This window comes from Heterodontus francisci, chromosome 2 (genome assembly GCF_036365525.1).
Source record: "Heterodontus francisci isolate sHetFra1 chromosome 2, sHetFra1.hap1, whole genome shotgun sequence".
NCBI classification, from domain to species: Eukaryota; Metazoa; Chordata; class Chondrichthyes; order Heterodontiformes; family Heterodontidae; genus Heterodontus; species Heterodontus francisci.
This window is the reverse complement of record NC_090372.1, coordinates 32,937,073-33,009,161: the sequence shown is the minus strand read 5'-3', so window position 1 is coordinate 33,009,161 and position 72,089 is coordinate 32,937,073. Positions and strand designations below refer to the sequence as shown.

At 44.7% G+C, this 72,089-nt stretch overlaps 1 protein-coding gene across 1 annotated transcript; it reads right to left on the bottom strand.

Annotated features, from left to right (window-relative positions):
- Window positions 1-19,929: 19,929 nt before the first annotated feature.
- Window positions 19,930-59,221, bottom strand: LOC137380558 (hepatic and glial cell adhesion molecule-like). The gene is made up of 6 exons (XM_068052571.1): window positions 59,192-59,221; window positions 58,072-58,276; window positions 23,156-23,425; window positions 21,368-21,484; window positions 21,144-21,245; window positions 19,930-20,042 (listed from the first exon to the last, which is right to left on the bottom strand). Exons 1-6 carry the CDS (start codon window positions 59,219-59,221, stop codon window positions 19,930-19,932), a joined length of 837 nt encoding a protein of 278 aa, XP_067908672.1.
- Between the last annotated feature and the right edge of the window lie 12,868 nt (window positions 59,222-72,089).

Here is a 72,089-nt window from a genome sequence, read left to right as displayed (position 1 = left end):
CAGTAGTAATCCGAAGATTGCTACTTTGAGCTCCTGCTTTTCAATCTCTCTCCTAGCTCTATAAATTTTGCCTTCAGGACCTTATCTCTCTTTCTGCCTATGTCATTGGTGCCGATATGGACCACGACTTCTGGCTGTTCACCCTCCCCCCCACCCCCCTCAATGTCCTGCAGACGCTCAGTGACGTCCTTGATCCTGGCATCAGAAAGGCAACATACCATCCTGGAGTCACTTTTGCAACTACAGAAGCACCTGTCTGTTCTCCTCACTATTGAATCCCTTACCACTATTGTGCTTCCATTCTTCTTCCTCCCCACCCTGTGCAGCTGAGGCACCCATGGTGGACCTGGCTCTGCCTGCACTCCCCAGAAGAACCATCATTCTCACCAGTCTTCAGAGCTGGGATCCTTGCCCTGCTTGCCTGGTCTTCCTTGTCCTTCTGGCGGTCACCCATTCCCTGTCTGCCTGCACATTTTTAAGCTGTGGGGTGGCCACCTCCAGAAACATGCTATACACAAAGTTCTCAGCCTGGCAGATCCCTGTAGTGATTCCAGCCACCACTCGAGCTCCGAAAAGTGGAGTTTGAGCAGCCCTAGCTGGCAACACTTCCTGCACGTGGTCATCCAGGTCATTAGAAGCGTCCAAGATTTCCCACATGGCACAGGATAAGCATTCCACGGGGCTGAGTTTCCTTGCCATTTCTTTACTCTCTAGATTATTAACTAGAAATACTTACCAGCTACTCATCAATCGGCACTTCCCTGCTTGAGATGTCACTATAGCTGTTTTGCAGATTTTACTTTTATTGTTGGGGATTTCGCTGGAGACTCTCTCTCCCATTTTAACTGCTCATTAGTTGCAGCGCTCAGCCTGCATCCAAGTCTGCCACTGCTCCTGGTGAGTCTCTCTGTAATATAGATAAACACTAGGTGGCAGGAGAATTGAGGGAAGGTGGGGATATGTGGTAGGGGACATGGGATTAATGTAGGATTAGTATAAAATGGGTGGTTGATGGTTGGCACAGACATGGTGGGCCGAAGGGCCTGTTTCAGTGCTGTATCTCTCTATGACTATGACTTCCCTTCTCACCTAATTAAGGACTCTAGACATCAGCTCTCAGGTCTCGCTGTCTGCCACTCTCTGCTTTGTAAAATACCAGAATAGTACCTCTGCACTCCCTGTGCAAATTCCCTCAATCACCAACTTCCCCACATTATGCACTCTGCCGAAGCAGTCACCATCAAAATGGACTCTGTGCTACTTACTTTGTGTGTAAACAAAAGTCTCTTGTTTTTGTACTGGCAAAAATTCCAAAGACCTGAGCCAGTCTCTGCTGACCAGGTAACCAGTTCTAACTAGCCACCTAATTAACTATGCCGCTGCCATGAGCAGGCAGCTTGTTTACCACTGATGGAGAATTAATGGTTAGAGAATTAATTATGAAGGTTTAACTGGAAGGATAACAGATGGAGGTTTATTGATGGAAGTTTAATGGGCAAACAGTAAACGTTGGTGGTTTAAAAGAGGGAGGTTTTATTGATGGATGTTTAATGGGCAAAGGTTTAATGGATGAGGAAGCGTGCATAAATTAATTTCATCACTGAAAACATTTAAAGTAAATTTTATATTGGGAAAAATGGGAAGAATGTAGAAATTTAACAGAATTCTAACAACCATAACAATAAAGTAATTAATAAGTTCTATTATTGATAATATATCAATACAATCAGCACTTACTATATTTCAAAAAGATGACAAATGGTATCCCTACAATAAACACATAAACCACCACTGCAGCTACAATAGTTCCTGAAATGTGATTCAGAGGAAACTGGCATTCTGTAACTGTAGGTAAAGAATGAATATTGTTTGTGAAATTATTGAAGAATTTATAACATTAATTTTTCTGATTAAAATTCAGTCTCAAATTTAAATAACTATTACTATAAGGAAATATATGGGGAAAACTAACAAATAAATTGCCTTTAAACATTCTACATTGTGTGCTGGTTAGCCAATAAAGCTGTAATTGGTTGGCACATAATTTACACGATGCACAGCACACTGTAGGACTATAATTGATGATAACAGAGATTATCATAGATATCACTCACTATAGAAATATAATATCCTTTGTATGGTTCAAACTAAAACACCAGAAATAACACCCTGCACACTTCAACCAAGGTTATTTCTGAAACACCAAAACATGTAGCATAATTAGAGTATAGAGGAACTAAGGATCCATGGGCCAAATTAATGGCAATTGTCTTGGTTCTCCAAGACTCTGTGATGAATAGTGTGAATTATCTCCCATTGATTCACCTAAAGTATGCCCAAAGGCTACTTTCAGTCATAGGAAAGAAATCACATGACTGGAGTGCTGATTTTTACTGGGTTCAGTCCAGTGGGTGCCAGCAGGCTTTCGGCACCTTCCCCAACTGTTATTCTTCATAGGGAACCTGTAAAAGGCTACTCGAATGCGGAGGCATAAAAGGGGGCAGGTGGGTGAAGTGTATAAAACATACGCCTGAAACAAGCAGAATGGGGCTGAAGCTCCTGTCGATACAGGTGGGAGACTGATCGAAGATCCTGGACGAAACAGGTGGGAGACTGACTGAGATCTGTATGAACCAGGTAGGACCTTCACTACTCTGAGCAAAAGGGAGCAGGGAAATGCTACATATAATTTGCTTACCTTGGGGTGTACAGTTCAAATCCATTTAGAACTCACCAGTACACAGAAATCAGCCCCAATTATGCTGCTGTTCACATTATCATTAATACTCACTATTTTTTTGTCCTCTGTAAATTGGTACGGCTGAAATGATCATTGAAATGAATCCATACATCAGAAAAAAATTACGATGATCTGTAAATTAAATTTGAAGACAACACAGGTACATGGGGAGTATACATACACAAGCTGATGCCTCTCTTAGCCTAGGACAATTTACTAGCCTATTTTAATGTAGTACTCGGAGCATCCCGAAATCCTGTGGATTTGACTGCTCACTTTCTCCACCCCAGCATAGCAGTTTGCACTGGTACTAATGTGAAGGAATAAAATATTGGTGTCACTGAGTGGTGTGAGGCACAAACTAGAGCACCAACACAGGCTACAGGAATGCATGTGGCCCCTTTTGTTGACTTCCAAGTGCACGTGTTTAACCATCACCAACCATTTCCCAGCCTCACTGTGAATCGCAATATTTGGGGTTGTTGATGAGAAACAGAAGTGTTTCACTCCAAAGAAGAAACCAAGCCTCCTTGAAGGCAGTTATAGCAATGGAGGAGTTCCATTGGACATCAGAGGAGATTGTCGGGCCAAGGGAGAAAGATTTCCTATCTTGTAGGCCTGCCTCATTCTTCACACATTGGCAGAACCGAGTCAGTATCAGATGACATTATGGGAAGCTAAGTGAAGGGGCAAGCTTCCTCTAAACGTTTTGATCTCTGTGTTCCTCCTCCTAATGTGTCCTACTCTCAGGAGGTCCTTGTTATTTTTACCTCCACAGAAGCAAGAACACAAAATTCACAGGAAGATGTCCCAGAAGAAAGAGATTCCAGAATACAATCACTGGGATGCATCCCTGGAAATTCCCCACTTGGTCAGTCAGCCCATCATTATCACTCATTGGCCAGAGACACGTGAAGTGAAATAAAGAGTTTCAATGAGACACTATCACTGGGATAGTCAGAGTATATGATGAAGCCAGAGCATACAGTGGGAGAGGAGTTCAACATTCCTCAGGAAAAGCTCAGGATGATAGAGTAGTGGTGATGTTACTGGACGAGTAATCTAGAGGCCTGGACTAATGCTCCAGACACAAGTTCAAATCCCGCCATAACAGGTGGTGGAATCTAAAGTTATTTAATTAATAAATCTGGAATAAAAGGCTAGTCTCAGTAATTTTTTTTTTAGAGATACAGTACTGAAACAGGCCCTACAGCCCACTGAGTCTGTGCTGACCATCAACCACCCATTTATACTAACCCTACATTAATCCCATATTCCTACCACATCCCCACCTTCCTTCAATTCTCCTACCAGCTACCTACACTAGGGGCAATTTATAATGGCCAATTTACCTATCAATCTGCAAGTCTTTGGCTGTGGGAGGAAACCAGAGCACCCAGTGAAAACCCACGCAGTCACAAGGAGAACTTGCAAACTCCACACAGGCAGTACCCAGAATCAAACCCAGGTCACTGGAGCTGTGAGGCTGCAGTGCTAACCATTGTACCGCCCCTAGTGACTGTGAAACTACTGGATTGCTGTAAAAGCCCATCTGGTTCACTTATGTCCTTTAGGGAAGGACATGTCCTTACTCGGCCTGGCCTACGTATGACTCCAGATCCATAGATCTTAACTGCCCTCCAAAATGGCTGATCAAGCCTACCACTCAGTTGTATCAAACTGCTACAGAAAGTCAAATAAGAATAAAACTAGATGCCTGCTAACTCCTCCTCTCTAACAACTGGGGACTTGTGCCAAAATTGGGAGAGCTTTCCCACAGACTAGTCAAGCAACAGCCTGGCATAGTCATACTCACCAAATCATAACTTACAGCCAATAATGCAGACTCCTCCATCACAATCCCTGGGTATGTCCTGTCTCACTCGCAGGACAAACCCACCAAAGGTGGCAGCTCAGTGGTATAAAGTTAGGAGGGAGTGGCTCTGGAAGTCCTCAATATTGACTCCAGACCCCATAAAATATAATGGAATCAGATGAAACACGGGCAAGGAAACCTCCCGCTGATTATCACCTACTTCCCTCCCTCAGCTGATGTATCAATACTCCTCCATATTGAATCTTCCACTTGGAAGAAGCACTGAGGGCAGCAAGGGCACAGAATGAGTGGGGGACTTTGATGCCCGCCACTGTTGTATGTTTGGTTAGTTTGCACCGTTTGTATATATTTGGTTAGTCTAGCTAGGAGAGATTACTGAGTCTTCAGTAATTTTAACATTAACTCATTTATTATATTTTAACTATATACAGCTTTACATAGTGTGTGAGACTCCTCTGAAGCTATGCTGCTTCTTCCTGTAGTCTCTCACATGTGATCTCTTACATCATCATGGTGGGAGGTATTCCTCTTCTTTTGGGCCTCCTTATCTCGAGAGACAATGGATACGCGCCTGGAGGTGGTCCTCACACTGTCCTCAATGTGAGGTATTCCTCACACTGTCTCAAACATTAACCCTTTCAAATCCCAAATACTACATCTCCCCCCCACCCCCCAAAATCTTTATCCATATATATATATTTAGATAGTTTTATTTAATTTTTTACATTCTACCAGTGTTATGCACTAGTGATAAAACAGTTAATGGGGTGAAATGGTGCAGGAAGGAGGACTTCAGATTCCTAGGGCATTGGGACCAGTTCTCAGGCATAAAGACCTGTTCAAGGTGGACAGGTTACACCTCAACAGGGCTGGGACCAAGGTCCTTGCAGGAAGGTTAACTAGTGTTAAGGGGAAGTGTTTAAACTAATTTGGCAAGGGAGATGGACACTGAGATGAAACATTAGAGAGGAGAAACAAGGTGCAAAGAGGACCGGACAAGTCAAAGAGCACCAGAGTGAAGAACAGTTCAGAAATAGGAGGGATCAGAAGGGGGCAAATGTTTAAGATGAGTTTGAAGAGCATGTGTGGAAATGCTCATAGTGTGGTATACAAAGATTGGTGAGCTGCCAAGGCTCCACTTGGGACTATGATATAGTGGTAATAGCAGCGATCTGGGTCAAAGAGGTGGATTGGGAACATAATATTTCTGATTACAAGGGGAGGAGAAATATGGAAGGAGGCAATATTGATCAAACAAACTATTATAGCATCGGAGAAGGATGATATATTTCATGGGTCAACGACAGAACCTATTTGGTTAGACTTAAAGCACAATAGAGGAGCTATTACTCAGCTGGAAGTATATTATAGGCCACAAAATAGTGGGAAGGAGATAGAGGAGCATATTTTCAGTCAAATTACTTAAAGGTGCAAGAACTATAGATTTGTGATAATCAGAGACTTCAATTCTCCTAACATAGATGGGGATAGTAGCAGTGTAAAGGGCAAAGAGGACGAGGAATTTCTGATATGTGTTCAAGAAAACTTTTCTGCTGTGTGTCTTTCCAGCCGAATGAGGAAGGAAGCAGTGCTCAATCTAATCTTGGGGAATAACGTGTGGCAATTTGATGATGTTTCAGTAGCAGAGCATTTGCAGAATTGTAACCATAGTATCATCAGGTTTAGAATAGTTATAGAAAGCATAAGAATACTCAGCTGGAGGAGAGCTAAGTTCAGTGACTTGAAAGCGGATCTTGCCCAGGTGGATTAGAATCAAAAATTGTCAGACAAAATGGTAATTTAATAATGGCAGGCCTTCAAACAGGAGCTGGTGCAGTTACAGATGTTACAACCAGGTGAAAAAGTCTAGGGTTCCCTTTCAGCCTTCACCTGGTCTTACTGTAACAGGGTTTAATTTTTAAACACACTGTTTTTAGCTCCCCCTTGGTGAATCCTTGTTCACCACTTTCCAATTATAAGGCAAAGAAACAAGCACAACAGGCTTTCTTAGGTTCAAAGAAGAAAAGCTGACATTTTATTAAACTTAAACTCTAATTCGGTTAACACCTACGGATACACAGTGCGTCCAGGCTAGCATGCATACATGATACACACATGCAGATAGGGACAGAAAACAGCAGAAGAATTAAAGTGGAAAAGTTTGAGGCAATATCTGAAGAGTTTTTGTTATGGATTGTTGAGCTCACTGTAGAGTCCTTGCTTGTAGGTAGATCTTGCTTTTTGTTGGGGCCCAGTATTCTTCTTAAACCTTAAAATAAAAGCACAATACTGCAGATGCCGGAAATCTGAAATAAACACAAGAAATGCTGGAAATACTCAGCAGGTCTGGCAGCATCTGTGGAGAGAGAAGCAGAGTTAACGTTTCAGGTCAGTGACTCTTCATCAGAAGTGGCAAATATTAGAAATATAAAAGGTTTTAAGCAAGTAAAGCAGGGGTGGGGCAAGAGATAACAAAAGAGGTGTTGATAGGACAAGGTCACAGAGAATAACTGACCAGAAGGTCATGCAGCAAAGGCAAACGGTATGTTAATGGTGCGCTGAAAGACAAAGCGTTAGTACAGAGAGGGTGTTAATGGACAGAAAACTGAACAGCCTAGCCCTAAGCACAAACATGAAAAAAACAGTGGGTAGGCACAGTAGAAACAAACTAAGATAAAATAAACACATAAAAAAGAAAAAATAACTAAAAATAAAAAGGGGGGCCCGTCATGCTCTGAAATTAGTGAACTCAATGTTCAGGCCGGCAGGCTGTAGCATGCCTAATCGGTAAATGAGGTGCTGTTACTCAAGCTTGCGTTGATGTTCACTGTAACATTGCAGCAATCCCAGGACGGAGATGTGGGCATGAAAGCGGGGAGAGTGTTGAAATGGCCATTAACCGGAAGGTCGGGGTTATGCTTTCGGACTGAGTACAGGTGCTCCGCAAAGCGGTCACCCAGTCTGTGTTTGGTCTCCCCAATGTAGAGACCACACTGTGAGCAGTGAATACAGTATACTAAATTGAAAGAAGTACAAGCAAATTGCTGCTTCACCTGAAAGGAGTGTTTGGGGCCTTGGATAGTGAAGAGAGAGGAGGCAAATGGGCAGGTATTACACCTCCTGCGATTGCAGGGGAAGGTGCCGTGGAAAGGGGACGAGGTGGTGGGGGTAATGGAGGAGTGGGCCAGGCTGTCGCGGAGGGAACGATCCCTTCGGAATGCTGACAGGGGAGGGCAGGGGAAAGTGCATTTGGTAGTGGCACCACGCTGGAGGTGGCGGAAATGGCGGAGGGTGATCCTTTGGATGTGTAGGCTGGGGGGGGGGGGGGGCGCGTGAAGTGAGGACAAGGGGAAATCCTGTCACGGTTCTGGGAGGGATGGGAAGGGGTGAGGGTAGAGGTGTGGGAAATGGGCTGGACACGGTTGAGGGCCCTGTCAACCACAGTGCGGGGGAATCCTCGGTTGAGGAAAAAGGAAGGCATATCAGAAGCGCTGTCATGGAAGGTAGCATCATTAAAGCAGATGCGTCGGAGACGGAGAAATTGAGACAATGGAATGGAGTCCTTACAGGAGGCAGGGTGTGAAGAAGTGTAAACTCTAAACTCTTCTAAACATTTGTCATGAAACTCATTTTCTGTCCACTTTTAATCTTTATATCTTTAGTCATCCCGAGAGCTCTAGCTTTGGGCATCCTTCCTTTCCACCTCATGGGAATGTCAATTCTGTGTCATGCAGGCCCCCACCTGCCAAGAATGAGGCACATTAAACCTTCTTCTTAACCTTGCTCACAGTAAGCGACTTTTCTCTCTTGGAGTTCATGTGTTTTCAATGGATTCAGCAGTTGGTGAGAAAGAGATGGGAGCAGGCAGGCAGTCTTCTTCAGTCCAGGAGCATTCTGCTTTCTGCCAGTTCAAACACTGTCTCTCCAATTTAAAACTCTCAGTTCAAACTCTGCAACAGCCAGTAGGTCATGTGGCTAACTGGTCTGACCACGTCTGTTTGTGGACTGAATTGGAGCAGGAAGCAGCTCCTTTGTCTACAAGCATTGTCTGTTAATATGCACAAATGTCTTTACAGCCAGGGGCCTGGCAACCCCTTGTCACAGGCCTTCTGTTCTTTCCAGCAACAATTTGAAATTTAATGCCCATGTGGTGAAATTAATATGCCTCATTCTTGGCAGGTGGGGGCCTGTATGGCACATAATAGACATTCCCATGAGGGGGGAAAGGAAGGATGTCCAAAGCTAGAGCTCTCTGGATGACTAAAGATACAAAGATTAAAAGAGGACAGAAAAATGAAGTCTCTTGCGTTTAGAAGAATGAGAGGTTATTTCATTGAGGAGTATAACATTCTTAGAGAACTTAACAGGGTAGATGCTGAAAGGCTGTTTCCCCTGGCTGGAAAGTCTAGAACCAGGGGTCATAGTTTCAGGATAAGGGGTGGGTCGTTTATGACTGAGATGAGAAGATGGTAGTGAATCTTAGGAGTTCTCTATCCCAGAGGGCTCTGAATGCTCAGTCGTTGAATATATTCAAGACTGAGATGGATTTTTGGGTACTAGGGGAATCAAGGGATATGCAATAGGGTGGGAAAGTAGAGTTTATGTAGGTCAGCCATGATCTTATTGAATGGCAGAGCAGGCTCGCAAAGCCATATGGCCTACACTGCTCCTATTTCTTACATTCTTCAATGTAAGGTTGGTAATACAGGAGCTTCTACAAGCATATAGAAAAGGAAAATAGTGTTTGACATATTTATTAGACTTCTTTCAGGATGTAACAAGCAGGGTGGATAAAGGGGAACCAGTAGATGTAGTGTATTTGGATTTCCAAAAGGCATTTAATAAGGTACCACATCAAAGGTTACGACACGAGATAAGAGCTCATGGTGTTGGGGTAATATATTAGCCTGGATAGAGGATTGGCTAATTAACAGGAAACAGACAGCTGAGTTAAATGGGTCATTTCAGGTTGGCAAACTGTTACTAGTGGAGTACCACAGGAATCAGTTCTATGGCCTCAACTACTTACAATCTATATTAATGACTTGGATAAACAGACCGGGTATATTGTAGCCAAATTTGCTGACGATGCTATTATGACCTCAATGAGACTGTTAACTTTAAAACATGAGAAATGAACTCACGAGATGAATTTAAAGAATTACATGACAAGATTTCACATTTTGCGACTTTTATTATAATAACTAAACTAAAAATCACCGTTAACTAGATAGTACTTTGCAGTAGCTAATATTCCAAACTACAGAGAAAGGTATTTTCTTCACTCATTAACACTTCAAAACCTCACACCGCATTTATGTTACTCAGTACTCCTTGAAGCAAAATCTTTGCTGCCAGAAGTCCCAAACTCCTCCCAGTTGTAATGGGTTGGATCTCGCAGACCTTCTCAAAGTCAGTGTCATCTTTGTTCTCTTCTTCCTAGCACTTTTGACCTAGACTTACATGAATAAAGCAATCTCTGGTTATCCTGTTGGTCTTTTCCTTCTCTGCAAACCCCAAACTTCAAATCAGGTTCAAATTTTCACAGCCTTTCACTGTATCAGTGTTCTAAGAGCAGGTGTTCTCTCTCTCCCTTGAAGCTGCCACTGCTGGTCATTGTCTTCCTGTCTTCCTTACAGCCCGCAGATTTCTCAAAGTCTGTAGAATTTATCTAGAATCAGGAGGTCAATAGCCATTTGTTGTTCCAAATATGCAGAACCCACAAGTCTGGCCACAGCAGAGCCCCCTGGGCTTTCCTTTGTTTCCAGGTGCTAGAAATTGCATTTTGCATTTTCAGAGCCACTGGCTCCTTGTTTATAATCTGAAGTCCATTGATCTTCAGGTGTTAAAACTTTAGCTTCTGCTTTTCAAAAGGGTCTTTGATCTGGGTTGTTTGTTGTCCTTGTAGCAAAGATCCCTGTCTTGTCTTTAAGCAGAGTTGATGGAAGCCACATGTTTTCTCTGACTCCATATTTACACTCCATTAAAAATCAGTTTTTGAAACATAATCACGCTACAAAGTTCAGCATTCATAACAATTTGAAGATAGGTAGGAAAGCAAGTTGTGAGGAGGACACAAAGAATCTGCAAAGGGATATAGATCAGTTCAGTGAGTGGGCAAAAATTTGGCAGCTGGAGTATAATGTAGGAAAATGTGAGGTTGTCCACTTGCGGGAAGAATAGAAAAGCAGATTATTTAAATGGATAGAGACTGCAGAATATTGTACAGAGATCTGGATATCCTTGCACATGAACCACAAAATGTTAGTATGCAGGTACAGCAAGTAATTAGGAAGGCAAATGGAATAGTGGCATTTATTGCAAGAGGGATGGAGTATAAAAGCAAGGAAGTCTTGCTACAACTGTACAGGGCATTGGTGAGGCTGCACCCAGAGTACTGTGTACAGTTTTGGTCTTCTTACTGTCATGCAGGCCAAGAATGAGGCACATTAATTACATTAGTAAGTTTTAGAATTCATGAATGAATGGGACTGAATGAGAGAAATGCATGGTTTTCTGTTCTCTCAACCCCTTTAATGAAATGAGCCTTTTTTTTCAAATCACATTTCATTCCCCTGGATGTGGAGATGTCATGCAGGCTCAAACCTGCCAAGAATGAGGCACATTAATTTCACCACATGGACATTAAATTTCAAATTGTTGCTGGAAAGAAGGCCTATTACAAGGGGTTGCAGGCCCCTGGCTGGTAGTACATTTTGCATATTGGCAGACAGTGTTGGATCAAAGGACTATTCCCTGACCCACCCAATACACAAAGCTCAAAGTGGTTATACCAGTCATGTGACTACCCTGCTGGCCAACGTGGGGAGTTTTAAATTGCAGAGACAATGTTTGAACTGGCAGAAGAAAGCTCTGTGCTCCTGCAGTGAAAAGACATGCTCTCCTCCTGTCTGCTTCCAGCTCTTTCTCACTGAACTGAAACTCACCGAGGACACATAAACCCCAAGAGAGAAAAGTCTCCTACAGTGAACAAGGTTTAAGAAGAATACTGGGCACCAACGAAAAGCAAGATCAACCTACAAAAGGACTCTACAGTGAGCTCTTAGAACCCGTAACAAACTCTTCAGATATTGCCTCAAACTTTTCCACTTTATTTTCTTCTGTTCTTTTCTGTCTCTATTTGCATGTGCGTATCGTGTATGCATGCTGGCGTGGAGTGCGGTATGTATCTGTAGGCATTAACTGAATTAGAGTTTTTAGTTTAAGTTTAATAAATTTCACATTTCTTCTTTAAACTTAAAGTCTGTTTGTGTTCATTTCTTTGCCTCATAATTGGAAAGCGGTGAACAAGAATTCACCAAGGGGGAGCTCAAAACACAGTGTGTTTAACATTAAACCCTGTTGTAGTAAGACCAGGTGAAGGCTGAAAGAGACCTCTAGACACCGTTCTCACCTGGTTGTAACAGAAATTTGGGTGCTGGCGTCTGGAACTAACCCACAGACAAATGAGAGAAATTGGAAGCGGGAAGTCAAATTGTTCCCAATCAAAAACAAAAGAACAAGATTTCAATACAGGTTTTCTTGTGGTTGTGTGTGCCAGAATACTAACATGTCTGCAACTGAAGCTAGTAGCTCTCCAAGCCAGGGTGAAGTAACTTGGGATAAGTTAAAAGCACTGTCTATGGAGGAGTTGAGGAAAATGGCTGAGCAGCGTGGGATCACTGTACGTGGCAAGGCTAGGAAGTCTGAACTCCTAAGACCAGTGCTCAACCATTTTTCCCTTGAATCCGAAGAAGCAGAAGCAATGTGAGAAGCAGACTCTGGCAGGGTATTGTTAGCAAAGATACAACTGGAACAAAGGAAACTTGAGTTTGAGGAAAGAGAAAGGAAGAGCCTTCCAGAAGGAACGTTAAGAAAATGAAAGGCAGGAGAGAGAGAGAGAGAAAGACAGGAGAAGGAATGAAAGAGAGAGCAGAGAGAGAAAGAAAGACAGGAGAAGGAACAAGAGAGAGAGGAGAGCGAGAAGCAATATTCCAGAAAGAATGCGAAGAAAGAGAGTTGAAGCGGCTTGAGTTAACTAAGGGCGACAGAGTAACCTCAGTGAAAGCATGGCCAATATGAAGCAGCGTAATTCAGGGCTGGGTACAGTTGTTAAAACTAGCACATCTAATCCCAAAATTCAATGAGGAAGATGTGAAAGTGTTTTTTGTGTCTTTTGAGAAACTGGCAAGGCAGCTAAACTGGCCAGCTGAGATGTGGTTTCTTTTACTACAAAGCAAGCTCACTGGAAAACGTCCATGAGGTTTATTCGCTGTTGCCAGATGAGAGTTCATCAAGTTATGAACTGACCAAAAATGCTATCCTCGGGGCATATGAATTAGTAACTGAAGCCTATCACCAAAAGTTTAGAACCCTCTAAAAGCAAGCTAATCAAACTTATCTGGAGTTTGAAAGAAGTAAGCAGCTAGCTTATGACCAGTGGCTGAGGGTTCTTAAAATACAGCTCAGCCATGAGACTCTCAGGGAATTTAAAAACTCTTTCCCACTCTCAATAAAGACCCATGTAGAGGCGCAACGGATTCAGAAAGCCCGGCAAGTAGTTGTTCTGGCCGATGAGTTTGCTTTAATTTATAAGTCAGTTTCCTAGGGGAGAACCTTTCCTGATCACCCCCACAAATCCAAAAAGGACAAAGTGTGTGAAGGTGATATCCACCCAGGCAGTCCTGGAAGAGAAAGGAAAGCAGGAGACACATGGAGCCCTCGTCCAGCCAAAAAGGAAGGTGCCGTGAGCAAGAGTGAGGCCCAGAGATCTGTGTGCTTCCATTGTAATAAAGCAGGGCATTTAAAAGCTGACTGCTGGAAACTAAAGGGAAAACCAGTAGGGTTAATCAGGGCACACCCGCTCAGTGAAAAAGGGAACCTGATGGAAAGCACAGCAGAACAAGCTGTGGCTTTAACTGCAGTAAGAGTGAGACCCAGGAAGCTTACTACTGCAAGTGCAGGAAAATTTAAAAGGATTCCTGAAGGTTATCAGGGTTTTGTGTTTGAAGGGAAAGTAACCCCATGCTCCTCGAGTGGGGCCAGCAAGCCCATAATGATTCTCAGGGACACAGGGGCCACTAGATCTGTTTTACTGGGAAAAGGCCTGATCTTTTCCCCAGAGAGTGCAGTTAAGACTAAGATGGTGGTGAATGGTATTGGAGGGCAGTATATGCCTGTATCTGTACACCAGGTGCAGCTGGAGTGCGACCTAATTTTGGGACTGGTGACAGTAAGGATTGTCCCTAGTTTGCCTGTGGACAGGGTTGACCAGCTCCTAGGCAATGATCTGGCGGGGGTAAAGGTGATAGCCCCCCCGGTAGTGAAAGAAAGACTGCAGGAGGTCAGAGCAATAGGGCAGCGGCAGGAGATGGTCCCCTGCAGTTCCCCTGAATGTGTAATGGATCAGGCCATGATCAAACCACCTACCCCACAGGAGACTGCATTGGCACTGCAGGCAGATGACCATGAGGTCTGCCTGTCCGAGACCTTCTTTGAAAAGTTAGGAGACCCAGGGAATAAATTAAATGGATTTTCCCTAGTTGAGACTCAGCGAGCCGACCCAGTATTGAGAGGGTTAGCACAGGCTGCCCAGTCTGAAAGTGAAGCAGAGGAAGTCCTTGATTGCTACTATTTAAAGAATGAGGTACTAATAAGGAAATGGAGTTCTCCTCACAGACCCGAGACCAAGGAGTGGACAGTAGTTTACCGGTTAATCGTGCCACAGAGGTACCAGAGTGAAATATTAAGAAGGGTCCATGAGACTATAGCGGTTGTACATGCCAGTATAGGAAAGACCAAAGGCCGCATAAAACAGCAGTTTGACCGGTCAAAACTCCACAAAGATGTGGTGGAGTACTCCAGGAGTTGCCACATGTGCCAGATTGAGGGGAAACCCCAACCTACAGTGAAAACTGCACCCCTAAGTCCTGTACCGACCGGTGTTAGGAGGATCCTCCAGCAGATGACTGGTGAACTGCAAGGGACCCCTGCCGAGAACAAAGGGACAGAGAAGGGGAAAAGTTGACCAAGAGGGCAGGTTAAAGGAAGTCCAGGAGGAATCCCGGATGAAAACCCCTACTGTCTGGTCAGCCAAACCCAAAAAATTTGAAAAGTTAGACCCCCATCCTCCTGAGTAAATGCAGACACAAGAAGCACCCCACCAGAGTTGATGACAACATTTACAGGAACCGGCAGATACAAAGAGAGACCTCTAGGGGACAGTGAAAGAGTGAGGGTGATGCCTCACCTAGTTGAAGTGCCACAGGGGGGTGCAGCAAAGTCTGCACAAATACCTGCAGACTGGAATGTCCCAGAGAACAAAGGGGAGATTAACAAAGAATCCTCCCCACAGTCAGAGGAAAAGGGAACCACCCATCCCCTGAAATCAAAAGCCTGACTTCGCAAAGCACTGAAACAGAGGTCAGGATAGACCTGCACACTATTAACACTCCAGGAAAAAAAATTACCTCAGCAGGAACAAAAGTCCGAGGCAGTCATGGAAAGGGGCGAGCTGAAGAAAAAGTTCCCAAAAAAAACACATGTTTACTGGGATGCCAAAAAGAGGGAAATTAAAGCAGACTGGCACCAAGAAAAAACAGATTAGTAAATTTTAGGATTCACAAATGAATGGGGCTGAATGAGAGAAATGCATGGTTTTCTGTATCTTATATATATTTCTTTCAACCCTTTAATGAAATGAGCCTTTTTTTTGCAAAACGCATTTCATTCCCCTGTGTGTGGAGGTGGCATGCAGGCCCACACCTGCCAAGAATGAGGCACATTAATTTCATCACATGGACATTAAATTTCAAATTGTTGCTGGAAAGAAGGCCTATTACAAGGGGTTGCAAGCCCCTGGCTGGAAGTACATTTTGCATATTGGCAGACAGTGTTGGATCAAAGGACTATTCCCTGACCCAACCAATACATAAAGCTAGAAGTGGTTATACCAGTCACGTGACTACCCTGCTGGCCAACGTGGGGAGTTTTAAATTGCAGAGACAGTGTTTGAACTGGCAGAAGAAAGCTCTGTGCTCCTGCAGTGAAAAGACATGCTCTCCTCCTGTCTGCTTCCATCTCTTTCTCACTGAACTGAAACCCACTGAAGACACATGAACCCCAAGAGAGAAAAGTCTCATACAGTGAACAAGGTTTAAGAAGAATACTGGGCCCCAGCAAAAAGCAAGATCAACCTACAAAAGAACTCTACAGCGAGCTCAAAGAACTGTAACAAACTCTTCAGATATTGCCTCAAACCTTTCCCCTTTATTTTTCTTTTGTTCTTTTCTGTCCCTATTTGCATGTGCGTATCGCGTATGCTTGCTAGCGTGGAGCGTGGCGTGTATCCATAGATGTGAAACTAAAAACTCTAATTCAGTTAAGTTTAATAAGTTTCACTTTTCTTCTTTAAACCTAAGAAAGTCTGTTTGTGCTCATTTCTTTGCCTCATAATTGGAAAGCAGTGAACAAGGATTCACCAAGGGGAGCTCAAAACATGGTGTGTTTAAAATTAAACCCTGTTACAGTAAGACCAGGTGAAGGCTGCGAGGGACCCCTAGACACCTTTCTCAGCTGGTCGAAACACTACTTAAGGAGGTGTTACGACCAGGTGGGGTCTCAGGCTCCCTTTTTGCCCCTTCTCTGGTTTGAACACAGAAGGGTTTATCTTTTTTAACACAGTGATTTAACTTACCATCTCAGTGAGCGCTTACTTCTGTTCCGCTAATATATTTGCAAATGAACCAGACAGGTTTTCTTGAGTTTAAACAAGAAAGATGTAATTTTATTAACCTTATCACTCTAAATCAGTTAAAATTACTAATATAGGCTACGCATCCATGCCCACATTCACACAAGAGCCATACACACACACACACACACACGCACAAATAGATTACAGAGGGAAAAACAGAGTGTTAGGAGGTTGGAGTAGAGTCCTTAATAGATGGAATTTAAATACTGAATCTCGGTCTCAAAATGTCTTATAATTGAAATTGTAGTCCTGAAGTCCTTGCTGGGATATGTGCACGATTCGGGCCCGCTTCTCAGGCTCCAGAAGGCAGAAGTGGGGCTTTATCTGTGACCCCTAGTTGCTGACTGTAAGGATCTGTAGACTTGGGGCTGCAGCCAAAGCTTCTCTGGGACTCTACTAGAGAGAGGGAGAGAGGAGAGGAAGACATTCCCTTCCTGGATCTCAGTTACTGTCTGCCTTCTGAGTCACAATTCACAAACTCCCAGTGTTGCACAAGCAGTTACATGACATGACCACCTCTCTGTGTTTGTATCATAATCTTCCAGAATGGTCTCTGAAATTCAAAGGCTCTCCCCTCAAGCTGTTCATACTTGGAGGATGTGGGGAGGTTGGCACTTTCAAAGTCGATGGGTGTCGATGGCTTTTGATGATCAACATTGACAAGGCTATCTCAGATAAGTGAATCAGAGAGCACCCCATTCTGGCTGGGCTGAGTAATCACATCTGTCTCCAGCCTAATACTTTGGGTTTTTCATATGCAAATTGTGCATGGCCATCTTGGCTGCTAGCTATTCTATTTTAAAAGTTATTTGTAACAATGTCCAGTAAAAGTCTCAAGCAAAGTTCCACATGCTGAAATTAATATTTCCATTTGGCATGTGTGGTTTTCGTCACAGAGGGATATACTTGCATTGGAAGCAGTTCAGAGAAGGTTCACTAGGCTGATTCCTGGGACGAATGTGTTATCTTATGAGGAAAGGTTGAGCAGGTTGAGCCTATATTCATTGGAGCTTAGAAGAATGAGAGGTGATCTTATTGAAACATATAAGATTCTGAGGGGGCTTGACAGGGTAGATGCAAAGAGGTTGTTTCCCCTCGTAGGAGAATCTAGACCTGGGGGCACAGTTTCAAAATAAGGGGTCTCCCTTTTAACATGGAGATGAGGAGGAATTTATTTTTTCAGAGGGTTGTTAATCTTTGGAATTCTCTTCCCCAGAGAACATTGAAGGCTGGGTCATTGAATATATTCAAGGCTGAGTTAGACAGATTTTTGATCTACAAGTAAATCCAGGATTATGGGGGACCCAGCAGGAAACTGGAGTTAAGGCCACAGTCAGATCAGTCATGATCTTATTGAATGGTGGAGCAGGCTCAAGGGGCTGAATGGCGTAGTCCTGTTCCTATTTCTTCTGATCTTATGAGAACCAAGCTGAATATAGAAAGTACCAAGGAAAGTCTAAAAAGATAACAAAAGGGGCAAAGAGAGAGTATGAGAATAGATTAGCAGCTAACATAAAGGGAACCCTATAATCCTTGTTCTTGATGTATTCTGAAGTTTGTCCTGTAGGAGTGTGCAAAGTTAATGCTCTAGAGCCATATATGTCAGGAGCAGGTTGTCTACAGACCACACTGCTCTGAATGTATCTCCATGAGGGTCGAGTTCATCTCTGGATCTGGCTGATTCACCTGGCTTCAATGGCTGCTTGCTGACGACATTTTCCTTCCTCCAACGTGCAGAGTATTATGCCCAGTAAAGACATATCATATTCCTAACTGTCAAGATGTAACTTTATTCTTGAAATTGATTTTTCCTTTTAAAAAAAGTAGACAATGTGCTGCAAAGGTGGCTGCTGAAGGTCAGATGACCTGGCCTATGTATTCAAAAACTGCCTCAGTCTCGAAAAGACAAAAGGATATATTCCAGACTAAGAGGTGTGAAACCAACAAGAGACATTCCTCAATTGAATAAGTTCTTCTGAGTAAAGAAGGTGTGAATTAGCCACATCATTACAGAATGGTAACCATCCAGACATCAACAGATAACCATGGATTCCACATGCTGGTCCATTGTGTGGTCACACCAGGGGAGAAGTCCATGTATCAAAGAACAGAAATGCTAATGTGATGGAGTTCAACCTTAAAAGGTAGCCCTCTAGAAAGTGGGGGGAGATCACAACAATATTGCAGAAACAGTCCAGTGAGAGGCTGTGGAAAGCGATCCAGCCTAAACAAGGAAGGAGCCCTGCTGCTAATTATACGCTTCAACTTGCTGCAGCAGAGAACTTAAAGTGACCACCACCTCCGGTCTGAAGTTTTAGCCACCAGAAAATCTCCAACACCTCAACAAGTTCAAGACTACAAACACCCAGGCCTGTACCTTTAAAACAGATGGTCCTCCTGAGAAAATTCAACAGGTTTACCGTAAATCATGAACACCTAGCTCACTTTAAACCACTTACACTTCTCCTCTCTATCTATCTATTCTTGTGTATAAATGTGTGAGTGAATGCATGCGTGGGTTAGGTTGCGACCATTTTGGGAATTGCGTAAAAATAAATATTTATTTTTTAACCTATGAGAAACCCTAACATTTGTCTGTCTATTTGACTCTAAAACACTCAGGAGCTAACTCATCATTTTAAACAAAACATGATTGCGGTCAGTTGGGAGGTGAACAGTGGGTACCAGCCACACCCTTTACCCACCTATCTGTAACAAGAGGATATATAATTTCCTATTTCAACCTTTGATGGCCTTACAAGAAGAATTAAACATTGTATACAGAGTCCCACAAAATTCCCCAAAATAAAGCTTGGGGCTGCTGAACTGCAGCCCTGAATCAAATTTACAAAAACAGCAAGCAAACAGAAGTTAAAGCAAGAGCTCTGGTACCCTTGAAGAATTCTACTTCTGCCTGATAACCAGGCTCAGGCAAAGCCCATGGTTCCACACAGGCGTACTTTATAAGGGCCAACTTCAGGACAGTGATGTCATCCAGCCCTAAATCCACCTGCTGAATAGCTGCACCCTTTAGAGGACGGGCACTTTCAAACTGATCTCTGCTTCAGGTGTAAATTTCTTAAGAATGAAAATGAGGTAGATCTATGGTCAATCTCAAATTCTGGTCTCATGGAATTTTAGAACCAGGATACTTGGGTGTAACTTATGAGTTGGAGAGAGAGAATATTGGAAAGAATAATAACAAATAAAACATTATCGTTCAAACTTACTCTTTTTTATCAAAAATGATCTTTTGAGTGGAGTTTCAGGTTGCAGATAAAAGATGACAATATAAATGATTGTTGCTGAAACAAAGAAAAATCCAATCCCTTCGATCACTCTGTATGCTACAGGGTACTCTGGAAAAGGACAAAATAAAGAGCATGTGAAATTAAGAGTGTATTGAGCAGATTTTATAATGAAAGAATAATTGCTACTTGTTGGAGGAAAACGTGGTCTTCAAGATTAACTGTCAGCCTAGACGTGTTTCAGAGTCAGAAGTTTGTGGGTTCAAGCCCCTGGTAATGTTAATGAGCCGCTGCGTATAAGATCGCAGCAGCTCCATGGAGTAAAACCAGCACGTGTGGGCCGCCATCTTTAACGGCTACCGCGGTACTTGCAGGTGGCAACATAAAATCCAGCCCGTGAATTCAGGCCTCCTACAAACTTCGGGCTGAATTTTGTCCTACCCTTGGAGACAGGCACGGAGGCTGTGTGGCAAACAAAATGCCAAGGGGCACCGTTCCTGACATTACATGGGCCACCTGCCATTTTGTCGGGGCGGGGAAGGCAGAGGATGGCCTTCCCACACCAGGCCAATTGAGGCCCTTAAGTGGCCAATTGGTCACTTAGGGGCTTCTTCCTGCCTCCACTTCGATTATGCTGAAGGCGGAGGGGCCCGCTGCTCTGTGGAGACGTTGCCAGGGTAAAGCCTGGCGGCCTCATATCGGGGTCAGGGTCCCTCCTTTGGGGAAATCCAGGGTTCCTGGAGGATCCCCCCACCAGTGATCGCCAACACCCACCCTCCCGGGAAGATCCCCGCCCACCCTCACCAATGCCCTCCTCCAGCCCGTCACTGGGGTGTGCCTCAATGGTCCCGGTGACCCTGACCTCATTTACCTCTCCCGGGATCTTCTCCTCTCTTCAGTACTGCAGGACCAATGCTCCCAGTACTGCACAGCTGCCGGCTCTGGAACGGGAGCTCATCCCTTAAAGGGATGGCGTCCCCGACGGCAGGCAGTTAATTGGCTGCCTGCTGTTAAATGGGTATGGAGGTCCAAAAGAGGGCTGAGGCAGGTCTCCCCCCCCCACCATCTTCTGGCCTGTCACTGGGATCCCCGTCACTGGAATAAAATGCAGCCCTTGAGTTCATAATCTAGGCTGACATTTTAAGGCAGTATTGAAGGAATGCTGCATTATTAGAAATGATTTCTTACAGTTGGTCCACTGAGACCCTGTCTCTCATGTAAAAGACACCTTCGTACTATTTGAAGAACAACAAATTCTCCAGCCCAATGTTCTTCCCTCAAATATCAAAACAGATGACCTGGTCATCAAACATTTACTGTTTGCTGTGTTTTGCCGACATAGCTACAGAGATTACACCACATGATTTGGGATGTCCTGAGGATCTTATAAGGTGCTATATAAGTGCAAATTAGTATGCTCTTCTTTTATAATGGCTGGGACAGCCGAAGATCGGTTGCAGAGACCATGGTCTCTTCCAGCCTTCAGAGTTTCCATGTTTCTATCTGATGAGTGCTATAGAAATCTGGTTGGTGTGTGAATTTAAACACAAACAACACACTTACCTGAATCAAAGATACAGAACAGGGCTGCAATCAACAGAAAGGTAAAGGACAGCATTTGGAAGAACATAAAAACAGCAGTGAGCTCCACGTGTCGCTTGTGAACTAGAAATTCAAACAAATGGATGGGAGATTCATTTCACAGAGAAAGTTAAAAAGAGTCTGAGAATGTTATTAAGTACACAAGCTTGTGGCATAACAAAATGCACAGAAAGTGCATTAATTACCTCTGTAAGTTTTCAGGGAAAAAAAGATTATGAAACCTTCTACAACAAAGGATGTTGTTGTGCTAAACACAGCAATGACAGATGTCACAAAAGAGATTTTGTGCAGTAACAGCAATCCTGAAACAGGAAATTGAAATCAATATATTTCAATACAAATCATGCAAATATAAGCCACAACACAATGTAACATGAAGCCAACAGACACTTCCTGAGATTCCTCATTTCACTTTGCTATTTAAAATATTTTCCTTGCCCTTTTATTTGCCTATTTTGTTCTTAGGATGTGGTCTGTGTACAAGGGAATATTCTACATTGTATTGGCCTGGGTACAAGTGAATAATCTGAAGTGTGTGGGTCTGTGTACGGGGATATATTCTACAGTATGTTGGTTTAAGTAGCAAGGAATATTCTAGTGTGTTAGTCTGGGTACAAGGGAATTTTCCACAGTGTGTAGGTCTGGAGAAAATGGAATGTCCTAGTGTGTTGATGTGGATACAAAGGAATATTCTAGTGTCTTAGTCTGGGTACAATCTGGCTATGTGCTTCTTACACAATACACTGGTTTTGCACAAGATAATCTCCCAGGTTCACTGCCACTGGTCACATGCTCTCTTTAATCCAGAGTCTATCTTTAGTAACTGACACACTGAGGTTTTGATTGAGTAACTAGGGGAAAAAAAATTCCCCCTGGCAAGTGGATCAATAAATAGAGTCCATGGATTCAAAATCATTGGAAATTGAGTAAATAGGGAAAAAAAATCCCCCTGGCAATTGGGTCAATAAATAGAGGCCATGGATTCAAAATCATTGGAAAAAGATTGAGAGGGGAGATGAAGATAATTTTTTTACAGTCAGAGAATTGTCAGGATCTGGGATACTCTACCCGAAAAGGTGGTGGAAGCTGATTTGAAAAGGAAGTTGGATGGGTACTCGAAGATGAGGAACTTAAAGGGTTACGGACAAAAAGCAGGAACAAAGGGCAAAGCACCATTGCTCTTTCCAAGAGCCAGCGCAGGCATGACTGATCAAATAGCCTCCTTCTGTGCTGTAAGTTTCTAAGTTTCTATGAATATCTACTTAAATAATAGCAAGACTCAGAAGTTGTAAGAGAAATCCTTGTTGTATACTGGCTACTCTGATGTTCCATGTGTGCTTTCCTGTCTTTACCGATGCCTGGCTGAAAAGATGAAATGTCCAGCTTGATGAAGCATGATTGTAAACCACCTCCAAACTAGATTATTTTACATAAAATACATAAATGATCAGAATACAATTTTCACTATAAAGTCTTCCTATTGTTTAAAATCTAATTTAACATGCAAAACAAAAAACTAATGGCTGATGCATCTCTCTTCAGGGTAGGTCAATTTCACACTCCGCATTGGCCTCCACCCATTGTTTCAGGTGTGCTGGCTTTACTTATTAAGACAAAAATAATGAATCCATGGAAGTAAGACGCATTTAACTCTACTCCATGGAAGTAAGATGTATTTAACTCTACTAGACTATCACAACACATGACAGTGCACTGATCTTAAAATCCTTAACATGTAACCAAAGTTCCCTCAATGCTGCGTGTGTGTGCTGCCGCTCAGCAACCCGGTAGGTACTGACTGCAAAGCTGCTCATAAATTGTCAGTTTAAAGATACCTCGCATCTGTATGGCTGTCCAAAAAGAATTAAAAGAGTACCGCACATTGAAATGAACAGGCCCCGCACAACACTAAAAAATTAGAGGGGACGTTGATGTAACTTATGAACATGAATAAGGACCATTATAAAACATACCGTCAACAATTAGAAAATGGGAGCTCTCTTTCTGGTTGACCTTGTTTTTGACCACACAAGTATACAGCTTGCAGTTCATTAGTGGTTGAATGTTAACAATCAGTGTTCTGTTGTCATTCGACAGTTTGTAAGTTTCATCACTTTGAATTGGGTTATCTTCTTTAAGCCACCTGACTGTAACCATTTCCTCATTATGCACAAAACAATTAAGATAAATAGCACTCAGTTCATAAACGATATCTTGAGTTATCAATGGCTGTTGCAAAATTTCTGTTAAAGAAAAAAAAATGAAGGCAATAATTGAACTTGGTGTGCTAGACTTTGAACAGCATTATGACAAATATCAGGAGCAAGATTCAGTAAATAACCAAGAAGATTATGGAAAGTACAAGAGGAAATTGAAAAAGTTAATACAGGAGGCAAAGAAAGTTTACACAAAAGATTGACGGGTAGTATTAAATTGAATCCTAAAACATTTTATAAACATATAAGCCACAAAATTCAATAACCCCCGAAAATGGGCACTGGGATTGCAATGCGCAATTCACCTGCGCCCGTTGCTTCCAATGCAGGCAGCATGCAAACTTCGCATTGCCTGTTAATTTAAGTAATTGTAGCGAGCAATTAAGTGTCTGTGTGCCTGTGCAGGGGTGCAAAGTTGTGAGAGGCTAGCACAAGTTAAAGTTAGCCTGGACCACTTAAAGCCAGCCTGCTCCTCTTAAAGGGGAGGTGCATTTTGGTTGGAGCAAGTGCTGGAAATCATTCTGCACCTGAATCTGACCTGGGAAAGACACAAGAATGGCACAACATGGCAGAGAACAAGCTCCAGTATAGTCTGATACTGCACTGGAGGCATTGGTGTAGGAGGTGGAGAGCAGGAGAGATGTTGGACCAGGACTGTTGGTGTTTGGGAACTGGGGTTGCATTTACTAGTATCACGGTCAGATGAGTCGAACATGGACAGCCTGACTAGAGAGGGGTTGTAATAAAAGCAAAGTACTGCGGATGCTAGAAAACAACAGAAAATGCTGGAAATACTCAGCAGGTCAGGCAGCATCTGAGAGAGAAGCAGAGTTAACATTTCAGGTCTGTGACCTTTCGTTAGAAACTGAGACCTGAAATGTTAACTGTTTCTCTCTCTACAGATGCTGCCAGACCTGTTGAGTGTTTCCAGCATTTTCTGTTTTCATATTAGAAAGGGGTTGTGTTAGTTGCCTCCTCCCTTCTTCCTCCTCCTTCTCAGCTGGTCACCCCATAACTGGTGGCAAGGGATGTGCCCTCATGATGGCGACATTCTGCAGCATGCAACAAACTACCGTGAATCTTGGCATATGCTCTGCCAAGTACTGCAGGTCTCCTCCAAAGCGGTCCAAGCAGAGGGTGAATAGTTTCCACATTTCAATGGACAGCTCGACCACATTTCATGTGGCATCATGTCTTTCTTTTGTTATATGTAGGGGTTGTGCACTGGAGTCATGAGCTAAGTGAGCCCATGTCGTCAGTAGCTACATTCTGATCTGTCATGGTGACTTAAATACAGATGGGTTAACAAACACAGAATGAAGGCTGCCAAGATACCAGGCATTAACCTGCATGATACGCTGCATATGGTCGCACACCAGTTTGATGTTGAGAATGGAATCCCTTGCTGTTGAAATGCAGCACCTGTGAAGCAACATGAATACAGTCAATGATGATCCCCAGAATGCTGATGGTGCAGGGATTCAGTTATGGTAATGCTGTTGAATGCCAAGGTTTGGTGGGTGGTGGGGAGGGGGGGGGGGGGTGGTATCCTGAGGAATTCCTGAAGTCATGTCCTGGGGACAAGATGGTTGTCCTCCAACAATCATCTTCCTTTGTGCTACTTATGACTCCAGCCAATGCAGTTTCCCCCTGATTCCAATTGCCTTCAGTTTTATTAGGGCTCCTTGATGCCACACTTGGTCAAATGCTGCCTTGACTTAATTACCTGAATTCAGCTCTTTTCTCCAAGTTTGGACCCAGTATGTAAAGAGGTCAGGTGCTGGGTGGGCTTGGTGGAATCAACACTGAGCATTAGTGAGGTTATTGGTGAGGAAGTATTGCTTGATACCACTGTTGATGACACCTTCCAACATTTTGCTGATGATTTTGAGTGAACCGATAGGGTGGTGACTGGCCAGATTGGATTTGTCCTGCTGTTAGTGGACAGAACATACTTGGGCAATTTTCCACATTCTTGGGCACATGCCAATTCTGTAGCTGTATTGGAACAGCTTGGCTAGTCCAGTTCTGGAGTACAAGTCTTCAGCACTACAACTGAGATGTTGTCAAGACCCATAGCTTTTGCTGTATCCAGTTAGTTCAGCCATTTCTTGGCATCACATGGAGTGAATTAAATTGGCTGAAGTTTGGGATGTGACGATGGGGACATCAGGAGCAGGCTGAGATGGATCATACACTATGTACTTCTGGCTGAAGATGATTGCAAACACTTCAGCCTTGTCTTTTGCATGTGTGCCTTGTGCTGGGCTTGAGGATGGGGATGTTCCTGAGATCTCCTCTCATTAGTTGTTTAATTGTCCACTCCCATTCACGAATGTATGTGGCAGGACTGCAGAGCTTTAATCTGATCAGTTGGGTGTGAAATTGCTTAGTTCAGTCTACAGCATACTGCTCTGCTGTTTAGCATGCATGTAGTTCTGTATTGTTGCTTCACCAGGTTGACACCTCATTTTTATGTGTGCCTGGTGGTGCTCCTGCCACGCTCTTATACACTTCTCATTGAACCAGGGTTGATCCCATAGCTTGGTTGCAATGGTAGTGAGGGAATCAGGCCATGAGATTACAGATTGTGTTAGAATACAATTCTGATGCTGCTGTTGGCACACAGCGCCTTGTGGACACCCAGGTTTGAGCTGTTCTAAATTTATCCCATTTAGCATACTGGTAGTGCTACATAACACGATGTGGAGATATTGAGCAAAACTGGGAGAATGAAAAGAGGCTAAACAGAGCAGGACAAGCTGTTGGAAGAAGGAATGGGGGAGGGGGAGAAGGCCTCGAGGCCACATCTGCCCAGGGTCTTCAGGGAGCAATTCTCCTACCTGAACCTCAGTGATGACTGTAGTGTTTTGAGTTTTGCATTATGCATTTTGTTTACTTAAGGCTACTATGCACACATGCCAGCAAAGGGAAAGTGAAAGAAAAAGAGAATAAAGAAGAATTCATTGTTTCAATTGCATGTTGTTTCTGTCTCATATCTCTTGCTAAACTTGGCTAAACCTCACTCCAGTCCCAAGAACACCACAATGATGATGAGGTAAATAAAAAACGGATGGTGAAAAAGGAAACATTGCTTTCAGGTATGAAATTTTTGGAAGGCTTTTGTATACTTTTTACAGACAGCATTTTAAGTTGGACACTGTGTTAGTGGCATGGAGGAACTTGATACAGTGTATACAGATACACTGATCTCACCAAAATAACCATCTAATCCAAAAAAAAAAAAATCTCGGGTCATTACACAGAAGTTTCCTCTGAGAGGAATGCGATCCCAGATCCTTGCTCACACATTATCACTGCGTCGCTGATCAATATGGCATTGTCTATGCCCGATCTGCCATTCTTTGATGTGCATTCAGAGCCACCATCTGTATTCCCATTTTGGCAAATGTGGCTGTGACGGTTCGAAGGCATGATGGCAAGTTTTTCAATCACAGATGACAAAAGGAAAAGGCCTTACTTTTCCACTATGGAGGTGAAGAATTAGAAGATATCTTTGAGACACTTGTGCTTGAGAAAAATGACTGACTCAGCAAACAATGTGCTGACAACTCTATTTACACCCAAGAAAAACACCATATACAAAACTATTAACTTCCAACACGCTAAGCAAGAAGTAAACAAGAAAACTGACCAATATTGCACGTGATTGAGGCAACTAGAAACTAAATGTGATTTTGATGATGTTGAACATGTCAAATGGGAAATCAAAACACAAATAATTGAAGCTGTCTCTCTAGTCAACTACGCCAAAAAGCACTCGAGAAAGACAGACAGCTGTCAGAGCTGTTGGAGCTAGCAAGATCGCTATTGCTCTGAGTCCAGAGCTACTGAAGTTGAGGCCACTAACAGTAACTACCACACTCCAAGTTCAACTCCTGTGAACACTATTCATCACTCATGTGCCAGTAAATCACCTACAAAGGAACAGCCATTTCACAGAGTTTGTCCAAAGAATGTTTCCACAGTGGTGGTGCTTACCCACACCGGACAAAATGTCCTGCTACTGGTTTTCAGTCCAAAGCTTGTGGAAAACCCAACCACTTTGCTAGTGTTTGTCGCCCATCAACAAAATCAACTACTAAGACCAATACCAACAGAAGGGTGCCACACATGCGTACCACAGAAAAAGGGCAAAAGAATGTACCTAACGTAGAGGCAGGTGACCCTGAACATACTTTCGTCCTCTCTCAGACACAGCAAACAGCCATGTGTGACAGTGTCCGATGGCTGCTCGAACGTAGATGCTCTCAGACACAGCAGCGTCTGTCAATGTCATGGGAGACAAAACATTCAACAAACTTCAGGATTGCCCCATTCTCTGCAAACCAGGGAATACAAAAATTTTCGCTTACAACAGTGACCAACAGCTGAAAATCTTCAGCACTCTTGAAACGCCAGTGTCACTGAAAGCCACTAGAAAATGCTCTTTTAGTTTAGTTATACAGCACTGAAACAGGACCTTTGGCCCACCGAGTCTGTGCCGACCAACAACCACCCATTTATACTAATCCTACATTAATCCCATATTCCCTACCACATCCCCACCATTCTCCTACCACCTACCTACACTAGGGGCAATTTACAATGGCCAATTTATCTATCAACCTGCAAGTCTTTGGCTGTGGGAAGAAACTGGAGCACCCAGTGGAAACCCACGCGGTCACAGGGAGAACTTGCAAACTCCGCACAGGCAGTACTCAGAACTGAACCTGGTCGCTGGAGCTGTGAGGTTGCCGTGCTAACCGCTACACCACTGTGCCGCCTTGTGTTACGAACAGGTGAGAAGAGGTCAAAAGATTCCTCTCTTGTCCCTTTCCTTCTTTGCCCACAACAGGGTTTATTTCTTTTAAAAAGTGGATATGTTTACCAATTCAGTGAGTGCTTAACCCTTTTAGGTGCTATTTTTTTTATTTATTTATTTTTTATTTAGAGATACCGCACTGAAACAGGCCCTTCGGCCCACCGAGTCTATGCCGACCAACAACCACCCATTTATACTAACCCTACAGTAATGATCATTGTTATGACTAGGTGAGAAAGGTGTCTAGGGGTCTGTTACTATCTTCACCTGGTCTTATTGTAACAGGGTTTAATTTTAAACATACTGTGTTTTGAGCTCCCCCTTTGTGAATCCTGGTTCACCACTTTCCAATTGTAAGGCAAAGGAATGAGTACAAACAGGCTTTCTTTGGTTTCAAGAAGATGAAATTTATTAAAAATTAAACTCTAATAGGGTTAATGCCGATGGATATACGAGGTGCCCACGCTAGCATGCACATGCGATATACACATGCAAATAGGGACAGAAAAGAGAAAGTGGAACAGTTTGAGGCAATATCTTGTTGTTGTGCTTTGAGCTCTTTGATTGAAGTCCTTGATTGAAGATATGGTCTTGCGTTTTGTTGGGGCCCAGTATCCTTCTTAAACCTTGTTCACGTAGGAGACTTTTCTCTCTTTGAGTTTACGTGTCTTCAATTGTTCCTGAAGCTGATGAGAGTGAGATGAGGGCAGACAGGAGAGATGTTCTCAGTCCATGAGTACACGACTTTCTGATTTTCAAACACTCTTATTGGAAGTTGAAATCTCAACAGCCAGCTAGTCGTGACTAAAACTGGTCTGACCACTCCTTCTGTGGTTATGGATTCTGCTACCTTAGCAGTCAACCTGACATTTGCATAGATCGGGACCGGTCAAGAGATGGTTGATCAGTTTTTAAAAAATTTGCGCTCAGTTTCACAGCTGACAGGTCCTGGCATCGGGAACAGTGGTTTCCCAATTTCGGACAGATTTGGGGTTTTCCGGACAGCTTTTAAAAAACCCCGAATCTGTCTGAAGTTGGGAAACTGTTGCTCCCAATGTCAGGACCCTGTCAGCTGTGAAACTGACTTCAGATTTTTTTTTTTTAAAAGCCAGTCTGCAAGAAGAAAACAATGGGTAATTTCTCATCTCCAGTCATGGACCCTGGTGAGGATGAGGAGCAGCCCAAGTACAGTTTACAATAGTGGGCCAGATGTAAACCTTTGGTGGGCCAAATCTTGGGGTGCTGACCGTATGTTGGACAACCCTGGTCTATACAATGTTTGAAATGAGCTCCCCTTTACAACCACATCTGATCTCGTATTATGCAACAACTGTACTGTCATTCCACACTCGTTGAGGGAATCTGCTGTCAATATAGTACATGAAGGACACCAGGGAATAGTCAAAACCAAACAGCTCCTTCAGGAAAAGGTATGGTTCCCCGGAATTAACTGTATGGTAGAGCACAAAATCAGTGTTTGCCATGTCATGGAGTCATAGAGTCGTACAGCATAGAAACAGGCCCTTCGGCCCACCGCATCCACGCCGACCATAATGCCTATCTATACTAATCCCACCTGCCTGCATTAATTCCATATCCCTCTATGCCTTGCTCATTCAAGTATCTATCCAGATGCCTCTTAAATGTTGCTACTGTTCCTGCCTCCACCACCTCCTCTGGCAGCTCATTCTAGATACCCACTATTCTTTGTGTGAAAAATGTACCCCTTTGATGCCCTTTAAACCTCTTCCCTCTCACCTTAAATCTATGCCCTCTAGTTTTAGTCACCCCTACCATGGGAAACAGACTATGGCTATCTACCTTATCTATGCCTCTCATAATTTTATATACCTCTATCATGTCCCCTCTCAGCCTCCTTCGCTCCAGGGAAAACAGACCCAGCCTACCCAATCTCTCTGAATAACTCAAGCCCTCCAAACCAGGCAACATCCTCGTGAATCTTTTCTGCACCCTCTCTAGCTTAATCACATCTTTCCTGTAGTGCGGCGACCAGAGCTGCACACAGTACTCCAAATGCGGCCTAACCAACGTTATGTACAAATGTAACATGACGTCCCAACTCTTGTACTCAATGCCTCGGCTGCTGAAGGCAAGCATGCCATACGCCTTCTTCACCACCCTGTCTACCTGTGTTGCCACTTTCAGGGAACTATGTACTTGCACCCCAAGGTCTCTCTGCTCAACAACACTCCCCAGGGCCCTGCCATTCATTGTATATGTCCTGCCCTGGTTTAACTTCCCAAAATGCATCACTTCACACTTGTCTGTGTTAAATTCCATTTGCCAATCACTTGTCCAGTTTCCCAGTTGATCAATATCCTGTTGTAGCCTTAGCCAACCTTCTTCACTGTCCACTATACCACCAATTTTGGTGTCATCTGCAAACTTACTAATCATGCCCCTTACATTCACATCCAAGTCATTAATGTATATGACAGAAGGCCCAGCACCAATCCCTGCGGCACACCACTGGTCACCGGCCTCCAATCTGAAAAACAACCCTCCACTACCACCCTCTACCTCCTATCACCAAGCCAATTTTGTATTCAATTTGCTAGCTCACCCTGGATCCCATGTGTTCGAACCTTCTGGACCAGCCGACCATGCAGGATCTTGTCAAAGGCCTTGCTAAAGTCCATGTAGCCAACATCCATCGCCCTGCCCTCGTCAATCCTCTTGGTCACCTCCTTGAAAAACTCAATCAGATTCGTGAGACAGGATTTCCCACGCACAAAGCCATGCTGATTATCCCTAATCAGACCATGCCTTTCCAAATGCATATAAATCCTGTCTCTCAGAATCCCTTCCAATAACTTTCCCACCACTGATGTAAGGCTCACCGGCCTGTAGTTCCTTGGCTTATCGCTGCTGCCCTTAAGTAAAGGCACAACATTAGCTATCCTCCAGTCTTCTGGTACCTTACCCGTGGCTAACGATGATACAAAAATCTCTGCCAGGGCCCCAGCAATCGCCTCCCTTGCTTCCCATAGCATCCTAGGATACAACTGGTCAGGCCCTGGGGATTTATCCACCTTAATGCGCATCAAAACCTCCAACATCTCCTCCTTTGTAATGTTGATATGCTCCAGGATATCGCTGTTCCGTCCCTTGAACTCACTAGCTTCCATGTCCTTCTCCACAGTAAATACTGACGAGAAATATTCATTTAAGACCTCGCCCATTTCCCGTGGCTCCACACATAGATTGCCACACTGAACCTTAAGGGGATCTACTCTCTCCTTAGCTACCCTTTTACTCTTAATATACTTATAGAATCTTTTAGGATTCTCCTTTATCTTATCTGCCAAGGAAATCTCATGGCCCCTTTTCGCCCTCCTAATTTCCTTAAGTGTACTCCTACATCCCCTATACTCCTTGAGGGTCTCGCTTGATCCCAGCTGCCTATACCTGACATATGCCTCCTTCTTTGTCCTGACCAGACCCTCAATATCCCTTGTCAACCAAGGTTCCCTAAACTTGCCAGCCTTGCCCTTCCATCTAACAGGAGCATGCCGGCCCTGAACTCTTCCTATCTCACTTGCCAGACGTCCCTTTATCTGTAAACAGCGTCTCCCATTCAACTTTTGAGAGTTCCTGTCTGATGCCATCAAAATTAGCCTTCCCCCAATTTAGGACTTCAACCGGAAGACCAGTCCTATTCTTTTCCATAACTAGCTTGAAGCTAACAGAGTTATGGTCACTGGTCCCAAAGTGCTCCCCCACTGACACATCAACCACCTGCCCATCCTCATTTCCTAAGAGGAGGTTGAGTGTAGCCCCTTCTCTAGTAAGGCCATCCACATACTGCTTCAGAAAACTATCCTGGACACACTTAACAAATTCTTCCCCAACTGATCCCTTAGCACTAAGGCAGTCCCAGTCAATATTAGGGAAGTTAAAAATCACCTTTAATTAATTAAATCACCTTTAAAATTAATGTCAGGCAACCACAATGTAAAATCTTCATGATCCTCTCAAGATGTCTGAACTACCTCCAGCACCATGGATTGATGTTAGCATTGACTTCACAGATTTTCCTACAGGTGAACACTGCTTGTTGTCACTGACAGATTCAGCAGATTCCCAATTGTGGAATTAGTCAACTTCAATGAAGGCAGTCACCCCAAAGCTTGACCAGTTCTAAGTCTTGTTTAGAATTCCTCAAATGTTAAAAAGTGACAATGGACCCCCATTCAACAGTGATGAGTTCAGCAAATTCACAAGCTACCTAGACTTCACTCATTGGAAAATCACACCCTGTTGGACAAAAGCTAATGGCAAAGTTGAGAGATTTATACAAACCTTGAAAAACTGATACATACAGCTACAGCTGACAGCAAGTCATGGAAGCAAGAGCTATATCACCTTCTCCGTAATTATAGTGACTCTTCACTCGACTACTGGAAAACCTCTAGCTACACTTATCTTTGCACATCCTACGCACACATCTTCCTGAACTACCCTGAGGAGCTCATGATCAACATGTATCTGAACGCAATGGAGAACAGATGGATCGAGTGAAGGTAAATGCAGAGCGAAACATGAAATTTAGAACTACACTGCTAAAGCCAGGAGATAAAGTACCTGTGAAACACGATGGTCATGATGGAAAATGAACAATTCCTTATGACATCCAACCATTGTTGTGACCAACACAAAACAATCAATGATCATCTCATGAATCGTGTCATTCTTCAAAGCACTGAAAACATCACTTGCAGCACTGAATCCGATTCCGACATCGACATCTCAAATGAAGAACATGAGTCAAATGAGACTACACCTAATATCAGACAATATCCTAGTTATGAGAGAAAACATCCACCATACTTAAGCGACAATGTTACAAACTGAACTACTTATGTTTATCGTTTAGACTTTTGGAAACATTGAAACATGCTATGTCTCTCATTAACTAAGAAGGAGAACGATGTCTCTGTCTCAGATCTCTTACTGAACTCAGCTAAACCTCACTCCAGTACCAAGAACTCCAGAATGACCAATGTCTGACATGTCTGTGCTTCATTAAGGTCTTCACTGATATCTGTCAAACTGCTGCAGCCACAACTTCAATCTCAGAGCAGGGCAAGGTCCATATTGCCAGTGCCTGTGAAGATGACAGCAGCTATGAACTTTTATGCCTCTGGCTCTTTCCAGGCTGCTGTTGGACATATTAGCACCATCTTACAGTTTGCAACATACTGCTGCACAAGGCGTTCACTTTTCAAAGAGAGATCATTTCATTTCATTCACCCTTACCAGAGAGAAGCAGGCAGAGTGAGCATGAGGGTTTTACAAGGTTTGCAATCTTCCCAGTTGTGCAGGGTGCCACTGACTGCATGCACATTGCTTTGAGTGCATCTCACGTCAACTCTGCCAGGTACCTCAACCATCATGCAGCTAAATGCCCTGAAAGCTGCATTCGTTCTGCAGCAGTCTCCTCTGCCAACTGTATTACACCACCAAGGCAAGCCAAAGAGTGGCTACTCGATGACGAGGGGTGTTTGCTGACGACGTCACAGTGGTGCAGTGGTTAGCACTGCAGTCTCACAGCTCCAGCGACCCGGGTTCAATTCTGGGTCCTTCCCGTGTGGAGTTTGCAAGTTCTCCCTCTGTCTGCGTGGGTTTTCTCCGGGTGCTCTGGTTTCCTCCCACAAGCCAAAAGACTTGCAGGTTGGTAGGTAAATTGGCCATTATAAATTGCCCCTAGTATAGGTAGGTGGTAGGGAAATATAGGGACAGGTGGGGATGTGGTAGGAATATGGGATTAGTGTAGGATTAGTATAAATGGGTGGTTGATGGTCGGCACAGACTCGGTGGGCCGAAGGGCCTGTTTCAGTGCTGTATCTCTAAACTAAATGTGGCTCATAATTAGTTTGCAACCCATGTACATGTGCACAGCAGCCATACAATGAGAGTTATGCTGCCACAAGAAGTCTGATAGAGCAGACCACTGATGTACAACTCCTCTGGCTGTGCACCATCTTGTCCTGCAAGAGTTAGGAAAGTGTGTCAGTCAGTGTAATGAAATACATTTTCAGTACATACTGAAGCAGTCCATGCCTCCATGCAGCAAGACCTGGACAATATTCAGGCTTGGGCTGATAAGTGCAAGTAACATTCACACCACACAAGTGCTAGGCAATGACTATCTAATATTGGAAAATCTGACCATCTCCCCTTGACGTTCAATGGCATTGTCATTACTGAATCCCCCATCAACATCCTGGGAGTTACCATTGACCAGAAACATAACTGGACCAGCCATATAAATACTGTGGCTACAAGAGGAGCTCAGAGGCTGAGAGTTATGCGAGGAGTAACTCATCTCCTGACTCCTCAAAGTCTGTTCACCATCTACAAAGCACAGGTCAGGAGTATGATGGAACACTCTACACTTGCCTGATTGACTGCAGCTCCAACAACACTCAAGAAGCTCAACACCATCCAGGACAAAGTAGCCACTTGATCGGTATCCCATCCACCATCTTCACTCCCTCAACCACCGGCAAACTGTGACAGCAGTTTATACCATCTATCATCTAAAAGATGGTATGCAGCAACTCGCTAAGATTCCTTCGACAGCATCTTCCAAACCCGCAGCCTCTACAACCTAGAAAGACAAGGGCAGCAGACGCATGGGAGCACCATCACCTGCAAGTTCCCCTCCAAACCACACACCATCCTGACTTGCAACTATAATCGCCATTCCTTCACTGTCGCTGGGTCAAAAACTTGGAATCCCCTTTCTAACAGCATTGTGGGTGTATCTATACCAGATGGACTGCAGCAGTTCAAGGAGGCAGCTCACCACCACCTTCTCAAGGGTAATTCAGAAGATGTAAGAAATGCTGGCCTTGCCAGTGACACTCACATCCCAGGAATGGGTGATGTGGCTATCTTGGTTGAATAGTTGGCAGTGTGTGCAAGATGTAGGTGTGAGGCTTGCAACAGTGCGACTGTGTGAGGCTGAGGGTGAGATGAAGCATATGAATGTTAGTTATATGTCTTAATTAATAGAGATTCTTGATAGGTGAGTGATGGGTATGTGGTGAATTGAGCACTATATGAGGCTAGTGATGCAGTTGTTAGGATTTGGTATTTGAAAATGCATTTACTGACCTTGACCACTTGTGTGAGATCATTAAACATCTTCCAGCACTGCATCCAGGTCCTGGGGTGGGGGAGTAAACTCCTGGCACTGAAGTCTGCGGCTATTTGCACCCACTGTCTTATCATCCTGTGTCTGGTGAGGCTTCTTCCCTGAGGATACAGGGCATCTCTCGTCCTTTCTGTCTCCTCTACCTAGACCACCACTGCAATGTCCAACATCCTGGGTGCCCACACTCTCCCATAGTCAACCATTTTTCACTACTTCCCAGGTCAGATTCACTAGTAGAATGACTTCCAGCAGTTGCTCCAACCACAATGCACCTCCCCTTTATGAGGTGCAAGCTAAATTGGAGTAATGTAAGTTGGTAACAATGTTTGGCCCCCTGCTGATGAATGCAGCCAATAAACAGCAATGAGTGGTTCTGAAAATAGATACTCCCTCTCTATAAAACAGCATGTGTTTTACCTGCCTAATATGTGGTATTTGTCACATACCCGAGGCGCGAATGGAAAGCCTTGCCACTGTATTGCGCTTACTGGATATATCATGTCGTTCCATGGCTTTGGAAAGCACAAGAATAAATACCAATGAATTGTAGCACTACAGCTGGGATGTTTTTGGGGCCATAGCCTTTGCTGTATTTTGTGCGCTCAGCTGTTTCTTCATATCACGTGAACTGAATTAGCTGAAGACTGGCATCTGTGACGCTGGAGACCTCAGGAGGTGGCCGATACGGATCATCCACTCAGCACTTTTGGCTGCAGATGGTTACAAACACTTCATCCCTGTCTTTTTGCACTCGTGTTGGACTCCACCATCATTGAGGATGGGGATGTTCATGGAGTCTCCCCCTCTTAGTTTTTTTTATTTGTCTACCACTATTCATGACTGGATGTGGCAGGGCTGCAGACCTTTGATCTGATCTGTTGAGTGAGATTGCTTAGCTGTCTTTAGTATGCTGCTTCTGCTGTTTAGCATGCACAAATTCCTGTGTTGTAGCTTCACTAGCTTGATACCTCATTTTCAGGTAAGTCTGGTGTTCTCCTCAGGTTAGACTGTAGTGGAATACAATTCTGCTGAAGCTGATTGCCCACAGCACCACATGGATGTCTACTTCCGAGCTACTAGATCTGTTCTGAATCTAACCCATTTAACGCAGTAGCAGAGCCACAGAACACGATGGAGAGCATCCTCAGTGTGAAGATAGTACTCTTACCTATACTGTCATGGATAGATGCAATGGATTTTTTCAAGATAATGAGAAGTTTTGATAGAGTAGATGGAGAAAAACTGTTCCCTCTGGCGAGTGGGTCAATAACCAGGGGTCAATCACTGGCAAAATATCTGGATGGGTGATCAGCAGAAATTTTTTCAACTTAGAGAATTGCTGGGATTTGAATCCCTCTACCTTAAAACGAAGTGGAAGATGACTGCATCAATAAATTTAAAAGTGTGTTTGACAGGTACAAGAATGAGGAACTTACAGGATTATGGACAAAAAGTGGGATGTAAGACTAAGCACATGTTCTTTCGAAGAGTAAGCATGAACATGGAGACCCAAATTGCCTCCTTCTGTGTTGTAAGTTCCTATAAATATATTGGTAAATTTCTTCACTGACCCTCTCAAAAAGCAGTTCTTAGTTTTAGGGATTGAAGCTGGGTAGGTGGAAGGGTTGGGGAGCACTTTGGTGGCAGTGATAATAATTCAGTTAGATTTAAGGTAGTTATGGAAAAGGAACGAGATAGACTAGGAATAGGGCGGCACAGTAGCGCAGTGGTTAGCACCGCAGCCTCACAGCTCCAGTGACCCGGGTTCAATTCTGGGTACTGCCTGTGTGGAGTTTGCAAGTTCTCCCTGTGTCTGCGTGGGTTTCCTCCGGGTGCTCCGGTTTCCTCCCACATGCCAAAGACTTGCAGGTTGATAGGTAAATTGGCCATTAGCAATTGCCCCTAGAATAGGTAGGGAAATATAGGGACAGGTGGGGATGTGGCAGGAATATGGAATTAGTGTAGGATTAGTATAAATGGGTGGTTGATGGTTGGCACAGACTCGGTGGGCCGAAGGGCCTGTTTCAGTGCTGTATCTCTAAATCTAAATCTAAAAGTTCTCAATTGGAGAAAAGCTAATTTTACTAAGTTGAGATGTGATTTAGCTAAAGTGGACTGAAATCAGCTACTTGTAGCTAATTCAGTGGGAGGCATTCAAGAAAGATATAGTGAGGGTTCATAGCAATGCTCCCTTAAAGAAAAAGGGTTGGACTAACAAATCCAGAGTTCCCTAGATGTCAAAGGGCTAAGAGGACAAAAAAAAGGGAAGCTTGTGACAGATACTGAATGCTCAATACTGCAGAAAACCTAGGAGTATAAAAAGTGTAGGGGTGAAATTAAAAAGGAAATTAGGAAAGCAAAGAGGGGGCATGAAAAAATATTGGCAAGTAAAATCAAGGAAAAATACAAGAATTTTTATGAATACATGAAGAGTAAGAGGCGAAGGAGATTGTTATGGTTCTTGAATACTTTGCGTCTGTTTTCACAAGAGACAGGGCAATACAGAATTATTGTCCAGGAGGAGTGTGAAAAATTACATGAAATTAACCTAGCGAGAGAGAAAGTATTCAGGATTTTAACATCTTTGAAAGTGGATAAACGTCCAGATGAAATGTATCCTATGCTGTTAAGGGAAGGCAGAGAAGAAACAGTAGAGGGTCTGACCATCATTTTCCAATCCTCTCTGGCTAAATGTGTGGTGGCTGGAGGAAAGCTAATGTCGTACCATTGCTTAAAAAGGGAGAATGGGGTAGACCAAGTGATTACAGGCCAGTCAGCCTAACCTCAGTGGTGGGTAAATAATTACAAAATGAAATTCTGAGAGACAGGATAAATCTTCAATTAGAAAGACAAGGATTAATTAAATACAGTCCGCACCAGCATTGATTTGTTTAGGGAAGGTTATGCCTGATGTACAGGATTGAATTTTTTGAGGAGGTAACAAGGAAGATCATTGAGGGTAGTGCATTTGGTGTCTATATGGATTTTTCACAAGGCTTTTAATAAGATCCCACATGGCAGATAGGTCACAAAGGTAGAAGCCCATGGGATCCCAGGCAAAGTGGCAAGTTGGATCCAAAGTTGGCTCAGAGGCAGGAAGCAAAGAGTAATCATCGATTGGTGTTTTTGTAACTGGAAGGCTGTTTCCAATGGGTTTCTGCAGGCACAATACTGGGACCCTTGCTTTTTGTGGTATATATCAATGATTTCGACTTGAATGGAAGCTGTAGGCTGCAGGAATATATCAATGGACTGGTCAGGTGGGCAGATCAGTGGCAAATGGAGTTCAATACGAAGAAGTGTGAGGTATTTGCGGATGGCTGCACGGTAAAGAACACACAATAAATGTTGAATACTGAGAAGTGTAGAGGAACAGAGGGAACTTGGAGTGCATGGAACAGAAGAGGATGAGGGGAGACCTAATTAAAGTGTATAAAATTATGAGTAATCTAGATAGAGTGGATAGGAAGACCCTAATCTCATTCGTTGAGGGATCCATAACCAGGGGGTATAGATTTAGGGTGATGTAGCAGGTTTAGACAGGATTCAAAGGGAAATTTTTTTCACCCAGAGGGTGCGGGTATCTGGAACTCACTGCCTGAAAGAGTGGTAGAGGCAGAAACCCTCATAACACCTAAAAAGTACTTGAATATGTACTTGAAATGCTGTAACTTACAATCCTACAGACTAAGAGCTGCAAAGTTGGATTTGGCTGGATGGCTACTTGTCAGCTGGCACGGAAACAATGGGCCGAACGGTCTCCTTCTGTTCTGTATATTTCTGATTCCTAAAAGGGAATCTTACAAATTTTGGAATTATGCAACATGACTTACTGTCACGTCAAACTGCAGCATAATCCCATCAAAAGTGAGGTGGCCGGTGACAGACTGAAAGTCCTAATGGGACTGATAGTTCAACCCCAGAGCACTGTTGTCAGCTACGCTTATTATACTTTATCCTCACACTGAAATCAGTAAAACAGCTGATTAGTGCTGTATTTAACTTGTATCTCAAGCAGTTAGCTAGCAGCAAATTATAAAGGATAGGCTGTATAATATCTCACAGCTCTTCTTCCTCTGTCTGCCTAAATCTATTCCAATATGTTGGGCTGAATTTAGTTCTTCCCCCGGCATTGGGCTCCATGGCGGGGCGGGGGGGGGGCATGAAAAAGCCTCTGGGAGAAGACTGCCAGCACCCCGACGCCGGAAAGGCCCGATATTGCTGGCGGCGGTGAGGTCTCGTGGCAGCACCGCCCTCCCCGCCATTTGGTGACAGGACCGCCATTTGAATAAATTCAAATTAATGAATTAATTATACTTACGTTCCTGCCATCTGTCTAGGTGCGATCTTGGTGCTGCTGGCCAGCAGTCCTGCACCCTTAGATCCATGTCTGGGGATACAAGGTGCCATCCTGGTGACTGGGGTGGTGGGGGGGGGGGGGGGGTGGGTAAGTTTCTCGGTGCAGGGATGGGGGCGGTGGGGGGGAGAAACAGGGTCAAAGTAACATCATTGGTGTAGGGGATGCTGGGAAGGGTTGAAGGTTAAAGTTTATTTGGGGGGGAGGTCAAATTATACAGGTAAGTGTTTTTGGGGACGGGAAGGGAAAATTAATAATTTATGGTTATTGTGGACTGGGAGAGGGGCAAAATAAATGTATTTTTTAAAAATTCGATTTATCTTTAAATACTTAAATCTGCTGGTAGGGCAACAGCCCTTTACAAATGGCATCAGCGCCTGCGCATGGGCAGCTAACACCATTGCTGGGGACGGACAGCCCGCCCCCCCCCATATAATTAGGGAGGGGGTGGGGCAGCCTGCTCTGGCCATTCAAGTGAGCCGCTGCACAGAAGATTGCGGCAGCTTCGCGACATGCAGCTGGCACGGCGGAGTGCTGTTTTTTTATCCGCTGCTGACTCAGCGGTGGGCACAGAAGATTCAGCCCAGTGAGTACAGCTGTCGGTCTCCAGTTCAGATCTGCAAATGGTCAATACTTTTAAGCCTGTTGTCTCCATATAGCTCTGCTTCATCCAAGAGGACAACACTATCTCTGGGAAAAGTGAAGGCCAAGAAGTCACTAAACAAGGAAGACCATCACCCTGCAAGGACAGTCCTCAATATGCAGCTCAGCGCCCAGAAGATTCATCACTGATTATTGGATCATCTACAGAAACTGTCTGCAGATACCGAAAGCATCTGGGAGGATATGCAGCAGCAGGGGACCACACAGGGGAGATGGTGGCTCTCCCAGATTCGCTTGTGGAAACAGGTCTCTCCAGGCCTTTGGAATATCCATGCCAATTTGAGATCTTGCAATACTCAGATACACCATGGTATATGATGGAGTGCTTTAAAAATGCAGGGATGAACTTTCCCGGCCCACAGGGGTTAGGCTGGGAGGCAGGATGCCTGGCAATATGGCAGGAATAGGTATCAGGAGGGGAGCCTGATATCTTCCCACTGCCATGGCATATTGCCAGTGGTGGGCATCTCAGTGGCTTAGCCACCTGCCAACTGAGCCACTTAGGGGCTCAATTAAAGGCCACTTTCTGCTCCTGTGGGCATTTTGCCTGTGTCGGGAGGGCCTGCTGCCGTGATGGGTGAACAGGATTTGCTGCAAGTTAGGATATTGGCAGCAGAGTTCTGGGTGACCTCAAGTTTACAGAGAGTAACATTTTGGAGGCCGGCTAGGATTGCATTAGAATAGTCAAGTCTGGAGGTAACAAAGGCATGGATGAGGGTTTCAACAGCGGAAGAGTTGAGACAGGAACGTCGTCAGGAAATGTTATGGAGATGGAAGTAGGCAGTCTTAGTGACGGCGCAGATATGTAGTTGAAAGCACACCTTGGTTGAGACTTGACACTAAGGTTGCGAACAGTCTGGTGCAGCCTCAAACAGTTGCCAGGGAACACAAGAAATAGGAGCAGAAGTCAACCATATGGCCCATTGAACCTGCTCCGCCATTCAATACAATCATGGCTGATCTTGGGCTTCATATCCATTTTCTTGCCCGCTCCCCATATCCCTTGATTCCATGGGAGACCAAAAATATATCTATCCCAGCTTTAAATGTATTCAATGATGGAGCATCTACAACCCTCTAGGGTAGAGAATTCCAAAGATTCACAACCCTTTGAGTGAAGTAATTTCTCTTCATCTCAGTCCTGAATGATTGATCCCTCATCCTGAGACTGTGTCCCCATGTTCTAGATTCCATGACCAGTGGGAACAATCTCTCAGCTTCTACCCTATCAAGCCCTTTCAGAATCTTGTATGTCTCAATTAGATCACCTATCATTCTTCTAAACTCCAGAGAATATAGGCCCAATTTACTCAGCCTCTCATCATAGGACAACACCCTCATCCCAGGAACCAATTTAGTAAATCTTACCTGCACTGCCTCCAGTGCAGGTATTTCCTTTCTTAAATGTGGAGACCAAAACAGCACACAGTATTCCAGGTGCAGTCTCATCAAAGCCCTGTACAGTTTTTCTTTATTCCTGTACTTCAATCCCCTTGCAATAGATTCATAGAGTTTTACAGCACAGAAACAGGCCCTTCGGCCCAACGCACCTGCGCCGACCATCAAGCACCCGTCCTAAGAAATCCCATTTCCCCGCACTTGGCCCGTAGCCTTGTATGTTATGGCGTTTCAAGTGCTCATCTAAATACTTCTTGAATGTTGTGAGTGTTCCTGCCTCTACCACCCCTTCAGGCAGTGTGTTCCAGATTCCAACCACCCTCTGGATGAAAAAATTCTTCCTCAACTCTCCTGCCCATTACCTTAAATCTATGCCCCCTAGTTATTGACCTCTCCACTAATGCAAAAAGTTTCTTCCTATCTGTCCTATCAATGCCCCCCATAATTTAGTATACCTCAATCAGGTCCCCCCTCAGCCTTCTCCGCTCCAAGGAAAACAACCCCAGCCTACCCAGTCTGTCTTCATAACTGAAATGCTCCAGCCCAGGCAACATCCTGGTGAATCTCCTCTGCACCCTCTCCACTGCAATCACATCCTTCCTATAGTGTGGCGACCAGAACTGTACAAAGTACTCCCGCTGTGGCCTAACTAGCATTTTATACAGCTGCATCATAACCTCCCGGCTCTTATACTCTATGCCTCGGCCAATAAAGACAAGTATCCTGTATGCCTTCCTAACCACCTTATCTACCCATGCTGCTGCCTTCAGTGATCTATGGACAAGCACCCCAAGGTCCCTCTGACCCTCTGTACTTCCCAAGGTCCTACCATCCATTGTAGATTCCATTGCCTTGTTAGATCTCCCAAAGTGCATCATCTCACACTTCTCAGGATAAACTCCATTTGCCACTGCTCCACCCATCTTACCAGTCCATCTATATCGTGCTGTGGTCTAAGGCTTTCCTCCTCACTATTTACGACACCAATTTTCATGTCATCTGCGAAGTTACTGATCATACCTCCTATATTCATGTCTAAATCATTAATGTACACTACAAACAGTAAGGGTCCCAGCACCAATCCCTGCAATACACCACTGGTCACAGGCTTCCAATTGCTAAAACAACCCTCTGCCATCACCGTCTGCCTCCTTCCACTAAGCCAATTTTGAATCCAATTTGCCAAATTACCCCGGATTCCAAGGGCTTTTACTTTATCAACCAATCTCCCAAGTCTTACTGAAGTCCATATAGACTTCATCAACTGCTTTACCCTTATCTACACGAGTCACCTCCTTGAAAAATTCAATCAAATTTGTTAGACACGATCTCCCCCTGACAAAGCCATGTTGACTATCCCTGATTAATTCCTGCCTCTCCAAGTGGAGATTAATCCTGTCTCAGAATTTTTTCCAATAATTTCCCTACCACTGATGTTAGACTCACTGGCCTGGTTTATCCCTGCTACCCTTCTTGAATAATGGTACCACATTCGCTGTCCTCCAATCCTCTGGTACCTCTCCTGTGGCCAGAGAGGATCTGAAAATTTGTGTCAGAGACCCCGCCATCTCTTCCCTTGCCTCAGATAGCAGCCTGGGATACATCACATCTGGGCCTGGGGATTTATCCACCTTTAAGCCCGCTAATACAGCTAATACTTCCTCCTTTTCAATGTTAATTTGATCAAGTATATCACAATCCCCTTCCCTAATCACTACACCTACATTGTCCCTCTCCATATTGAACACAGATGAAAAGTATTTGTTCAAAACCTCACCTATGTCCTCCAGCTCCACACACAGATTGCCTCTTTGATCCCTAATGGGCCCCACTTTTTCCCTGGTTATCCTCTTGCCCCTAATATACTTATAAAACGCCTTGGGATTTTCCTTTATCTTGTCTGCCAGTGATTTTTCATGCCCCCTCTTTGCTCTCCTAATTACTTTAAGTACTCCCTACACTTTCTATACTCCTCTAGGGCCTCCGCTGTTTTCAGCACTCTGAATCTGCCATACATCTTTTTTTTTCCTTATCCAATCCTCTATATCCCTTGACATCCAGCGTCCCCTTGACCTGTTGGTCCTACTCTTCACCTTTGCAGGAACATGCTGCACCTGAACCCTCACAATTTCCCTTCTAAATGACTCCCACTGGTCTGATACAGACTTTCCTCTAAGAAGCTGCTCCCAGTTCACTTTGGCCAGATCCTGTTTTATCACATTGAAATCTGCCTTCCCCCAATTCAGTACTCTTATTTCCAGTCCCTCTATGTCCTTTTCCATAACAATCTTCAATCTTACAGAGTTATGGTCACTATCCCCGAAATGCTCCCCCATTGCCACTTCTACCACTTGTCCGTCTTCATTCCCTAGGATTAAGTCCAGTACCGCCCATCTTCTTGTAGGACTCTACGTGCTGGCTCAAAAAGCTCTCCTGAATGCACTTGAAGAATTCCACTCCTTTTAAGCTTTTTGCACTAAATACTATCCCCTCTAATATAGGGGAAGTTGAAATCCCCTACTATTATTACCCTATTATTATTGCACCTCTCTGAGACTTGCCTACATATCTGCTCCTCTACCACTGCCTGACTGTTTGGAGGCCTGTAGTACACTTCCAGCCAAGTAATAGCCCCCTTTTTGTTTTTAAGCTCTACCCATATGGCCTCATTAGAGGAACCTTCTAAGATATCATCCCTCCTTACTGCAGTAATTGTCTCTTTAATCAACAGCGCAATGCCACCTCCTCTTTTACCCCCTCCCCTATCACATCTGAAGATTCTATACCCTGAGATATTAAGCTGCCAGTCCTTCTTTTAGAAACATAGAAAATAGGAGCAGGAGTAGGCCATTCGGCCCTTTGATCCTGCTGCGCCATTCATTATGATCATGGCTGATCATCCAACTCAGCAGCCTGTTCCCGCTTTCGCCCCATACCCTTTGATCCCTTTAGACCCAAGAGCTATATCTAACTCCTTCTTGAAAACATACAATGTTTTGGCCTCAACTGATTTCTGTGGTAGTGAATTCCACAGGCTCACCACTCTCTGGGCGAAGAAATTTCTCCTCATCTCAGTCCTGAAAGGTTTACCCCATATCCTTAGACTATGACCCCTGGTTCTGGACTCCCCCACCATCGGGAACATCCTTCCTGCATTTACCCTGTCAAGTCCTGTTAGAATTTTATAGGTTTCTATGAGATCCCCCCTCACTCTTCTGAACTCCAGCGAATATAATCCTAACCAACTCAATCTCTCCTCATATGTCAGTCCCGCCATCCCCGAATCAATCTGGTAAACCTTCCTCTATAGCAAGAACATCCTTCCTCAGATAAGGAGATCAAAACTGCACACAATATTCCAGGTGTGGCCTCACCAAGGCCCTGTATAATTGCAGCAAGACATCCCTGCTCCTGTACTCGAATCCTCTTGCTATGAAGGCCAACATACCAATGGCCTTTTTTACCACCTGTTGCACCTGCATGCTTACCTTCAGCGACAGGTGTACGAGAACACCCACGTCTCGCTGCATATTCCCCTCTCTCAGTTTTTAGCCGTTCAGATAATAATCTGCCTTCCTGTTTTTGCTACCAAAGTGGATAACCTCACATTTATCCACATTATACTGCATCTGCCATGCATTAGCCCATTCACTCAACTTGTCCAAATCACCCTGAAGCCTCTCTGCATCCTCCTCACAACTCACCCTCCCACCCAGTTTTGTGTCATATGCAAATTTGGAGATATTACGTTTCGTTCCCTCATCTAAATCATTAATGTATATTGTGAATAGCTGGGGGCCTGGCACCGATCCCTGCGGTACCCCACTTGTCACTGCCTGCCATTCGGAAAAAGACCCATTGATCCCTACACTTTGTTTCCTGTCTGCCAACCCATTTTCTATCCATTGCAATACACTACCCCCAATCTCATGCGCTTTAATTTTACATGCTAATTTCTTATGTGTGACTTTGTCAAAAGCCTTCTGAAAGCCCAAATAAACCACATCCACTGGCTCCCCCGCATCAACTCTACTAGTTGCATCCTCGAAGAATTCTAGTAGATTTGTCAAGCATGATTTCCCTTTCGTAAATCCATGCTGACTCTGCCCGATTCTACCACTGTTCTCTAAGTGCTCTGCTATAAAATCTTTGATAATGGACTCTAGAATTTTCCCCACTACCAACATCAGGCTGACTGGTCTATAATTCCCCGCTTTCTCTCTACCTCCCTTTTTAAATAGTGGGGATACATTAGCTACCCTCCAATCTTTAGGAACTGTTCCAGAGTCTATAGAATATTGGAAGATGACCACCAATGCATCCAATATTTCTAGGGCCACTTCCTGAGGTACTCAGGGATGCATACCATCAGGCCCTGGGGATTTATCGGCCTTCAATCCCATCAATTTCCCCAACACCATTTCTCTACCAATACTGATTTCTTTCAGTTCCTCTCTCTCACTAAGCCCTGTGTTCCCCAACATTTCTGGTTTGATATTTGTGTCCTCCTTTGTGAAGACAGAACCAAAGTATGCATTTAGTTGGTCAGCCATTTCTTTGTTCCCCATAATAAATTCCCCTGTTTCTGACTGTAAGGGACCTACCTTTGTCTTCACCAATCTTTTTCTCTTCACATACCTATAGAAACTTTTACAGTCAGTTTTTATGTTCCCCACAAGCTTGCTCTCGTACTCTATTTTCCCCTTCTTAATCAATCCCTTGGTCCTCCTTTGCTGAATTCTAAACTGCTCCCAATCCTCAGGTCTGTTGTTTTTCCTTGCAAATTTATATGCCTCTTCCTTGGATCTAATGCTTTCTCTAATTTCCCTTATAAGCCATGGTTTGGCTACCTTTCCCGTTTTACTTTGCGCCAGACAGGGATAAACAATTGTTGCAGTTCATCCATGCACTCTTTAAATGTTTGCCATTGCTCCATGCGTTAAGGCACAAAGCCTCAAGGCTTGTCTTTTTAACATTACTTGTCCCCTTCCTACTATTTTTCACTGTGGCCCTGTTTGATTCTGGCCCTTGATTTCTCTGCCTATCACTTTTCTTATTCCCCTGACTGTCTTTTGTTCTTGTCTTTGATCCCCCCCTCCTCTGACACCTTGCAAAGGTTCCCATCCCCCTGCCATTTTAGTTTAAACCCTCCCCAACCACTCTAGCAAATACTCCCCCTAGGACATCAGTCCCGTTTCTGCCCAGGTGTAACCCGTCCAGCTTGTACTGGTCCCGTCTCCTCTAGGACCGGTCCCAATGCCCCAGGAATCTAAAACCCATCCCCTCACACCATCTCTTCAGCCACATATTCATCCAATATATCCTGCTATTTCTACTCTGACTAGCACGTGGCACTGGCCGTAATCCTGAGATCACTACCTTTGAGGTCCTACTTTTCAACTTACTTCCTAGCTCCCTATATTCTGCTTTTAGGACCTCATCCTTATTTTTACCAATGTCGTTTGTACCAATGCGTACCACGACCACTGGCTGTTCACCCTCGCCCTTCAGAATGTCCTGTAACCGCTCTGAGACATCGTTGACCCTAGCAGCAGGGAGGCAACATACCATCCTGGAGTCTCTTTTGCGGCCACAGAAACGCCTATCTAGTCCTCTTACAATTGAATCCCCTATAACTATTGCATTCCCACACTTTTTACTCCAGTCCTGTGCAGCCAACCGTGATGCAATGAATTGAACTGTTGTTGCTTTCCCCTGAGAGGCCATTCCCCCCAACAGTATCCAAAGCAGAATATCTGTTTTGCAGAGGAATAGCCACAGGAGATTCCTGAACTGCCTGCCTAGTCCTCTTGCTCTGCCTGATGGTCACCCATTCCCCTCCTGCCTGTGGGGTCTGAGCCTGTGGTGTGACCACCTCTCTATATGTGCTATCCACGATGCTCTCCGCCTCGTGGATGCTCCACAGTGTCCCCAGCTGCCACTCCTGCTCCGAAACCCGGGCTTCCAGGAGCTGCAGCTGGAGACACTTCCTGCACACATGCTGGTCCCGGGCACTGGAATTGTTGCCGGCTTCCGACATGGAGCCCGAGGAGCACACCACGTCTTTGAGCTCTCCTGCCATGACTTAACCCTTTAAATTAAATTAAACCTTCTGGAAGATCTTAATGTCCAATAATATTAGTTACTCTAGGGCCCTTCTTCCCTGGTCCTCATTACTAGAGAACTCCCTAAAAAGAAAACACGACTTCCTATATTTGAAATAAACTATAAACCATTCTTACCTGAGATACTTATCCAGCTATTTAGAGCTATTCCCTAACAGCAGCGACTCACCAACCAATCACCTTGCAGCTGTCCTGTGACGTCACTGTTGGCTTTTTTTTTCAAAACTCCTTCCTGCTGCCGCTGCTCTTTTAAACTCTGCCGGTCTCGCTCAGTCTCTTCCCTCAACCATGTCTCAGTAATAGCAATAATATCATATTCCCATGTGTTAATCAATGCCCTCAGTTCATCTGCCTCACTAGTAAGACTCCTTGCATTAAAATAGATACAATCCAGTCTTGCATTATTTGCCTGAGCCTTAACAGGTCTACATTTACTCTGTCCTCCGGACTGACTTAGCTTCACATTTTATATTTGATTGTACATCACCCCCTACTATGCTTCCACTCTGTATCCCATTCCCCTGCCAAATTAGTTTAAACCGCAACCCCTTCCCTGTCCCCTAAACAGCACTAGCAAACCTCCCAGCAAGGATGCTGGTCCCATTCTGGTTCAGGTGCAACCCGTCCATCTTATACAGATTCCACCTTTGCCAGTAACAGGCACAGTGATCCAAGAATCTAAAGCCCTCTGTCCAAAACCATCTCCCCAACCATGCATTAATCTGCTCTAACCTCCTATTCATATACTCACTAGCCCACGGCACCGGAAGAAACCCAGAGATTACAACCTTTGAGGTCCTACTTTTTAATCTGCTGCCGAGCTTCCTAAATTCTTTTTGCAGGACCTCATCCCTCTACCTATGTCAGTGGTACCAACGTGGACCACGACCTCCGGCTGTGCACCCACACCCTCCAGAATACTTTGTAGCCACTCAGTGATATCCAAGACCCTTGCACCAGGGAGGCAACATACCATCCTGGAATCACGTCAGCGACCACAGAAATGCCTATCAGTTCCTCTAACCATAGAATCCCCTACCACTATTGCCGTCTTGTCCCTTTTTCTCCATCCCAGCACAGCTGAGTCAGCCATGACATTCCAGTCTTGACTCTCGGTGCATTCTCCAGAGGAACCCTCTCCCTCATCGGTACTCAGAACCGAATACCAGTTAGAAAGTGGAATGTCCTCTGGGGACTCCTGCACTACCTGCCCTGACTTCTTTGTCCATCCGGCACCACCCAGTCACCCCCTGACTGTGCTTGCCTAGGCACCGGCTTGACTACCTCCTGAAGCGTGCCATCCATGTAGTCCTCCACCTCGCAGATGCGCCACAGTGACTCCAGCCGCTGCTCGAGCTCCGAAACCCGAAGCTCAAGCTTCTGCAGCCGGAGACACTTTCTGCAGATATGTTCACCAACGTCACATGGCACTTCAATGACTTCCCACATTGCACAGGAGGTACATTCCGCTTGGCCAAGCTGCTTCGCCATTACTTACTTTTACAATGAGAAAAAAAAACTTGCTAGTGTAATAACTTACCAGCTATTTACAATCAAATTTTATCCCCTGTACCTCTGAGGCTGGGAAAGAAAAAGACCAAAGAGCACCTTCCACTGCCCCCAGTCAACGAAAATACCCACATTTAACTTACAGCCTCACTCCATGCCAACAGCACTAGTATAGCCAGTAAATACTAAAAATTTACAGATAGCTATCCTAGGGCTTTAATTTAAAAGGAACCTTTTTAACTCCAATCAATCACAGTTATCCCCAGGCAATAACAGCTGCCACCCACCGACCAATCAGCGCCCAGAATTTCAGTGATGTCATTATTCTCTTTTTTTTACTAAATCCAAACAGAGCGTGTGCAGGAACAGTCACAGTAGGTGAACAGCCTCGAGCCCTGCTCTTTATTTATAGGTTTTCAGCCCTGTTCCTTTCAGGTCCGCCACTGCCCTGGTGGTCAGGTAGGTGAAGGGCCTCAAGCCCCACTCTTTATTTATAGGTTTTCAGCCCTATTCCTTTCAGGTCCGCCACTGCCCCGGACGTCAGGTAGGTGACGTAAAGGCCAACATGCCATTTGCCTTCCTAATAGCCTGCTGCACCTGCATATTAACTTTGCGTGCTCTTTGTATGCGTACCTCCAAGTCTCTCTGAAAATCAACACTCACAAGTTTCACACCTTTTAAAAAATATTCTGCTTTTCTATTTTTATGACCAAAGTGAACAACTTCTTGCTTTCCTATGTTATACTCCATTTGCCATTTTGTTGTCCACTCACTTAATCTGTCTATATCTCTTTGCAGCCTCTCTACATCCTCCCCGCAGCTTACCTTCCCACCGAGCTTTTTATCATCTGCAAACTTAAATACATTACTCTCTGTCTCTTCATCCAAGTCATTAATATAGAGTGTAAATAGCTGAAGCCCCAGCACTGATGCTTGCAGAAGCCCACTATTCACTGCCTGGCAACTTGAAAATGCCCCATATATGTCCACTCTCTGCTTCCTGTCTGTCAACCAATCCTCTATCCACGCTAATATATTACCCCCAACACCATGAGCCCTTATCTTGTCTATTAATCTTTTATGTGGCACCTTATCCAATGCCTTTTGAAAATCCAGGTATACTGCATTCACTGGTTTCCCTTTATCTGCCCTAGCAGTTACATCCTCAAAAAACTAATAAATTTGTCAAACAGGATCTCCCTTTAGTAAAACCATGCTGACTTGTTCTAATCATACCATGCTTTTCCAAGTTCAATGTTAAGACTTCTTTAATAATCGTTTCCAGCACCTTCCCAATGACTGATGTTAGCCTGACTGGCCTGTAGTTCCCTGTTTTCTCGCTACCTCCTTTCTTGAAAAGCACTGTAACATTTACCAACTTCCAATCTGACAGGACCATTCCTGAATCTAAGGAATTCTGGAAAATCATAGCCAGCACATCAACTATCTCTGCAGCTATCTCTTTTAGAACCCTAGGATGTAGGTTATCTGGTCCCAGGGACTTGTCACATTTTAGTCCCTCAAGCTTCTCCAATACTTTTTCTCGACTGATATCTATATCCTTAATTTCCTCACTCTTTTTAGCCCCTAGGTTACTGCCTGTTTCAAGTATGGAACTTGTGTCTTCTACTGTGAAGCCAGACACAAAATATTTGTTCAATGTCTCTGCCATTTCCTCAATCCCCATGATGATTTCTCCTGTCTCTGCCTCTAAGGGACCGACATTTACTTGAGCTACTCCCTTCCTTTTTATGTACTTATAAAAGCTCTTACAATCTGTTTTTATATGGCTGGCTAGTTTACTCTCATTCTATTTTTTTCCCTTTTTATCAACTTTTTTGTGGCCCTTTGCTGGTTTCTAAAATACTCCTAATCCTCAGACTTGCTACTATTTTTTTGCAACATCATAAGCCTCTTATCGTCTAATACTCTCCTTAACTTCCTGAGTGAGTCACGGGATGGATCTTTCTGGATGGATTTTTGTTTTTGAACGGAATGTACTTTTGTTGAACCCTTTGAATTGTTTCTTTAAATGTTTCCCACTGTTTGTATACCACCATACCTTACAGTCTATTTACACAATTAACCTTAGCCAGTTCTCCCCTCATACCTTCATAATTGGCTTTGTTTAATTTTAAGATTCTTATTTGTGATTGAAATGTGTCACTTTCAAACATAACATGAAGTTCCATGGTATTATGATCAATATTTCCCAGTGGATCTTTTACTATGGCATTGCTTATTAACCCTGCTTCATTACACAATACGAGATCTAAGATAGCTTTATTCCTAAAATTAAATCAAAATACTGCAGATGCTGGAAATCTGAAATAAAAACAAAAAGTGTTGGAAATACTCAGCAGGTCTGGCAGCATCTGTGGAGGGAGAAGCAGTTAACGTTTCAGGTCTGTGACCTTTCATAGAAATGGCAAAGGTTAGAAAATAATTAGGTTTTAAGCAAGTGAAGGGGAGGGGGGTGGGGGAGAGAACAAAGGGGAAGGTGTTTGATTGGGCAGACAGCAGGAGAGATTAAATAACAAAGTTGTCCTGTGACAAAGGCAAAGAGTGTGTTAATGCTTGTGGTGAAAGACAAAGCATTAGTCCACTCAATGTTCAGTCTGCAAGGCTGTAGAGTGCCTAATCGAAAGAGCAGGTGCTGCTCCTCGAGCTTGCGTTGATGTTCACTGGAACGCTGGAGCAGGCCAAAGACAGAAATGTTGGCATGAGAGCAGAGGGGAGTGTTGAAACGGCCAGCAACTGGAAGTTCAGGGTCATGCTTTTGGACTGAGCGGAGGTGTTCCGCAAAGCGGTCGCCCAATCTGTGTTTGGTCTCCCTAGTGTCGAGGAGACCACATTGTGAGGAGCGAATACAGTATACTAAATTGAAAGAAGTACAAGTAAATCGCTGCTTCATCTGAAAGGAGTGTTTGGGGCCTTGGATAGTGAGGAGAGAGGAGGTAAAAGGGCAGGTATTACACCTCCTACAATTGCATGGGAAGGTGCCGTGGGAGGGGAGTGAGGTGTCGGGGTAATGAAGGAGTGGACCAGGGTGTGGCGGAGGGAACGATCCCTTCGGAATGCTAACAGGGAGGTGAGGGAATGATGCATTTGGTGGTAGCATCACGCTGGAGGTGGCGGAAATGGCAGAGGATGATCCTTTGGATGTGGAGGCTGGTGAGGTGGAAAGCGAGGACAAAGGGAACCCTGTCGCAGTTCTGGGAGAGAGACAAAGGGGTGAGGGCAGAAGTGCAGGAAATGGGCTGGACACAGTTGAGGGCCCTGTCAACCACTGTGGGGGGGAATCCTCGGTTCAGTAAAAAGGAAGACATATCAGAAGCGCTGTTGTAGAAAGTTGCATCAGAGCAGATACGTCGGAGATGGAGAAACTGGGAGAATGGAATGGAGTCCTTAGAGGAGGCAGGGTGTGAAGAAGTGTGGTCGAGGTAGCTGTGGGAGTTGGTGGGCTTATAATGAATGTTAGTGGACAGCCTATCCCCAGAGATGGAGACAGAGACGTTGAGGTGGACGGAGATGGACCATGTAAAGGTGAGAGAAGGGTGGAAATTGGAAGCAAAGTTGATAAAGTTTTCCAGTTCAGAGTGGGAGCAGGAAACGGCACCGATGCAGTCATCAGTATACTGGAAAAAGTTGGGGGAGGGGGCCTGAGTAGGACTGGAACCAAGAAATGTTCGACATATCCCTCAAAAAGACAGGCATAAGTAGGACCCATGCGGGTACCCATAGCAACACCTTTTACTTACAGGAAGTGAGTGGAGTTGAAGGAGAAGTTGTTCAATGTGAGAACAATTAGCTTTATCCCTAGTCGGCTCTACAACGTATTGCTCCAAGAAACTGTCATGAAAGCATTCAACAAATTCATCTTCGAGACCACTGTTGCCAATTTGATTGTCCCAATCTATATGCAGATTAAAGTCCCCCACAATTAATACATTACCTTTTTTACACGCTCCAATAATTTCCCATTTAATGTTCTATCCAATAATATAACTAGTGTTAGGAGGCCTGTAAACTACTCCCACCAGTGTTTTCTGATGCCTGCTATTCCTAATTTCCACCCAAACTGATTCTACTTCATGATCTTCTGAGGCCAGATCTCTTATTAATGTCCTTATGTCATCCTTCACTATCAGGGCTACCCCTCCTCCTTTGTCATTTTGTCTGTCTCTCCGAAATATTGTGTACCCTGGAATATTTACTTCCCAACCTTGATCTCCTTGTAACCATGTCTTGGAAATGGCAATTAGATCTAGATCATTTACTTCTATTCGTGCCACTAGTTCATCTATCTTATTACAGATGCTTCGTGCATTCAGATAAAGGAACTTCAATTTTATTTTGTTACCTCTGTTCCCTGCGAAGACCTTATTTGCCAACGTACAATTTTTGTTAAACTCTCTGTCCCTTCCTGTCCCATTCTGTTGGGAGTTACCCCCATCACTATCCTGCTCCGATGCCCTGGCCCCTCTCTTTGGATTTCTGAATTTCCCTTTACCCAAACCCTCCACCCGTGTTAGTTTAAAGCTCTGTCCACAGTCCTAGTTATGCGATTGGCTAGGACACTGATTCCAGCCTGGTTCAAGTGAAGCCCATCCCAACAGAATAGCTCTCTTTCCTGAGTAATGATGCCAGTGCCCCAAGAATCGAAATCCCTTCTTCCCACACCACTCTTTGAGCCACGCATTTAGTTCTCTAATCTGCTTGACCCTTTGAAAATTTGTGCTGGCTCAGGTAACAATCCGGAGATGATTACCTTTGATGTTCTGCGTTTTAGTTTGGACCCTAATTCCTCAAATTCTCTAAGCAGAACATAATTTCTGGTTCTACCTATGTCATTGGCTCCCACATGGACCACAACAACTGGATCCTCCCCTTCCCACTCCAGGTTCCTCACCAACCATGAGGAGATATCCTTAACCCTGGCACCAGGCAGGCAACACAGCCGTCAGAGCTCCCGGTCACGACTACAGAAAACAGTATCTATCCCCTGGACCATAGTGTCTCCTATCACTACCACATTCCTCTTCACTCGCCCCACTGGAATGGCATCTTTCACCATAATGCCATGGTCAGTCTGCTCATCCACCTTGCAGTCCTTCTCCACATCCACACAGGTAGCAAGGGCCTCATAGCTGTTGCACAAGGTCAAGGGCTGAGGCTCCTGCATTACTACGTGCTGATTCCCCCTACCTGACTCATTGCAGTCACACCCTCCTATCCCTGACCATTGGCCATCTCTAATGTTCTCCCTACTCTAAGGGGTGTGACTGCCTCCTGGAACAAAGTGTTCAGGTAACTCTCCCCCTCCTTGATACTCCGCAATGTCTGCAACTCACTCTCCAGCTCAGCTATTCTGAGCTGAAGTCGTGCAAGCTGCAGACAATTACTGCAGACATGGTTGTTCGGGATTGCAGTGCATTCCACAGATTCCCACATGCAGCATTTGCAGCACACTACCAGCCCTGCCATCTCTGTACAATCTTTTTTTAGTCAATTAGTTAATAATTCAAGCTGAAGTAATGGAAAGTTGCACTCACCTACCTTGGAGTCAGAGGTTGAAGGCTGAAAAAGATAAGAAAAGGAGGCCCTCTTTTCCCCTCTGCACAGAATTTCCATATGCACCAAATTTTCAAATTCACTCAGGGAAATGTCTCTCACTCAAGCAACTGTCTCTTCTCAACTGAGTCCCCTCACTGAGAGGGATGCAGTCAGCGGCTAGGGAGCAGAGTTTGTGGCAGGGCTTCAGTCTTCCCAATATTTAATTGGAGGTAATTTTTGCTCATCCAGTTCTGGATGTTGGACAAGCATTCTGTTAATTTAGAGATTGCAGAGGTATCAAAAGAGGTGGTGGTGAGGTAAAACTGGGTGTCGACAGTGTACATGTGCAAACTGACATCATGTTTTTAATGTCACCAAGAGGCAGCATGTCGATGAGAAATATGCGGGAGCCAAGGAGATATCGTTGGGGGGGACACCAAAGGTAACTGCGGGAATGGAAACAGTAGCTATTGATGGTAATTTCTGATCATCACTAGATGGATAATAATGGAACCAGACAAATATAGTCATACCCAGCCGGAAGATGGTGAAGAGGCATTGGAGAAGGATGGTGTGATCAACTGTGTCAAAGGCTGCAGACAGATTGAGACGGCCGAGGAGGGTTAGTTTGCCTTTGTCACAAGTCACATAGGATGGCATTTATGACTTTGATAACAGCCATTTCGGTAGTGACCGGGGTCGAAACCTGATTGGAGGGATTTAGACATGGAGTTCCAGGAAAGACAGGCATTAATTTGGGAGGCAACAACACATTCAATGACTTTGGAGAGGAAAGGGAGGTTGCAGATGCAGTGGCAGTTTGCAAGGATGAAGGGGGTCAAGGCTTGGTTTTTTTTGACAAGGGATGATGATGGCAGATTTGCAGGACAGAGCAACTGACCCTGAATATAGAGAACCGGGAAAGGAAGTTGGGTGGTCAGTTTAGTGGAAATAGAGCCCAGAGAGCAGGAGGTGAGTCACATGGATGAGCTCGGAGAAAGCATGAGGGGAGAGAGAAACTAGAGGAAGACAAAAATTCAGGGCTAGAGCAGGGGGAGTCTTAGATGAAGTTTGGCCAAGTGGACATGGAAATGAGGAAACTGCAGAGGCAGCTGATTGTATGGTCTCAATCTTGGTGACAAAGAAATCTATGAGCTCCTCGGACTAGTTGTTGAAAGTGAGATTGGAAGATACGGGGAATGGGGTTTAAGAACACTGCTTGCAGTAAAGAAAAGAAGCTGGGGTGGGGATAACCTCGGCTTTCCAGGATATTTTAGCAGACGAGAGCAGGACCCTATAGTGCTAGATAGGAAACAGTCAGATCAGGCGGTGAATGGCTAAACCAGTTGTCCATCATTACAGTTCAAGTCTACGTCCCTTGGACTTAAAGGAACAGAGATGACGGCCATACCAGGGATAACAGCCAGGATGAGAGTAATGATTTTAACGGGGATGAGGGAATCTAAGGTGGAGGTGAGGGTGTGGTTGACCAGATTGTTAACTGCAGAGGTCTGGAAGGAAAAATGGGATGTGGGTGGAGATTAATACAAGGAGGTGATCAGAGATGGACTTAACTGTGGTTGATACTATGGATTAGCGAGGCCATGTGAGATGGCAAAGTCAAGCGGGTTCCATGAATATGGATTGGGGAGTTTTAATGGAGGGTGAGATTAAGAGAGATAAGGAGACAGTGAACTCACAAGAGAAAACATGATGAATTGAGATGGAGGTTGAAACCACCTAGGATAAGAAGTCACTCAGTGCTGAGGCTGAGGGGAGGAAAGCAGTGATGAGAGCTCATTGAGAAAACTGGCATGGTACTTCAGTAGGCAGTAGAGAACCAGGATCTTAAATGAGGTGAGAGGGGTGAAACAGAGTGAGATGTTCAAAGGAGGAAAAAGTGCCAGAGGAGTAAGGAGACAGACCAAGTTGTGATTTGGTTATAAGAGCCACACCACCACCACGGTGTGGGCAAGATAAAAGGTGAAAGTTATAGCCAGGCAGCTTTAGTAACCATTCCATGGGAGTATGCAGCTTTTAAGGGGAAGAGCCTGTGTATGTTCTGGGCATACCATTGCAGGACCTGTTTAGTCATCTCTTCCCAGGCTTCCCCAACTCCAGCTTGCTGAGGAAGTTTCACCGCACATCCACAAATAGCAAGTCTCCTAGTCACTGGAGCTGCAGTTTTGCAGTCATGGTCGTTAGGGGATAGGAACAGTTCTTTTCAGGCTGATTTGCTGATGTGGCTGCATGCTGTCGGCTGAATTCCTGGTACAGACTCTCTTTTCCTTGGACGGGACACTCTTGGACAACCTCATCTTGGCATTCTTCCCCATTTGCTGCTACAACCTATGGAGTGGGAAACTGTATTTACTCTGTTGGCCACCTCTGGCTATGCTTACTGTGTACTGGCTGTTTGTGGAGAGTTTCCTCAGTGTCATAAATGGACAGTTTGTTGCAGTCGTCCAACAACACCTCCAGGCTTCATTCTGTGAAGAGTAAGTTCTCACATCTCGGACTAACCTCAGGCTTCGTGGAAAAATGTAAATTGGCCCTTTAAAAGCAGCTGCATTCCCAATTTCTCACCCACCATCTCACAGAGGGCTCCTGCATATCTGGGAAATGAAGTGAGAGTACTTAAATGATAAAAAATACTCAGAAGGTCACTCAAATTGTAGGAAACTTACAAAATGTGGATGATTTTCAAGGGTATTCCAGGGTGTGGGCAGAGGAGACAGAAAAGAAAATGGACTTGAATTTACTCTCCAAAATGAATGTAAATACAATTGGGAAATTGCTACTCCTATGGAGTAAAACCACTTGTTAGCTACACAGTGCTTGCAGAACTTTTAGAGAAATTAATTATTATTGAGGTACAATCTTATTCAAAGATGGTAAGATGGTGGCCAATGAGGAAATAGGTCAGCAGGGAGAGATGGAGAAAGTGAGAGACAGGCAGGTAGACTGAAAGTGAGAACAAGTTTATAAATATTAAGCATGGAGGGACAGAAAGCTCTGTTTCCCACATGTGGTAAAACAGAAACCAGTTGCCCTTACCATAAATTTCCACGACATGAGTGAACAAAATACTTTTGTTTGCATCTTTTGCATCACAAGTTAGCTCATAAGTACCACCGTCAGCCAAATCCAAATTCAGCAACTCAATAGATCCATTCTGGTCATTGTAATTAATTTGGTGTTCATAAAAAGGAGCCTTAGTAACTTTCATTGATAAAGGAGCATGTTGCACAATTGCAATGTGCTGTGTACGGGAAATAAACCACCAAGCAATCCAAGTTAGCTCTGAAAATGATCCATGCCCGCATCCGCTCAAGAAAATAGAGGAAAATCTGGTAACAAAATGGTAGGCCGTTTCCAACTTGGGTGTAGGACTCTGCAAATAAACTACAGAAAACATTGGATCTCTTCAGTGAATTATAGTCAAATGTTCTGTTACATGGATGCATTAAATTATAGACTCGATGGGCTGAATGGATTCCTCTGTGCAGTAAATGACTCTGAGAAGAATTAAGGCGGAGTATTCCAGGGTGTGGGCAGAGGAGACAGAAAAGAAAATGGACATGAATTTACTCTCCAAAATGAATGTAAATACACTAATCCAGGCAGGTGTAAGCAGAACTTGGGGCAGCATCCAGTTACACTGGCAGTCATCCTTTATTCCATCAGACAAAACTTCTACAGCAAGTCAAATGACATAACCAACTGAGTATGAGCGGTCACATAATGTATCCACCCAAGTACAGGCAGTGACATAATGTACCCACCCAAGTATTGCTGGTCATATTATGTACCCAACCAAGTATGGACAGTGACATAATGTACACACCTGAGTATGGACAATCACATAATGTACCCATCTGGGAATGGATGGTCACCTAAAATACCCACTCAAAAATGGGCAGTACGATTAGATTCCCACTTAAGAATGGGTGGTCACATAATGTACCCACCCAAGAAAGGATGGGCAAATAACATACCCACCCAAGAATGGGCAGTAATATAACCTTCTCCCAACCCAGAGTATGGGCAGTCATAATCCTCTCTTTCTCTATTCTCCCACTACTCTCATAAGAACATAACAAATAGGAGCAGGAGTAGGCCATTCAGCCCTTCGAGTCTGCTCCACCATACAATACAATAATGGCTGATCACTTACCTCAATTCCACCTTCCCGCACCATCCCCATATCCCGTTGTATCCAAAATCTATTGCTCTCTTTCTTAAATATATTCAACAACTGGGCATCCACAGAACTGTCACCCCCTTCTCCAATTTCAAATTCACTCTCCTCTACCTCACTTTGTCTTTCTCTCCAATCTCACTCATTTTCTCCTCTAAGCCACCCTCTCCTCTTACACACTATCTCCTCTCTCATTTCTCTCTGTCCTTTTAAACTCCCTCTTTCTCTCCTCACACTCTCTCTCTCTCGCTCTCACACTCCTGAGTAAAACAGAGCAGTAGGACAAGTAGGGTGTGTAGCCCAAATGCTTCGAGTATAAGGGACAAATTCAACGTACTGAGACATGGCTGCAAGATCGTCAGGGCTGGGAATTAAATATACTCAGTTATACGGTCTACAAGAAAAATAGGGAAAATAGTAAAGGGGGAGCAGAAGCCTCAGTAACTAAGCATGAAATTACTACAATGATAAGAGAGGATGTAACAAGAGGTAAGCAGACAGTGGAGACATTATGGGAAAAATTAAAAAATAGGAAAGGATTTATGAACGTAATGGGATTTGTCTATGGGCCCCCTGGTAGCAGCTGTGAAGTGGTTGTATAGATGCAGTGATTAGATAAGCATGTAGCAAAGGTGGAGTGGTTTTAATAGGCATTTTGAAGTGTAGTCACTGCTGTAATGTAGAAAACACAGTAACCAATTTGCACACAGCAAGCTCATGCAAACAGCAATTTGACATTGACCAGATAATCTGTCTTTTGTGAAGCTGATTCAGGGATAAATACTGGCCTTGACTCCAGGGATAACCACCCTGCTCTACTTCAAAGTAGTGCCATGGGATCCACCTGAAAGGGCAGACAGACCTCTCTAATGTTTCATTAGAAAGATGGCACCACCAACAGTGCAGCATTCTCTCATTACTGCACTGTGGTGTCAACCTAGCTTTGTGTACTCAAGTTCTCGAGCGGGACTTGAACCCACAACCTTCTGACTCAGGGGCAAAAGTACTACCAACTGAGCCATAGCTGATACTAAATTTGGACTTTTGCTAAAGTTGAGCCCATGGAATTAAAGGCAAATTATTGGCTTGGTTAGGAAACCGGCTGAGCGGCAGGAGACAGACGGCAGAATTTTCCCAGCCCCATGGAGATGGCTTTGGAGGTGATGGGGCAGGGAAATTCTGAAAAACAAACCGTCGGGCCAGCTCCCCAATGTGTTCCCACTTCCCTGCGCTTTTCCAGGAGACAGCCTTCCAGCAGCAACGGCTACGCACCTGGCAGCAGCAGGAAGCCAAGCAAGATTGTTAAATGTACAATTAAGCCATATTTTACCACATCAATTAAACTTTTTGAATTATTGCACAAGCCCCACGCTGTGTCAGCACCTCAGCAACCCAGCTGAGGCGGCAGCATAGCAGGAAGCCATTGTCTAATAAAGGTAACATCAAGTCAGTAGTATAAAGAGGGTAAGGAGCAAGAATGATCCTTTGCATAGCCAGAGACCTGACATTGAGGAAGCATCTCTGAGACGGGTGATACTCAAATTGTTGGGAGGGCTCGCACTGGGTGATACTGTGCCACAGCTGCCAGGGCAGCTGGGCTGCACAGACCAGTGGATTAAAGACTGCACTCAGACATGGGGTCCATGGAGGAGAAGCAGCAGGATGACCAACAAGTACAGCCGCATGCAGCAGAGCGCTGAAGGGCACGAGGCAGAAGGTGGTGCTATCCTCATCAGAGGATATATTGGCAAAGGATCAGCTTTTTGACCTGTCAGAACAGCAGAGCCAAAGGCCGCGCTTCTCATAGCAGATGGTCACTGACATCTGCACCCTTTTGGAGAAGAACCTCAGGTATCATGGAGCGGGTGGACATCCAGTGCCCCTACCACTGAAGGTGATAGTCGTGTTGAGTTTTTATGCTTCCGGCTCCTTCTAGGCTTCAGCTGTGGACATATGCAGGATATCCCAATTGGTCACCCTGAACTATATCACGTCGGGCATCTGACTCCATTGTGTTAATTGAGAATCACTCGAAGAAGGTGAATGAAGATTTGGATGAAGGCAGTGATGGTGGTGACTCTGACTGAGCTGGTCACTTGGGCTGGACATTCGAACACAGTTCCTCAGCCAGCCAGTGGGAACCGAGGATGAAGAAGACAGGCCAACAGTTGAAGGTCCCCCTGTCGGGTGGTTGAATAGACCTCTCTGGAAAGTGAGAAAACCTTTTTTTTTAAAAAAGGACTTTTAAAAGATATGGCCAGTCAGGCGAGAGGGCTGTAGGCTTTGCCTCCATGGCTGGATTTCCTCAGGTGTAGGGGGCGACAGACTGCACCTGTGGTCATTAAGACAATGTCGGAGGCCAGGAGCATTTGTCAATAGGAGGGGCTTTGAGTCCTTCAACCTACAGCTTGTATGTGACCACTGCAAGAGAACCATCCCAGCTTGTACAAGATTCCCTCGTGGTTGCCACAATGCGTTCATCCTAAGGAAGCCTCTGTGGGTAGCTCCTGGGTGACCATGGCTACCACTGAAGATATGGCACATGACATCAGAGTGGAACCCCAGAACAGAGGCACATGATCACTACAACCACTGCTACTTATCCACCATTGCACTCCTGAAGTTGCAGTTCTAATTCCTTAATCGATCTGGGGGAGGCCCTCCAATATGGCCCTTTAAGGATCATGCACTGTGGTGTTGTGCTGCGCAAGATGGCGATGCAGTAAGAAGAGGAACTGAATCCCCAGATGGTGGGGATAAGCAAACAGCATCCTCAGAAGGAGGAACACAGTGATCAGCCAGAGCAGCTGAGACGTCAGCACTCAGCCAGGCATGATTCACCTGAGAAGGAGCCATCCTGCATTGCAGTGGTACCAACCAGGCCTGTGTGAGATCAGATGCTTGCGTTCTCGTCAAGCCATCACCACTTACATCTCTCCTTAGATGTTTTATATAGCCATTACCCCTCACATGTCAAGATTGTGTCCCACGACATCCATACCATCTAGGCCACTCCTCACCAGGCTTGTGCTATGGATCAAAATGAACCAAAACACTTATCATGTTCTCAAAATAAGCATGTTCATTCAAATACAAATTATTCATTTAACAGAACTATTAAAAAAATTATGCAAATACGTCCCATAGGGATGCTAATACCAGAATTGTCTGTACTCTCCCAAGAGCTTCTATGTGGTGCTCCCCCTGTGGCTGAGGGTGAAGCGGAGGCAGCCTGCTCATTTCCCTGCTCTGACAAAGCAGATGCCCGTGACAGACGTCTGTGGAGTTCCAGTGCCTGTGAGGGCTCCGCATTTGTGCAAGGGCAGCCTCGGTCATGGGGGCTTAAGACAGAGCATTTATCTCTGTCAAAGGGGCCAAGGCAGTCGATGACTGGGGGAGAGAGGGGTCCTTGAAGAGAGCCCCATCGACATTAACCTGCATGCCTCTACCCTTTGAGGGCACACCTGCACATGGCTGCTAACCAAGAGCAGGAGAGCACTTCCATGCATCTCTGTGCCATCACTGCAACGGAACGGTTAATACAGCTGAATGCTGCAGCCATATTGTGCAGGCCACAGCGCTGTTCCTGCATCCACTCGTTGGCCTGCCGCTTATGCATTTTCATGAAGGTGGCCATTCTTTCAATGGAAGAACTCGTGCACTCATATGACTGAGACATGGCAGCACCCGTGATATGAATGGACTCCATCTTCTGCCCAAGAGTGCTCACAGTCTTAAGGATCTCTGAAATATAACCACACATCTCCCTTTGCTGTTCCACAAGCACCTGCTTTGTATATGACTCCAGAGGCTCAGCATTTCCAGTGAGTTGAGCTGGTACTGTCCTTAGCCCTCCGATGGGAACTGCCCACAGCTTCCACTGCCTCCAGCACCTGCTAACTTCTTTTGTGCTCCTAACCTTGTGCCACCCATTCTAATCGCCACTAAGGCCCAATGACATGCCCATCTGTGCTGCTGGGGGGTGTGCTTGACTTCTGTGACAGAACATCCTCAAGAGTGCAGCTGTTCTTCTGAGGTGTGTGCTGCCTCAGCCGCTGTGTGCTGCTGCTCCTCTGACATTGGCCCTGCAGGATACAGAAGACATCAGATGATGAAGCTTACATCTCTCAGTAGCTGCATAATCATACACCTTCTGCTTTTCACCCGAGAGCTTATGGATACAAATGCACAAATGAGAAAGCTGCAAACTGTTTGCATGGTTAGGTCATTACGCTTTTACCCTCTCCCTGACGCACCCCCATCTTGCCCTCGGTGACACCTGCCCTGCTGCCACCCTGTCAAACTCAAGGCCCTCTTCCTCCATCAATGTAAGGATGGTCTAACCCCTCTCTCATGTATTGTGCACTCCCTCCTGCAAAGTGAAGAACGGGAGAGACATGAATGAAAGAGCTCCATTGTGCACATGATAAGGCAATGCCACTTTTCCTGCTTGTCACACTACTAAGACCATAGTGCTAGTATCATCTCCCCTATAAGTAGCATTAGTGAGAGTCCGTCCCAGGTTTAAGGAAGGGACCTGGGCACACACACTTCTCAGTATTGCAAAGACATATCTGCATCAAAGCCATGCAGTGTGTAGGGTCGCTGCACTTCTGAGACCACCAGACCTGCCAGCTGTGTATTACAGGGCACTCACCTTCCCAGACCTCAAAAGGTCATTTAAATGCTTCCAGCACTGGACCCACATTCTCCTCAGTACAGCGCAGCTGTTCACCTCCTGAGCCACCTCCAGCCACGGCTGCTTTGCAATGCTGACTGGCCTCCATGTCCTGGTGTCCAGAAACAGAACATGCCGGCAGGCTCTCACCAACTCCAGCATTACCTCCAGGGAAACATCATTAAATTGTGAGTGGGGCTGCCTTTCCACTCACTTTCCACTTGCTCCACCTTCCACTAATGCAATGTCTTCTGAAGCAATCTGTCTGCAGCCACATAGAAATTTTCCACCCTTTAAATGAGCTGCGCAACTTCCACCTCTCACCTCCTGCAACAGCTCACTGTTCCTAACTGGACAGTGAACGCAGAGGTGGCTTGTTAATTGGCTGCCTCAGGTAAGATTGTGCTAGTGGGCGCACTACTGAGATGCATGGGGTGGGATCTGGAAATTGTCCTAATGCCCAAGAATTTTATAAGTCCTGAAGATTCTGGCCAGAGAGTAGAGATAATGTGCAGGAAGTGACTAGTGGTGTCCCACAAGAATTTGTGTTGGGGTCCCAACCATTCACCGTATTTTCTAACAACTTAAATGATGGGATTGTTATGACCAGGTGAGAAAGGGGTCTAGGGTTCCCTCTCAGCCTTAGCCTGGTCTTACTGTAACAGGGTTTAATTTTAAACACACTGTGTTTAGCTCCCTCTTGGTGAATCCTTGTTCACTGCTTTCCAATTATAAGGCAAAGAAACTAGCACAAACCGGTTTTCTTAGGTTTAAAGAAAGATTGAAATTTATTAAATTTAAACTCTAATTCAGTAAACGACTACGGATACATGACGCGCCAACACTAGCATGCATACGCGATACACACATGCAGAGAGAGACAGAACAGAGCAGAAGAAATAAAGTGGAAAAGTTTGAGGCAATCTCTGAAGAGGGTTTTTGTTATAGATCTTTGAGCTCACTGTAGGGTACTTGATTGTAGGTAGATGTTGCTTTTCATTGGGGTCCAGCATCCTTCTTAAACCTTGTTCACTGTAGGAGACTTTTCTCTCTTGGGGTTCATGTGTCTTCAGTGGAATTGGAGTAGAGCATGGCTACCTGACCCAAACCTGACGGGACCCGACGATGTGCCGGGTTCGCTTCGGCTCGGGTCGCTCTTCTGGGTCTGGCATTTGGGCTCGGGTTGGGTCGGACACAGTGACAACCAGGATGTCAAGGCGGGAAACACTCCACACTACTCTGCAGTGAGAGATTCCATCCAAGGTAGAGCACAATTTCTTTAATATAATTAACTTTATTCCGGTGGTCAGGTCGGGTTGGGTGCGGGAAAAAATAAAAGGACTCGGGCCAGGTCGGATGTGGTTCTGTCAGGCTCGGGTTAGGTTTCATTTGCAGACCCGAGCAGGCCTTTAATTGGGAGTTCCATGAGAAAGAGATGGGAGCAGACAGGAGAGGCTGTGGCGAGCCAGCCAGGCAAGGTCTTTTCAGTCCAGCAGCAAACAGACACTCTCCCCAAACTCTGTGTGGCTAGTTCAAAAAACACTGGAACAGCCAGTTAGTCATGTGACCAGCTGGTCTAACCAGTCCTGGCTTGTATCACCCTAGCAGTCTCTGGAATGCTCCTCTTACACACAATACCTGGTAATCAAGGTCCATTGTGGGTTTAATGTGTCAGGGAATGGTCCTTTGTCCTTCCAGGCATTGTCTGTTAATATACTAATGTATTTTCCAGTTACGGCTGATCTGTTTAACAAGTCAACTCCTCGCTCCAGCAACAGTTTAAAATCAATGTTCATGACACATTGTTGTGCTTCATTCTTGGCAGGTGGGGGCCTAGCATGACAGGACAGAATTCATGTAGCTAAAGTTTTTCATGACACAAAGTTAGGCAGCACTGTAGGTAGTGTAGATGGCAGCATAAAATTGCAAAGCATTATTAATAATTTAAGTGAATGGACAAAACTGTGGCAAAAGGATTTCAACATAGGCAAATGGAACGTCACTACTTTGGACCTAAAAAGAATAGAAACTTGGGAGCCCAGGTACATAGATCATTAAAATGTCATAAACCGATACAGAAAATAATCAAAAAGACGAACGGCCTTCATATCTAGGGGACTAGGATAAAACAGGGTAGAAACCAAGCTTCAACTACACAAAGCCCTAGTTAGACCACCTTGGAGTAATGTAAGCAGATCTGGTCACATCTTAGGAAAGCTATATTCGCTTTGGAGGTAGTGCAGCATAGGTTGACAAGAATGATATCGAAAACTGTGAGAAGTGATTCCAATAACTATGGTTGTATCCCCTAGAATTTAGAAGATTAAGGAGTGATTTGATGTAAGTTTTCAAGATATTAAATGGGAACAGATAGGGTAGAAAGAGAAAAACTATTTCGACTGGTTGGGGAGTCTAGGACTAGGGGGCACAATCTAAAATTTAGAGACAGACCTATCAGTAGCAAAATTAGAAAACACTTCTAAACACAAAGGATGAAAGGAGTTTAGAACTTTCTTCCACAAATGGCTATTGATGCTAGATGCGTTGCAAATTTTAAAGCTAAGACTTCTTCCCTTCTCTCTCTCACTCCCTCCCTTTCTCTCTTTTGTCACACTTCCATTCTCACACCCACTCTTTCTAGGCTCATACATAACCCCTCTCTCACTGCTCTAACACACTCTCGTGCCCTCCCTCTCTCTCTCTCGCCATCTCTCTCCTCTCCCACACTCCCTCCCTCCTCTCTCACACTCCCTCCCTACCTTCTCTCACTCCTTAACTCCTCTCTCACACTCCTTCTCTCCACCCACACTCGCTCTCTCTCACATACTCCTTCCCTCGTCTCCTGTCATATAGTCCCTTCCTCCTCTCACACTCTCTCCCTCCCTCCTCTCTCACCCTCATTGATCCAGGCCAGACTGATGCACACTTCCAGCCACATTCTGTTCCTGCCACCGCTCCGAGACGCCTCACGACCTCCCGCCGAAATCCCCGCGCGGCAGTGAAGCCGGCTCTCGGTGTTCCGATGGGCGTGACCTCATGTAAGGTCGGGGTTGGGCCTCGTATAGGGGGCGGTGCCCTTGTGAGGGGAGGAACGGGGCGGGGCCTCGCTGAGGGTTGGGGTCGGGGTGGGCGCGGGTCAGTGCTCGGAACGCAGCGTTCCGTAGAGGCGGGGCCTCGGATCTGGGTGGAGCCGGTGCTGTGTTGTCGGGTAGGGGTGGGGTCTCGCGGGGGCAGGGCTCTCAAATGAGCGTTGGCGAGAAAGGTTCGGGCGTTGGGTGCGGCAGGAGATGGCTTTAGCCATTGAGGGATGGGGTTGATGTCGCATTGGTTGCTCCAAAATGCTGTGGATGCTGGGGCAATAGGAGCTTTCAAGATTTAAATTGATTTTTGTTAGGTGAGGGTGTGAAAGGGTCTGGAGCAAAGATGGGAAAATTGCTGGCATGTATGGCAGCCATGATTACATTGAATGGCAGAACAGGCTTGAGGGGTTGAATGGCCTTCTGTTTCCTATGTCTCTGTGCAAGACCTATAATCAATTAGGAAGTTATGAGTGGATCGGAATAGACTATTGCGTGGCTTAAAGGGAACAGAAAAGTATTTTTATAAACATAAACAGGAAAATATAGTCAAAGGAAGTGTGCTGTCAATAAGGGGCCAAAGAGTGGATCTTCTGGAGGTAGTACATCTGTCTTCACTAAATTAAAAGATACTGTTAACATTGTCACAGTGAAGGATGTGGTAGTAGAGAAATTGGATAGGATAAAAATAGATGAAAATGAGGTACTTAAAAGGTTGGCAGTGCTCAAAGTAGAAAATTCACCTGGTCTGGATGGGAAGCATCTGTGGTTTCTGAAGGAAGGACAGATGGAGATAGCAGAAGTTCTTGCTTCAATATGGTGTCAGAAGACTGGAGGATTGCAAATGTTACACCCCTGTTCAAAAAAGCAGAGAAGGATAAACCCAGCAATGACAGGCCAATCAGCCTAACATCAGCTGGGGAAACGTTTGGAGACAATACTCCGAGCCAAAGTTAATTGTCACTCAGTAAAATATGGGTTAATAATGGACAGCCAATGTGGATTTGTTAAAGGCAAATCGCGTTTGACTAACTTGATTGAGTTTTTGATGAAGTAACAGAGAAGATTGATGAAGGTAGTGAAATTGATACAGATGTGGATTTTCAAAAGGTGTTTAACAAAGTACCATATAATAAGAAAGCAAAGTATTGCATATGCTGGAAATCTGAGATATAAACAGAAAATGCTAACTATACTCAGCAGGTCAGACAACATCTGTGGAGAGATAAACAGAGTTAGTGTTTCAGGTCGATGATCTTTCATCAGAACTGGAAAAAGTCAGAAATGTAATAGGTTTTAAGAAAGTGAAATGGGGGAGCTTTGGAAAAGGAGCAAAAGAGAAGAACAATAGGATGGAAGACAGTAGAAAAATGACAAAATGGTTGATGCCACAAGGCCAAAGGGAGTGGTAATGGATCAAGTAAAGACACAAAATATGTGTCCTGAGGAGGTGACTGGAAGCTCAGGGTCATGCTTGTAGACTGAATGGAGGTGTTCTGCAAAGCGGTCACCCAACCTCCATTTGGTCTCCCTAGAGTAGACAGCATTGTGAGTAGGGAATACAAAATGCTAAATTGAAAGAAATACACAAAAGAAAAATTGCTGTTTCACCTGAAAGGAGTATTTGGGAGCCTCTCGCTTTAATTCTGCACCTTGTTCTCACGCTGACCTCTCTGTCTTCAGCCTTCTTTCAGTGAAGCTCAACACGGCGGCACAGTGGCACAGTGGTTAGCACCGCAGCCTCACAGCTCCAGCGACCTGGGTTCAATTCTGGGTACTGCCTGTGTGGAGTTTGCAAGTTCTCCCTGTGTCTGCGTGGGTTTTCTCCGGGTGCTCCGGTTTCCTCCCACAAGCCAAAAGACTTGCAGGTTAGTAGGTAAATTGGCCATTATAAATTGCCCCTAGTATAGGTAGGTGGTAGGGAAATATAGGGACAGGTGCGGATGTGGTAGGGAACATGGGATTAGTGTAGGATTAGTATAAATGGGTGGTTGATGGTCGGCACAGACTCGGTGGGCCGAAGGGCCTGTTTCAGTGCTGTATCTCTAAAACTAAAACAAGCTCAAGAAACTGCACTTTATCTTTTGATGAGACACTTCAGACCTCTCCATGACTCATCCAATGCCCTCCATCACTTCTAACAGTTTCCAGTTTCCTGGCCCTAACCATTTCCTCTTCACCATGGGCATCCAATCACTGTACACCTCCATTCCCTTACCAGGTCAGTCTGAGGGCTCTCCACTTCTTTTATGAATGGAGGCCCAACCAGTCTCCATCCACCACCATCTTCCTTCACCTGGCCGAACTTGTTCTAGAGTTGATAAACTTCACCTTCAATTCCACTCACTTTCTCCAAATAAAAGGTATTTTTATGGGTATCCACATGGGTCTGAGCTATGTTCTTTTTGTGGGATATGTGGGACATTTCTTGTTCCATTCCTACTCAAGACCCCTCCCTCACCTCTTTTTCCAGTACGTTGATGACTGTATCAGTGCCGTTTCCTATAGTTGCCCTGAACTTGAAAATTTAATCAATTTTTCAATTTCCACCCCTTTCTCACCTTCATATAGTTCATCTCTAACTCTTCCCTTCCCTTTCTCGACTTCTCTGTCTCCATTTCTGGGAATAGGTTATCAACAAATAGTCATTATAAGCCTGTGACTCTCACAGCTACCTCGACGACAATTCCTCACACCTCGCTTCCTGTAATGATTCCATTCCATTCTTCTAGTTTCTCTGTCTCTGTAACATCTGTTCTGATGATGCAACCTTCCATACCAGCGTATCTTACATGTCTCCCTTTTTCCTCAGCGGAGTATTCCACCCCCCCACCATGGTTGACAGGGCCCTCGACTGTGACTGTCCCATTTCCCGCACTTCCGCTCTCACCTTCTCGTCCCTCCCAGAGCCATGATAGGGTTTCCCTTGTCCTCACCTTCCACCCCACTAGCCTCCTTATTCAATGATCATCCTCCATTTCCACACCTCCAGCATGGTGCCACCATCAAACATATCTTCCCCTTCCCTTTCAGCATTTAGAAAGGACCCTTCGCGATACCCTGGTCCGCTCCTAAATTGCCCCTAATACCCCCTCCCCTTCCTACAGCGCCTTTCCATGCAAGCACAGGAGATGCAACACCAGCCCTTTTACCTCCTCCCTCCCCACCATCCAAGGCCCCAAACACTTCTTCCAGGTGCAACAGCGATTTCTTCTTTCAATTTAGTATACTGTATTCAGTGCTCGCAATGCCATCTGCTGTACGTTGGGGGGAATAAATGCAAATTGGGTGTCTGCAGAACACCTCCGTTCAGTCTGCAAATGTGACATCGAGCTTCCGGTTGCCTGTTATTTTAATTCTCCACCTTGTTCTCACACTGACCTCTCCGTTTGCGGCTTCCTGCACGGAGATCAGACCTTCTGTCCCGAAGTTAGTGCCAGAGGACCAAAGAGTACCCAGGCCCGGCATTGGGAAAGCTGATTTTTAATTTTCCCTTAATTCTTCGAGGTGGGTGCACCACTTTACCTGTAGCATGGGTGAGCTGGCACTCAGGAAAACTCAGCCTGGGAGAGTTTTAGGAAAGTTTGGAAATTCCAGATAATAGAGCTTGCTGGTAGGTAAAGTGCTGGATAACAATGCTTTTACTGTAATAGCCTTGTAACAAAATTAAAGTCCATGGGCAGTGGCAGCATGGATACAAAATTGGCTAAGTGACAAAAGCAGAAGGTAGTGTGAACAGTTGTTTTTCAGACTAGAGGGATATATATAGTCAGTATTAGGACTACTGCTGTTTTTGATATATGTCCATGACCTGGACTTGGGTATACAAGGTATAACATCAAAGTTCACAGATGACACAAAACTCAGAAATGTAGTGAATAGTGAGGAGGATTGTTACAGACTTCAGGACGACATAAATAGAATCGTGAAATGGGCAGACACATGGCAGGTGAAATTTAATGCAGAGAATTGTGAAGTGATATATTTTGGTGGAAAGAATGAGGAGAGGCAATATAAACTAAATGGTGTAATTTTAAAGAGGGTGCAGGAAAAGAGACCAGGAGTTGTACATACAAAAATCTTTGAAAGTGGCAGGACAGGTTCAGATGGCTGTTAAAAAAATCATATGGTATCCCTGACTTTATAAGTGGAGACAAAGGGTACAAAAGTAAGGAAATTCTGCCGAACCTTTATAAATCATTGGTTAGGCCTTAACTGGTACAGTGTGTCCAATGCTGGGTACAACACATTAGGAAGGAGGATAAGGCCTTCAAGAGGGTGCAGATTTACTCGAATGATACCACAGAATTGTTACAGTGCAGAAGGAAGCTTTTCAGCCCATGTCCACACTGGCTCTCTGAAAGAGCAATTTCCTCAGTTCCATTCCCACGCCTTCTCCCCGTAACACTGCACATTCTTCCCTTTCATATAACAGTCTTAATTCCCTTCTGAATGCTTCAATTAAACCTGCCTCCACCAGGTTCTCAGGCAGCATATTCCAGACCTTAACCACTCGCTGCGTGAAAAAGTTTTTCTTCATGTCACTTTTGCTTCTCTTACCAAATCCTTTAAATCTGTGCGCTCTCATTCTCGATCCTTTCACGAGTGGAAACAGTTTCTCTCTATCTACTTTGTCCAGACCACTCATGATTTTGAATACCTCGATCAGATCACCTCTCAGCCTTCTCCAAGGAAAACAGTCCAAACTTCTCTATCTTCATAACTGAAATTCCTCATCCCTGGAAACATTCTCATGAATCCTTTCTGTACTCCCTCCAATGCCCTCACGTCTTTCCTAAAGTGTGGCACCCAGAACTGGACGGAATACTCCAGCTGAGGCTGATCTGGTGTGTCAGGCAAACCCCCCCCCCCCCCCCACCCCACCACCCACCTGCCAAGATTGAGGCACACATTATTTTGCAACATGAACATTAAAACTTAAAATTGCAAGCCCCTGACCGGAAAGACATTTCCATGGTAACTGACAGTGTTGGAACAAGGGACAAAGGGCCATGCCCTGACTCATTAAACAACAATGAACTTTTGATTACCAGACGTTGAAGGTGGGGTGAGCCAGCATTCCAGAGACTGCTAAGGTACAATCCACAAACCTCGCAGG

Bases quoted from the DNA above. Each gene is read 5' to 3' on its own strand.
- LOC137380558 (XM_068052571.1), bottom strand. From the start codon at position 59,221: ATGGGGATGGTGCGGGAAGGTGGAATTGAG. The intron at 23,426-58,071 runs GTAAGGGCAACT...TTTCTTTAACAG, and splicing joins TCATGTCGTGGAAATTTATG to AAATTTTGCAACAGCCATTG. The intron at 21,485-23,155 runs GTATGTTTTATA...TTCCTGTTTCAG, and splicing joins CCATTTTCTAATTGTTGACG to GATTGCTGTTACTGCACAAA.